The following is a 72,089-nucleotide window of genomic DNA, read 5'->3' as shown; positions in this document are numbered from 1 at the left end:
AAATGCAACACAGATGGAAATAGCAGCTGCTCCATTCCACGGAAGAAACTTCAGCTATCAAGCCAAAAGTCGCTAAAGAACAACATACACCTACCCCCAACAACTTCAGGGAAAAGGGGGGGAACGCACCACCAAGCAAACAACAATCTTCCGCGCTCACAGACAGATCGGCGTGCATTGCTGCGCCCGAATGCACGAGTAAACAAATAGATCAGGAACCGAGGAAATAGAGGGCGACCTGAGTCATGGCCGCGGCGGCGGCGGCGGCGAGGACACCGGACTGATACTGCTGCTGCTGCAGCGCCTGCTGCATCAGGAGAGCCTGCTGCTGTTGCTGCTGCTGCTGCCGGAGCCTCTGCTGCTGCTGCTGTTGCTGCTGGCTCGCGCCGGCGCCATTCATCTCCTCTGACTCCGACCAGATCGAAACACCGGGGGACCGAGGGCCCGCGCGAACCGATCGACGGATCGGCGGATTGGATCCAACAGATCAATAGATTTGGTGGCGAATTTCTCGCGGCGGATCGAGCAGGGGAACGGAGGAAGAGGAGGTGAGATTTTTCCTCGTATTTTCTCTCTCTCGCTCGCTCGCTCTCTCTCTCCTCTTTTTTCTCCCTCTGTTTTCTCCTCGTCGGACTCCAATGGAGATTAGGGAGGGTGGAGGGGCAGTACGGGGATTTTGCCTATCCGGGGGAGATGACGTGGAGTTTTCTGTGTGGCTCCCCAATCCCATGGCTCAGTGACAGGTGGACCCGGTGATCCTGCCTCCAACTGTGCTTGCTAGGATTTGGGTCGGTTTTTCAAATATAAACAGGGATATGATCATATGATAATGGTTGTTGTGTCTGTTTTGTGAAACGGATCGGATAGTGCTTTTTTAACAAAGTACAATGCAAGCGTTTATATACACGCGCATACACTCATCCCTATGAACGTACACATGCACACTTTATTCCTATGAGCATTTTTAAAAGACTGAGTCGGTATATCATCTTGAAATTTACGAAGTCACCGTAGGCATTCCGTCGTCGACGGAAACGTCAATATCACAGTCTTTCTAACCATCCAATCACAGGTTGGTTCGCGATCGGATAGTGCTCTTATTATTTCCATTTCCATATTTTCAAAATGAATACGGATGTGAATATGGGTGTTATCAGATACGAATGTCAATCGGGTGCTACTCGAATACGGATACATATCAGATGTTTACTCGATTCGGAATGGATACGAATAATAGCGACATGTTGCTTAAGAAAATTAGTCGATAGCTATTTGACATGAAATAATCAACCTAAGACATGCAATAAGTCAAGGATAAATATATTTATGATCAATACCACTATAATGCATAATAATTTCTAAGTATAATCATAAAAAGGGTACAATTTGACCACTTATTTGGCTTTTATGTTGGATAATTGACATACTGGGGCTTGAATTTTGAAAGTTACCTCCCATACTCTGATTCGGATATGGATATATCTATTTCCATATGCATCTTTGTGTCAAAATCTCACACCATATTTATTTTTAATCCTTTAAATAAATTCATATGCAGATAATTTCCATTTCCATTTTAGTTCGGATGCGGATGTTTCGGATACGAATAGGCATTTTCTTGAATACAAATATACGATATTTTGAATTATCCACTACCAGATTCCACCCCCCCCCCCTAGTTTTGCCCAAATATCATGCATAATTTGGGCTCTCACATCATATGTTGAAATTTTCAAAAAAAAACATCACATGTTGAGAACTTGAGATTTGTACTATGTAGAATTACCCTGGTTTCACTATAGGTTGATCAAATGTGGTGTTATGGGTCCATTTGTCATGCATGATTTAAAAGGATTTTACTCCCTCCGATCCGAATTAATTGACGCAACCTCTATATACAACAGGGTTGAACAAATAATGTGCTTCTTACAATAAATTAGTTGCAGAAGTAATAAGTAATGTGTATTGTAGATATATACTGAAGTTAATTTTCTCATGGAACCAATGAAAGCTTATGGAAGAATAGTTGAGATTGTGGTGTAGGAAGTTATCACTACTAGGAGAAAGCCTACTAGCAGCGCTGGAAATACCTACAGCGGTAGCGTTGGGTCCAGCGCTACTGTTAACGCGCTACAGCTAAGTTGTAGCAGCAGCGCTGCTCGGACCAGCGCTACTAATAAGTATGGTTAGCAGTAGAGTTGCTCCAACTAGCGCTCCAGCTAATTATCTGTAGCGTTGCACTATAGCAAATGTTGTTGCTAAACCAGCGTTGTCGCTAGACGCCTACCAGCGCTACTGCTAATATTGTTGCTTTTATATTTTTATTTCCCCTCTACGTATTTGTGATATATTTGTGCATGCTCTATATAGTAGTTTCATCATAGCATAACAAACATACATTATTCTCATCATATCATACACATAGAGTAGTCTCGTCACACCATCATCATCATCATCATCCAGCACAAATATCATCACAACTTGAAAATAGAAATACACAAGTCATGTCATGTCTCGAATAAATGCAACTGCATGGTCATGGCACACACACAAGTTTTATCATCTCTATCTAAACCATGAAGTAGAAGAGAAGAGCGATCAACATGAGCAAGAGCGCGACTATGTAGTACTTCTTGAGGCACCTGTTTCGATCCCTCTCTTGCCGGAGCGTCCGCCTCAAGTAACTATTTTCCGCTTCGGCTCTATTATCGAACCCTCTGTGGCTAGCGCCCGGGTACCTGTCCACCTGGGCCTGAGCGTCTGGCCAGTGGTCGTACACTCCTGAAACCCTCCCAATGAATACGACGTAGCAGTCCTTCGCCATCTATGATCTATGTACCTGCATCGTCCGTTAATGAATTCAACGATAATATGCAACATAATGTACTTAAGAAACACAAAGAGGCATAATTAGCAAAATACAAGCAACCTATAGTAAACATAAATAACGAAGTTCCTCATACCCAAACTAATTAATTAGAGCAATCTACGCTGGTTCAGGAGGACGGTTTAATTACATCACAGAGTTTCGCTGTGCATAAATTCAAAGTTTTGCCATAGAAAGACAGTAGTGACACATTGCCATCGACAATCAGTCCTCCATGTCGGCGGTCCAATCTTCATAGTCGGGGAGAAAGCAACCGAGCTTATTGAAAGGCTTTAGGTCCAGACGCTGAGCGAGTAGCAGTGCTCGGACATCATCCCGCATGATTGGCCCATGGTAGAACATCCCTGTTAGTTCGAGGACATCCTTCATGATCACTTGGGCAAGTTCACACTGTGCGTGATAAAACTCAGCTCGGATTTGATGATCCGGTGTCCTTACTATGCTTGTGGCCCAGTTGACAATCTTGGCATCGTTGGAAGTAGTTGAGATGCGAAGGCGTTGGTTATCCCTTCTGTACTCGATCAAGTGATGCATGAGGTAGAAACCATCAGCCTTATTGGTGTACGGTTGTTGGATGCAGCAGAAGTTAGTCTTATGGCCGAAACACAGCCCATTCTTCCTGTACTTTTTCACCTTGATATATCCACCAGACAGGCTGAAGGTTAACAAGGCACTATCGAGAACACTCTTTATGTGCGTGTAATCATTTTTCTTGATGTTCTTCGATGAGTCCAAGTACATAGCATGGGAGTATTCTGGGTACAGACAGATGAGGACGGCGCCCCCCCCCTCGCTGCGCAAAATAAGTACACCTCAAATTAGCCTCCATGCTTGCAAAGGAATGATTAAAACTTACGAAAGGATATCCGTGGATGACTTACGCAGGATGATAAGGCAGGATAATTGTTTCCTTGTCCTTATTAGCGATCATGAACTCGCCGATGTACTTGCTCACATAGTCACGGTGCTCTTTGCGGACTGCTAAGAAGCTTTCGTGCATATAGTACGGGTCCGTGAGGCAGATATATTTTATGTTCTCACGCCTGATGATGTAGTTGAGATATAGCGCATACATGCGGATGAACTGGAAATCCAGCTTGGTCATGTGGAACATGTCGTAGATGTAGTCAAATCGCAGGATGAACTTATCCGCGGGTCATCTCTTGATGTACAACTTCTCGCCCGGCACCTAAGCTGCATAAAGTGGGTATCCTGGTTTTTCCGAGATGAGAAGGCTTTTCTCTCTGGCCAGCACATCTTCATGAAGTCTCCTTAGATCATTGTTCAGTATGTGCTCTAGCGCTTTTGAAGGTAGGATCGGGTGGCCAGCGACATGGAAACGCCCCCCACCTTCGACAGGTATTCTGTCTACCTCCCGAGGCTTCAGAGGCGGTTGGTTGCTTGAAGCAGCTCTGGCGCCTTTAGGGACTTTCTTGTCCGGTCTCCTCCTTTGGTTCTTGGCGGGTGGTGGTAGTGAGCCCACCATACCTTCCCTAACCACCACCCAAGTGTCGTCAGGCTAATCAGTGGACGACCCTCGGATTGTTGCTGGGTAGAGGCGGCATCTTGCTACCTCTTTTAGCACTGTGTTGGTTTTCTCCGAAGAGGAAGGGATGATGCAACAAAGCAACGTAAGTATTTCCCTCAGTTTTTGAGAACCAAGGTATCAATCCAGTAGGAGGCTACGCGCGAGTCCCTCGCACCTGCACAAAACAAATAAATCCTTGCAACCAACGCAAATAGGGGTTGTCAATCCCTATAGGGCCACTCACGAGAGTGAGATCTGATAGATATAATAAAATAATATTTTTGGTATTTTTATAATAAAGATGCAAAGTAAAATAAAGGCAAAGTAAATAACTAAGTAGTAGGAGATTGATATGATAAAGATAGACCCGGGGGCCATAAGTTTCACTAGTGGCTTCTCTCGAGAGCATAAGTATTCTACGGTGGGTGAACAAATTACTATTGAGCAATTGACAGAATGAGCATAGTTATGAGAATATCTAGGTATGATCATGTATATAGGCATCACGTCCGAGACAAAGTAGACCGACTCCTGCCTGCATCTACTACTATTACTCCACTCATCAACCGCTATCCAGCATGCATCTAGAGTATTAAGTAAAAATAGAGTAACGCCTTAAGCAAGATGACATGATGTAGAGGGATAGAATCATGCAATATGAAGAAAACCCCATCTTGTTATCCTCGATGGCAACAATACAATACGTGTCTTGCTGCCCTTACTGTCACCGGGAAAGGACACCGCAAGATTGAACCCAAAGCTAAGCACTTCTCCCATTGCAAGAAAGATCAATCTAGTAGGCCAAACCAAACTGATAATTCGAAGAGACTTGCAAAGATAACCAATCATACATAAAAGAATTCAGAGAAGATTCAAATATTATTCATAGATAGACTTGATCATAAACCCGCAATTCATCGATCTCAACAAACACACCGCAAAAAGAAGATTACATCGAATAGATCTCCACAAGAGAGGGGAGAACATTGTATTGAGATCCAAAAAGAGAGAAGAAGCCATCTAGCTACTAACTATGGACCGTAGGTCTGAGGTAAACTACTCACACTTCATCGGAGAGGCTATGGTGTTGATGTAGAAGCCCTCCGTGATCGATGCCCCCTCCGGCGGAGCTCCGGAACAGGCCCCAAGATGGGATCTCGTGGATACAGAAAGTTGCGGCGGTGGAATTAGGGGTTTGGCTCCATTTCTGATCGTTTGGGGATACGTGGGTATATATAGGAGGAAGAAGTACGTCGGTGGAGCAACAGGGGGCCCACGAGGGTGGATGGCGCGCCTGGGGGGTAGGCGCACCCCCTACCTCGTGGCCTCCTGTTACGTGTCTTGACATAGGGTCCAAGTCTCCTGAGTTGTATTCGGTGAGAAAATCACGTTCCCGAAGGTTTCATTCCGTTTGATATTCCTTTTCTTCGAAACCCTAAAACAGGCAAAAAACAACAATTCTGGGCTGGCCTCTGTTTAATAGGTTAGTCCCAAAAATAATATAGAAGTGGATAATAAAGCCCAATAATGTCCAAAACAGTAGATAATATAGTATGGAGCAATCAAAAATTATAGATACATTGGCGACGTATCAAGCATCCCCAAGCTTAATTCCTACTCGTCCTCGAGTAGGTAAATGATAAAAACAGAATTTTTGATGCAGAGTGCTACTTGGCATAATTTTAATGTAATTCTTCTTAATTGTGGTATAAATATTCAGATCCGAAAGATTCAAGACAAAAGTTCATATTGATATAAAACTAATAATACTTCAAGCATACTAACAAAGCAATTATGTCTTCTCAAAATAACATGGCTAAAGAAAGTTATCCCTACAAAATCATATAGTCTGGCTATGCTCTATCCTCACCACACAAAATATTTAAATCATGCACAACCCCGATGACAAGCCAAGCAATTGTTTCATACTTTTGACATTCTCAAAAAATTTCAATCTTCACGCAATACATGAGCGTGAGCCATGGACATAGCACTATAGGTGGAATAGAGTGGTGGTTGTGGAGAAGACAAAAAGGGAGAAGATAGTCTCACATCAACTAGGCGTATCAACGGGCTATGGAGATGCCCATCAATAGATATCAATGTGAGTGAGTAGGGATTGCCATGCAACGGATGCACTAGAGCTATAAGTATATGAAAGCTCAAAAAGAAACTAAGTGGGTGTGCATCCAACTTGCTTGCTCATGAAGACCTAGGGCAATTTGAGGAAGCCCATCATTGGAATATAAAAGCCAAGTTCTATAATGAAAAATTCCCACTAGTATATGAAAGTGATAACATGAGAGACTCTCTATCATGAAGATCATGGTGCTACTTTGAAGCACAAGTATGGTAAAAGGATAGTAACATTGTCCCTTCTCTCTTTTTCTCTCGTTTTTTTATTTTTTTATTTGGTCCTTTTCTCTTTTTTATGGCCTCTTTTCTTTCTCTTTTTTTATTTGGGCTTCTTTGGCCTCTTTTATTTATTTTTCCTCCGGAGTCTCATCCCGACTTGTGGGGGAATCATAGTATCCATCATCCTTTCCTCACTGGGACAATGCTCTAATAATGATGATCATCACACTTTTATTCTTCTTACAACTCAACAATTACAACTCGATACTTAGAACAAAATATGACTCTATATGAATGCCTCCGGCGGTGTACCGGGATATGCAATATGACAATGATGGAGTGTGTCATAATAAACGGAACGGTGGAAAGTTGCATGGCAATATATCTCGGAATGGCTATGGAAATGCCATAATAGGTAGGTATGGTGGCTGTTTTGAGAAAGGTATATGGTGGGTGTATGATACCGGCGAAAGGTGCGCAGTATTAGAGAGGCTAGCAAAGGTGGAAGGGTGAGAGTGCGTATAATCCATGGACTCAACATTAGTCATAAAGAACTCATATACTTATTGCAAAAATATACAAGTTATCAAAGCAAAGTATTACGCGCATGCTCCTAGGGGGATAGATTGGTAGGAAAAGACCATCGCTCGTCCCCGACCGCCACTCATAAGAAAGGCAATCAAAAAAATAAATCATGCTCCGACTTCATCACATAACGGTTCACCATACGTGCATGCTACGGGAATCACAAGCTTCAACACAAGTATTTCTCAAATTCACAACTTCTCAACTAGCACAACTTTAATATCACCATCTTTATATCTCAAAACAATTGTCAAGTATCAAACTTATCATAGTATTCAACACACTCATAAGAGAGTTTTATTATTAATCTTACATACCAAGCATATTAGGATTTTAAGCAAATTACCATGCTATTAAGATTCTCAAAATAATCTAAGTGAATCATGAGAGATCACTAGTTTCTATAAAACAAATCCACCACCATGCTCTAAAAGATATAAGTGAAGTACTAGAGCAAAATTATATAACTCAAAAGATATAAGCGAAGCACATAGAGTATTCTAACAATTTCCAAATCATGTATGGCTCTCTAAAAAGGTGTGTACAGCAAGGATGATTGTGGTAAACTAAAAAGCAAAGACTCAAATCATACAAGACGCTCCAAGCAAAACACATATCATGTGGTAAATAAAAATATAGCTCCAAGTAAAGTTATCGATAGAAGTAGACGAAAGAGGGGATGCCTTCCGGGGCATCCCCAAGCTTTGGCTTTTAGGTGTCCTTAGATTATCTTGGGGGTGCCATGGGCATCCCAAAGCTTAGGCTCTTGCCACTCCTTGTTCCATAATCCATCAAATCTTTACCCAAAACTTGAAAACTTCACAACACAAAACTTAAACTAGAAAATCTCGTGAGCTCCATTAGCGAAAGAAAACAAAAGACCACTTCAAGGTAATGTAATGAACTCATTCTTTATTTATATGGGTGTTATACCTACTGTATTCCAACTTATCTATGGTTTATAAACTATTTTACTAGCCATAGATTCATCTAAATAGGCAAACAACACACGAAAAACAGAATCTGTCAAAAACAGAACAGTCTGTAGTAATCTGTAGCTATCGCAAGATCTGGAACCCCAAAAATTCTAAAATAAATTGCTGGACGTGAGGAATTTATCTATTAATCATCTGAAAAAATAATTAACTAAATAGCACTTTCCAAATAAAAATTGCGGTAGTTCTCGTGAGCGCTAAAGTTTCTGTTTTTTACAGCAAGTTCAACAAGACTTTCTCCAAGTCTTCCCAACGGTTCTACTTGGCACAAACACTAATTAAACATAAAAAACACAATCATAACAGAGGCTAGATAAATTATTTACTACTAAACATGGACAAAAAGTAAAGAACAAAAATAAAATTGGGTTGCCTCCCAACAAGCGCTATCGTTTAACGCCCCTAGCTAGGCATAACAAGCAAGAATAGATATAGGTATTGCCATCTTTGGTAGGCAATCCATAAGTGGCTCTCATAATAGATTCATAAGGTAATTTAATTTTCTTTCTAGGAAAGTGTTGCATGCCTTTCCTTAATGGAAATTGGAATCTAATATTTCCTTCCTTCATATCAATAGTTGCACCAATCATTCTAAGGAAAGGTCTACCAAGAATAATAGGACATGAAGGATTGTAATCTATGTCAAGAACAATAAAATCTACGGGCACATAATTCCTATTTGCAACAATAATAACATCATTAATTCTTCCCATAGGTTTCTTAATAGTGGAATCCGCAAGGTGCAAGTTTAGAGAGCAATCATCAAAATCACGGAAACCTAACAAATCACACAAAGTCTTTGGAATCGTGGAAACACTAGCACCCAAATCACATAAAGCATAGCATTCATGATCTTTAATTTTAATTTTAATAGTTGGTTCCCACTCATCATAAAGTTTTCTAGGGATAGAAACTTCCAATTCAAGTTTTTCTTCATAAGATTGCATCAAGGCATCAACGATATGTTTAGTAAACACTTTATTTTGACTATAAGCGCGAGGAGAATTTAGCACGGATTGCAACAAGGAAATACAATCAATCAAAGAGCAATTTTCATAGTTAAATTCCTTTAAATCCATAATAGTGGGTTTAGCAACATCTAGGGTTTTAATTTCTTAAATCCCACTTTTATCAAATTTAGCATCAAGATCAAAAGATTCAGAATTCTTGGAACGCCTTCTAGGTAAAGGTGGATCATATTCAGTCCCATCATTATCAAGATTCATATTGCAAAACAAAGATTTAATATGGGACACATCAATAACTTTTAGATCTTCATCATTATTTTCATAGGAACTAGAAGAACACGCTCTTACAAAGGCATCTTTCTTAGCACGCATCCCAGCGGTTCTTTATTTGCAGTCATCAATGGAAATTCTCATGGCTTTGAGAGACTCATTGATATCATGCTTAGGTGGAATAGATCTAAGTTTCAAAGAATCAACATCAAGAGAAATTCTATCAATGTTCCTAACCAAATCATCAATATTAAGCAATTTTTCTTCAATCATAGCATTAAGATTCTTTTGCGAAGTAATAAATTCTTTAATATTAGATTCAAAATCAGAGGGAATCTTATTATAATTTCCATAAGAATTGTTGTAGGAATTACCATAATTATTAGAGGGATTACTAGGATAAGGCCTAGGATTAAAATTTCCTTTATACGCATTGTTACCAAAATTGTTCCTAGCAACAAAATTCACATCCATAGATTCATTATTATTCTCAATCAAAGTAGACAAGGGCATATCATTAGGATCAGAAGAAACACTCTTATTAGGAAATAATTTCATAAGTTCATCCATCTTCCCACTCAAAACATTAATTTCTTCTATCGCATGCACCTTTTTATTAGTAGATCTTTCAGTATGCCATTGGGAATAATTAACCATAATATTATCTAGGAGTTTAGTAGCTTCTCCTAAAGTGATTTCCATAAAAGTGCCTCCCACGGCCGAATCTAAAAGATTTCTAGAATCAAAATTCAATCCGGCATAAAAAAATTGTATAATCATCCACAAATTTAAACCATGAGTAGGGCAATTACGTATCATTAATTTCATTCTCTCCCAAGCTTGTGCAACATATTCATGATCAAGTTGCTTAAAATTCATAATATCGTTTCTAAGAGAGATGATCTTAGCGGGAGGAAAGTACTTAGAGATAAAAGCATCTTTGCACTTGTTCCATGAATCAATACTATTTCTAGGCAAAGATGAAAACCAAGCTTTAGTGCGATCTCTAAGCGAAAAAGGAAATAGCTTCAATTTAACAATATCATTATCCACATCTTTCTTCTTTTGCATGTCACACAAACCAACGAAGCTATTTAGATGGTTAGCGGCATCTTCACTAGGAAGGCCGGAGAACGGATCTTTCATAACAAGATTCAGCAAAGCAACATTAATTTCACAAGATTCAGCATCGGTAAGAGGAGCAATCGGAGTGCTAATAAAATCATTGTTGTTGGTATTGGTGACACACAATTTAGTATTATCTTGAGCCATCGTGACAAGCAAGCAAACTAACACACAAGAAAACAAAAAGCAAGCGGGCAAAAAAAGGCAAATAGAGAGGGAGGATAGAGAGAGAGAGGGCGAATAAAACATCAAGGGTGAAGTGGGGAGAGAGGAAAACGAGAGGCAAATGGCAAATAATGTAATGCGGGAGATAAGGGTATGTGATGGGTACTTGGTATGTTGACTTTTGCATAGACCTCCCCGGCAACGGCGCCAGAAATCCTTCTTGCTACCTCTTTTAGCACTGCGTTGGTTTTCCCTGAAGAGGAAGGGATGATGCAGCAAAGTAGCTTAAGTATTTCCCTTAGTTTTTGAGAACCAAGGTATCAATCCAGTAGGAGGCTACGCGCGAGTCCCTCGCACCTGCACAAAACAAATAAATCCTTGCAACCAACGCAAATAGGGGTTGTCAATCCCTATAGGGCCACTCACGAGAGTGAGATCTGATAGATATGATAAAATAATATTTTTGGTATTTTTATGATAAAGATGCAAAGTAAAATAAAGGCAAAGTAAATAGTAAAGTAAATAACTAAGTAGTAGGAGATTGATATGATAAAGATAGACCCGGGGGCCATAGGTTTCACTAGTGGCTTCTCTCGAGAGCATAAGTATTGTACGGTGGGTGAACAAATTACTGTTGAGCAATTGACAGAATTGAGCATAGTTATGAGAATATCTAGGTATGATCATGTATATAGGCATCACGTCAGAGACAAGTAGACCGACTCCTGCCTGCATCTACTACTATTACTCCACTCATCGACCGCTATCCAGCATGCATCTAGAGTATTAAGTAAAAACAGAGTAATGCCTTAAGCAAGATGACATGATGTAGAGGGATAGACTCATGCAATATGAAGAAAACCCCATCTTGTTATCCTCGATGGCAACAATACAAAACGTGCCTTGCCGCCCTTACTGTCACCGGGAAAGGACACCGCAAGATTGAACCAAAGCTAAGCACTTCTCCCATTGCAAGAAAGATCAATCTAGTAGGCCAAACCAAACTGATAATTCGAAGAGACTTTCAAAGATAACCAATCATACATAAAAGAATTCAGAGAAGATTCAAATATTATTCATAGATAGACTTGATCATAAACCCACAATTCATCGGTCTCAACAAACACACCGCAAAAAGAAGATTACATCGAATAGATCTCCACAAGAGAGGGGGAGAACATTGTATTGAGATCCAAAAAGAGAGAAGAAGCCATCTAGATACTAACTATGGACCCGTAGGTCTGAGGTAAACTACTCACACTTCATCGGAGAGGCTATGGTGTTGATGTAGAAGCCCTCCGTGATCGATGCCCCCTCCGGCGGAGCTCCGGAACAGGCCCTAAGATGGGATCTCGTGGATACAGAAAGTTGCGGTGGTGGAATTCGGGTTTTGGCTCCGTTTCTGATTGTTTGGGGGTACGTGGGTATATATAGGAGGAAGAAGTACGTCGGTGGAGCAACAGGGGGCCCACGAGGGTGGAGGGCGCGCCGGGGGGGGGGGGGGGGGGGGGGTAGGCGTGCTCCCCTACCTCGTGGCCTCCTGTTATGTGTCTTGACGTAGGGTCCAAGTCTCTTGAGTTGTATTCGATGAGAAAATCACGTTCCCAAAGGTTTCATTCCGTTTGGACTCCGTTTGATATTCCTTTTCTTCGAAACCCTAAAACAGGCAAAAACATCAATTCTGGGTTGGGCCTCCGGTTAATAGGTTAGTCCCAAATATAATATAAACATGGATAATAAAACCCAATAATGTCCAAAACAGTAGATAATATAGCATGGAGCAATCAAAAATTATAGATACGTTGGAGACGTATCACATCTCCTGCGAGGATTGTATGAAGGGAGACTTTTTGCATTCTGCCTTAGGATGTTCCGGCTCCGGCAAATCAAGCAACATCAAGTCATCATCTCCACGCTCATAGCCTAAGTCATAGTCCCGAGCCATCAATCCTCTATCATCATAGGCGGTATTGATATACTTGAGAGGGTCATCCTCCTCCTCCTCCTCCATGAAATCATCAGCATTTACTTCTTCGACGGGGGCGACGTTATCTGGAACTAATGGAGGCTCTCACTCGCGCTGTCCGCTATCACCTGCCATGACAGGTGCAAGTAATTTGGTAGGTGGGGTGATGTTCACACCTTCTTGAGGAGCTGTCGTTGGTGTGATACCCGGTGCCTCGACACGAAGAAGAGTCTTCAGCCAAGGCAAGAACCAGCTCTTGCATGCGACAATCCGTTTAGGGGTCTCCTTGTCATCAACTGGTACCGGAGGAGGCAAATCCTCGAAGCCCGCTTTGACACTGGCCACATTAACCTTGAAGACGCCATCGGGCATCTCTCGGTTGTGGAACATGCGGTCCTTTGGCTTCACGATCGTTGCCTTTCCCACGGCCACCTTTTGGTCGTTGATGTCGTACAGTAGGGTGCACAGGGTATCGTCGGCCTAAGAAGACATGTCTATGACGTCAAACATCCGAAAGGCAACCGAAATGGAAGACTAGAGACATGATGGTGAAAAGGGTATGCCACTTAATTACCATGAGGGCATCGAGCTCAGCCATAGACGAAGCCCCGCCGAGATACCAGAGATGGAGGTCAGGCTGCTATGAACAGGAGCGGGACTGTTTGCGTTTGCTTGAGCAGGTGCTGGTGGTGTGATTATCACCGAATTGCTCCCGACATAGCTAGGAAGGGGAAAGTCCGCCGACCCTTTTTCTGGATTGCTCTTCGACTAATCGATAATTGCCGAAATCAAGCTGGTAATAATTGAAGATTGGAAGTGAGTCGTGACGCCATCTACCGCTTCATTGACCGTTGCATTGACTACCTCGAGCAACTCTTCTTTGGCCTCAGCTCTAGTCTTATTGACCGCAACCGCGACCTTCTGGTTGATGGTCTGTTGAGTAAGCAACCGTCTCTTCCTTCTTTCCTCTAGCTGCTCATAGTAGCACGTCTTCCATGAGGCGCCATCTCCGACGCCGTGCACATGTCCATAGGACGACGGTTTGTCCTTCGGGACCTTTTTCAGGATGTTCAGGACCCAGTTGAAAGGGGTGTCCCACTTGGGCCTCGCCGACAACTGTGACGACTCATCGCTTTCGGCTGCCTTTTGGTGCTGCTCTTTCTGCAAAAGGAACGTGGATGGTTTACTAATGTGACAAAACTTGTAGTCGAATTGATTGGAAGCTAATATAATAAGGTGGTAATATAATAATTACCAGAAGTCTCTTGAACTCCCTCGTTTTTGGGTCCGTGTAAAAGATCTTATTGACGCGGTCCCACTTGTACCGGGCCCTGATCCAGTCACGCTCCAGCGGGTCGGTGAACTCCGCCAAGGGGTATGGGATTCCGTGACTTTCATGTTCGGCGTCCTACTTGGCCCATACGCGCCTCTTCCCCTCGTATCCATGGCTTCCGAGGTGGTGGGGAGGCGTGTTCCTGGCCTGGAGCGCCTTCATTTTCTCCGACCTTTGCTTGACTTCTTCTTTAGCGCAAGTCTCCTTGAATTTTTCAAAGTCCTCTTCCTTTAGTGACAGATTGTCGGCATGAATCTTGGACTACGATTCATTCTTTGCAATCGCTTTTTTCACCCTAACTTTCCAGGCGGACAAGCCGTTGGTGAACGTCACCACTGCCTTGCTGTTTATCTTTGTCATGGCTTCGTCGTCCCATAGATGTTTGCTTTCAGCCCGGCCAGGGAACAAGAACCTATTGTGCAACTTCCTTAGGAGCATGTGCTCCATATGTGGTATCTTATTCAACTTGTTGTCGTTGATGTTGGCGGTTTCCCCGAGAATGCATCCTAGTTGATTGCCCCAACACGAGCGCGCTTCCTCCGGCGCCGTTGGCTCTAATTTCTAGGGGTGCATCTCCGTGACCATAATTTGTCCGATGCCGAGCTCGTTTGGTCTTCGTGTCCTCTTCTGCTTTGGTGCTTTACCGGCTATGACAGCATCATTGCCGGTCTCGGGGGTGGTGTCGGTGCCAGTGTCGGGGTTGGTGCCACTGCCGCCACCCTGCACCCGCAACTGGTGTTCGCCCAGGTAATCAAAATAATGATTTGCTGCCTGGAGGGGGTCTTCTTCGAGGCGACCAGAACCCTCAGCTTCGGCGTGGCTAGACATGTTTCCTATTCAACATTGTAAATAAAAGATATAATGAAGAGAAAAAAGGGGCCTATATTTGGTCGGAATGTTGATTCATTCCCCTTCCGGCAAATCCCGGACACTCCATATGTCCTAGTTTCTAGCACAAGTCATGCCGAAAATCACAGAAATTTTTGGCATGACCTTTTGCTAAAAAGTGGACATATGGAGCGCCTGAAATTTGCCGGAATGGAAATGAATCAACATTCCAGCAAAACATAGGCTGCTCATATATTCTTCGACATTCAACCAACATTGCAACATTAGATAACCCTAAACATTGCAAAATAGTGGTATTTTCAAAAACCAAAAACCTTTGCAAAATGACCTCACTAAACATTTGCTACTGTTTTTTATTTATAGCTAAAAAAGTCTAGGAAGGGAGCTACTGTTTTTTCATTTCTACACCTACTGTCTTCTATTACTAAGTAGCAACAATTCTGTTTTTAAAAACTAATTAATATTGTTTAAATTAAGCAAGATATGTATGCGTATAATATATATCAGCATCCTCATATACACTTGCTAATATTTTCTTGATAGTATCTTAACTTAATTTTTGCGGCCAAAGAAATTTCTGTAACTTTTTTCACATATGAACCCTAGAATTTTTTTTGCTAATAAAATTTTGTCCTACTAAAAATTCCTAAATTGATTCCTATTGCCTACCTAAATATTGTTGAATCCTAAACTGAACCCTAAAATTGATTCCTACTCCCTACTGATACGTCTCCATCGTATCTACTTTCCCAAACACTTTTGATCTTGTTTTCGACTCTAACTTGCATGATTTGAATGGAACAAACCTAGACTGACGCTGTTTTCAGTAGAATTGCCATGGTGTTATTTTTGTGCAGAAATAAAACTTCTCGAAATGACCCAAAATTTCACGGCGAATATTTTTGGAATATATAAAAAATACTGGCAAAAGAATCAACGTCAGGGGGCCCACATCTTGTCCACGAGGGTGGGGGCGCGCCCCCTGACTCGTGGGCCCCCTGAGGCTCCACCGACCTCAACTCCGACTCTATATATTCATGTTCGAGGAGAAAAAAATCAAAAAGAAGGATTCATCGTGTTTTAGGATACGGAGCCGCTGCCAAGCCCCAAACTCTCTCGGGAGGGCTGATCCGGTGTCCGTTCGGGGCTCCGGAGATGGGAATCCGTCGCCATCGTCATCATCAACCTTCCTCCATCACCAATTTCATGATGCTCACCGCCGCGCGTGAGTAATTCCATCGTAGGCTTGCTGGACGGTGATGGGCTGGATGAGATTTATCATGTAATTGAGTTAGTTTTGTTAGGGTTTGATCCCTAGTATCCATTATGTTCTAAGATTGATGTTGCTACGACTTTGCTATGCTTAATGCTTGTCACTAGGGCCCGAGTGCCATGATTTCAGATCTGAACCTATTATGTTTCCATGAATATATGTGAGTTCTTGATCCTATCTTGCAAGTCAATAGTCACTTACTATGTGTTATGATCCGGTAACCCCGAAGTGACAATAAACGGGACCACTCCCGGTGATGACTATAGTTTGAGGAGTTCATGTATTCACTAAGTGCTAATGCTTTGTTCCGGTACTCTATTAAAAGGAGGCCTTAATATCCCTTAGTTTCCAATAGGACCCCGCTGCCACGGGAGGGTAGGACAAAACATGTCATGCAAGTTCTTTTCCATAAGCACGTATGACTATATTCGGAATACATGCCTACATTAAATTGATGTACTGGAGCTAGTTTTGTGTCACCCTATGTTATAACTGTTGCATGAGGAATCGCATCTGACATAATTATCCATCACTGATCCAATGCCTACGAGCTTTTCACATATTGATCTTTGCTTAGTTACTTTTCCGTTGCCACTGTTACAATCACTACAAAACCAATACTGTTACTTTTGCCACCCTTACCGTTACTTCTATATTACTTTGCTACTAAATACTTTGCTGCAGATATAAAGTTTCTCAGGTGTGGTTGAATTGACAACTCAACTGTTAATACTTGAGAATATTCTTTGGCTCCCCTTGTGTCGAATCAATAAATTTGGGTTGAATACTCTACCCTTGAACATTGTTGCGATCCCCTATACTTGTGGGTTATCAAGACTATTTTCTGGCGCTGTTGCCAGGGAGCATAGCTCTATTCTTTGAGTCACTTGGGATTTATATCTGTTGATCACTATGAGCAACTCGAAAGATGAAAGAACCAAGATTTATCCCTCAACTACAAGGGGAGGTAAGGAACTGCCATCTAGCTCTGCACTTGATTCACCTTCTGTTATGAGTAAACTTGCGACACCTACTCCTGCTATTCATTCTGATATGTCAAATGTTATTGATGATGCCGCTTCTGCTATGCATGATGCTTATGATGAAACTACTTCTATGCTTGATAATACTGTGCCACTAGGTGAATTTCTCGATGAACAACTTTCTAGGGTTAGAGAGAATGAAATTATTGAATCTGATAATATTGATGAAAGTGATGATCAAGATTCTCCCCCTAGATATGAATTGCCTGTTGTGCCTGAGGGTTATGTTATGGATGAAGAAACTACTAGAGACTTTTTAGCTTGCAATGATAGATATGATCTTAAGAAACTGTTAGCTAAGCTGAAAGAAAAATCTTTGAATGCTAGAATGAAATATGACCCTGCTTTTGCTACTTCACCTATCTGTATTTCTAATAAGGATTATGATTTATCTATCGATCTTGAGTTAATTACTTTTGTTGAATCTGATCCTTTTTATGGCTATGAATCAGAAACTATTGTGGCACATCTTACTAAATTAAATGATATAGCCACCCTGTTCACTATTGATGAGAATTTCGCTATTACTTTATTCTTAAGTTGTTTCCGTTCTCATTAAAGGGTGATGCTAAAACATGGTTTAATTCTCTTGATCCTGGTTGTGTGCGTAGTCCCCAGGATATGATTTATTACTTCTCTACTAAATATTTCCCCGCTCATAAGAAACAAGCTGCCTTAAGGGAAATATATAATTTTGTGCAAATTGAAGAAGATAGTCTCCCACAAGCTTGGGGGAGGCTTCTCCGATTACTTAATGCTTTACCTGATCATCCTCTCAAGAAAAATGAAATACTTGATATCTTTTATAATGGACAACCGATGCTTCCAGAGACCACCTGGATAGTTGTGCTGGTTGTGTTTTCAGGAAAAGAACTATTGGTCAAGCTGAATTGCTATCGAATAATATGTTGAGTAATGAAAATGATTGGACACTTCCTGAACCAACTCCTAAGCCAACTCCGAAGAAAAGGGGTATTCTATTTCTCAGTCCTGAAGATATGCAAGAGGCAAAGAAATCTATGAAAGAAAAGGGTATTAAAGCTGAAGATGTTAAGAATTTACCACCTATTAAAGAAATACATGGTCTTGATAACCCGACACAGGTAGTAGAGGTAAATTCTCTCTATAGATTTGATAAGGGTGAAATCCCATCTACTAAATTTGCTAGCCAATGCTTGGATGAGTTTGATAATTTTATGGTTAAACAAGAAGACTTTAATGCTTATGTTGGTAGACAATTGAAATGCAATGCTTATATGATTGAACACTTGAGTGATTATATGTCTAGAGTTAAAGGTGAACTTAAACTTATTAGTAAACATGCTTCTATGGTTACCACTCAAGTAGAACAAGTACTTAAAGCTCAGAATGATTTGCTCAATGAATTAAATAATAAGAAAAATTAAAATGATGTTAGAGTTGTGACTAGAGGGGGTAAAATGACTCAGGAACCTTTGTATCCTGAGGGCCACCCTAAGAGAATTGAGCAAGATTCTCAGAGAACTAATGTTGATGCACCTAGTTCTTCTAAGAAGAAGAAAAGGAAAAATGATAGGACTTTGCATGCTTCTAGTGAACCTGTTGTTGACACACCTGAGAATCCCAATGATATTTCTATTTCTGATGCGGAAACACAATATGGTAATGAACATGAACCTAGTGATAATGATGGTGTTCATGTTGATGCTCAACCTAGCAATAACAATGATGTAGAGATTGAACCTGTTGTTGATCTTGATAACCCACAATCAAAGAATCAAGGTTATGATAAGAGAGACTTCATTGCTAGGAAGCACGGTAAAGAAAGAGAACCATGGGTTCAGAAACCCATGCCTTTTCCTCCTAAACCATCCAAGAAAAAGGATGATGAGGATTTTGAGCACTTTGCTGAAATGATTAGACCTATCTTTTTGCGTATGCGTTTGACTGATATGCTTAAAATGAATCCTTATGCTAAATATGTGAAAGATATTGTCACAAATAAAAGAAAGATACCGAAAGCCGAAATTTCCACCATGCTTGCTAATTATACTTTTAAGGGTGGAAAACCAAACAAACTAGGAGATCCCGGAGTATCAACTATACCATGCTCCATTAAAAGAAACTATGTTAAAACTGCCTTATATGATCTTGGAGATGGTGTTAGTGTTATGCCTCTCTCTTTATATCGTAGACTTAATTTGAATAAGTTTACACCTACTAAAATATCTTTGCAAATGGCTGATAAATCAACTGCTATACCGGTCGGTATTTGTGAGGATGTGCCTGTTGTGGTTGTAAACGTTACTATTTTAACGGACTTTGTTATTCTTGATATTCCCGAGGATGATAGTATGTCTATTATTCTTGGTAGACCCTTTTTGAATACTGCAGGGGCTGTTATTAATTGCAACAAAGGCAATGTCACTTTTCGTGTTAATGGTAATGAGCATACGGTACACTTTCCAAGGAAACAACCTCAAGTCCACAGTATTAATTCTATTAGAAAAACTTCAACGATTACTATTGGAGGTTTTGAATTTCCTCTTCCTACTGTCAAGAAAAAAAATATGATATTCTTACTATTGGGGATGTGCATATCCCCGTTGAGGTAACTTAGTGTTATTCAAAAATTCTCCGGTTTCATGCGATTCGAAAAGAGTTTGTTAACAAGACTTGATCAACCTTGTTAGTGGATTCCTTTTGATGAGCATGAGATGGATGAAGTTAGAAAGCACAACTCTCTGTACCCTCTTTTTACTTTCCGTTATTTAGATTAAATAAAGCAAAAATAGTATTTTCTGTCTGTTTTCTGAATTATCCTTGCAATAAAAATACCCCGAAAATAAAAGTTCTCCAAATGTCCTGAAAATTTTATATGATTTTTTCTAGAATATTTAAGAATTATTGGCACTGAGAACACACCAGGGGGACCCACCACCTGGCCACGAGGGTCCAGGGTGCGCCCACCCCCTTGGGGCGCGCCCCTGCCTCGTGGACCCCACATGGGCCCCCTCCACTTATTCTTGCACCCACACACTCCGTCTTCCTCCAGAAAAAAACATCCACCAGCTCAAACCCGAGTTCTAGCTCATCTTGCTGCCATTTTCGATCTCCTTGCTCAAAGCTCCATTCACAAAACTGTTTTGGGGGATTGTTCTTCGGTATGTGACTCCTCCAATGGTCCAATTAGTTTTTGTTCTAGTGCTTTATTTATTGCAATTATTTTTGCTTAGGTGACCCTGTTCTTGAGCTTGCATGTCAAATTTATGTGGTCAAAAGTAGTTTTAATGCATGATATGGCCACTAGGCACTTGTAGGAGTAGTTGCTATCAATCTTGTTGAGTTTGGTTCACTTTAATTTTGAGTCACTAAAAATTTCAGAAATTTTTCAGAGAAAGAAAATGATGAAGAGATTGTTGAGGGGCTCTCCGAGCCGAAGCTCGAAGGATAAGCAAAGTGAAGAGAATAAGAAGCCCAAATATAATCTCCCTCGCACTGCGGAGGTTCGGCCGTGCGAATGGCCTTGTGATGAGTTCTTGAGAGCAGACGGGATTTATGAAGACTTTTATTATTTGGCTGAGAATGCAGGCCTCGTCGACTTCCTACACGACCAGCGCGAACAGCACGTACCTCGTGTTGCCGGAGGCCGTTCATGCATACTGGAGCCTAACATCAGCTCTAGAGCCAAAGCCACCCCTTGACCCTTATCGGCAGCCTGTTTATTAGTGGGATCCGAAGGAGATCGCCAAACAGTGGCACCCATAGGACACTCCTCCATACACCGGAGAGGGCAGCTTTGAGCCGTGGCCATAGACCAACTTAGTCCAAAAGGCTAAGCTTGAGGGAGTACGTATTTCTCACCGACATTACATTCATGTTCACACACTCATCCTAGTTGTCGGTGCTCATACTTTTTCATTGTACTATCCATGCTAGTTTAATTTCTTTTTAAGCCTTCTTCTTGTGTGTTTGAAAAACCTTAAGAAAAACCAAAAAAATTAGTTGTAGCTTTTAGCTAGTTTACTTCCCATGCTTGTAGTAGTAGTAATTAAAAGAAAACCCCAAAAGATTTCTCGTTCTTCTTTTGCTTGTTGGGAGCTTTCCCGTGTAAATAGTTTTGTTTCTTTTCTTTGGGGGTCGAGAGGAGAAGACCATGATGAAAATGTTGAGTGGCTCTCATATGCATTATTGTTGATCTAACCAAGAGCCCATATTACCTTGTCTTCTCCTGTGTATTGAATGCTTGCAGATTCCAGCTTAGTCCAATTCACGTGCACTATTATTATTATCCACACCGTTCGGTCATGCAAGTGAAAGGCAATAATGACGATATATGATGGACTGATTGAGATAAGAGAAGCTGGTATGAACTCAACCTATCTCGTTTTTGTAAATATGATTAGTTCATTGTTCCTGATTCAGCCTATTATGAATGAAACATGTTTGCAATGACAATTAGAGATTATAGTTGCTCATGCCATGCTTAATTAGCTAGGATTTTATAATGATTTACCTTGCGTGCCAACATGCTATTAAAATGGTTGTGATGTGGTATGATAGGGTGGTATCCTCCTTTGAACGATTCGAGTGGCTTGACTTGGCACATGTTCACGCATGTAGTTGAAACAAAATCAACATAGCCTCCACGATATTTATGTTCATGGTGAATTATATCATACTCATGCTTGCACTCAGTGTTGATTAATTTTAATGCAAGTTCATGACTATTGTCGCTCTCTAGCTGGTCACTTCCCAGTCTCTTTCTAGCCTTCACTTGTACTAAGTGGGAATACTGCTTGTGCATCCACTTCCATAAACCCCAAAGTTATTCCATATGAGTCCACCATACCTTCCTATATGTGGTATCTACTTGCCGTTCCAAGTAAATTTGTATGTGCCAAACTCTAAACCTTCAAATGAAATTTTGTTTTGTATGCTCGAATAGATCATGTATCAACTAGGGCTGTCTATATCTTCCATGCTAGGCGAGTTATTCTCAAAAGGAGTGGACTCCGCTCCTCATTCACGAGAAAATGGCTGGTAACCGGGATGCCTAGTCCCATGCTTAAATTAAAATAATTGCAAACAAAACTCCCCCAGGATTGTTGATAGTTGGAGGCACCCGTTGTTTCGGACAAGCCATGGATTGATGTTTGTTGGTGGTAGGGGGAGTATAAACTTTACCATTCTGTTTGAGAACCGCCTATAATATGTGTAGCATGGAAGATATCAAGATCTCTCGGTTGTTATGTTGACGACGAAAGTATACCACTCAAAATATTATTCATCTCTATTTCAAAATCGAGCTCTGGCACCTCTACAAATCCCCGCTTCCCTCTGAGAAGGGCATATCTATTTACTTTTATGTTGGGTCATCATCCTCTTATTAAAAGCACCAGTTGGAGAGCACCGCTGTCATTTGCATGCATTACTATTAGTTTATATTGAGTATGACTGTGACTGGATCTCTTTTACCATGAATTACAATGTTTAGTTAGTCCTTGATCTTCAAAGATGCTCTGCATTTATGTTTTGCAGTATCAGAAAGGGCTAGCGAGATACCATCTTGTTATATCATATTATGACTGTTTTGAGAAAGTGTTGTCATCCGAGATTTACTATTATTGCTCGCTTGTTGATTATGCCATTGATATGAGTAAACATGAGACCTAAATGTTATTGTGAATATGGTTAGTTCATAATCTTTGCTGAAAACTTGAATGCTGGCTTTACATATTTACAACAACAAGATGAAACAGAGTTTGTAAAAGTTTTTCTTTATCACTTTCAGTTTGTCAACTGAATTGCTTGAGGACAAGCAAAGGTTTAAGCTTGGGGGAGTTGATACGTCTCCATCGTATCTACTTTTCCAAACACTTTTGACCTTGTTTTGGACTCCAACTTGCATGATTTGAATGGAACTAACCCGGACTGATGCTGTTTTCAGCAGAATTGCCATGGTGTTATTTTTGTGCAGAAATAAAAGTTCTCAGAATGGACTGAAACTTCATGGAGAATAATTTTGGAATATATAAAAAATACTGGCGAAAGAATCAACGTCAGGGGGCCCATACCCTGTCCATGGGGGTGGGGGGGGGGCGCCCACCCCCTAAAGCGTGCCCCCTGTCTCGTGGGCCCCCTAAGGCTCCACCGACCTCAACTCCGACTCTATATATTCACGTTCGGGGAGAAAAAAAATCAAAAATAAGGATTCTTCGCGTTTTACGGTACAAAACCGCCGCCAAGCCCTAATCTCTCTCGGGAGGGCTGATCTGGAGTCTGTTCGGGGCTCCGAAGAGGGGAATCCATCGCCATCGTCATCATCAACCTTCCTCCATCACCAATTTCATGATGCTCACCGCCGTGCGTGAGTAATTCCATCGTAGGCTTGCTGGACGGTGTTGGGTTGGATGAGATTTATCATGTAATCGAGTTAGTTTTGTTAGGGTTTGATCCCTAGTATCTATTATGTTCTAAGATTGATGTTGCTATGACTTTGCTATGCTTAATGCTTGTCACTAGGGCCAGAGTGCCATGATTTCAGATCTGAACCTATTATGTTTCCATGAATGTATGTGAGTTCTTGATCCTATCTTGCAAGTCAATAGTCACCTAGTATGTGTTATGATCCGGTAACCCCGAAGTGACAATAATCGGGACCACTCCCGGTGATGACTATAGTTTGAGGAGTTCATGTATTCACTAAGTGTTAAAGCTTTGTCCCGGTACTCTATTAAAAGGAGGCATTAATATCCCTTAGTTTCCAATAGGACCTCGCTGCCATGGGAGGGTAGGACAAAAGATGTCATGCAAGTTCTTTTCCATAAGCATGTATGACTATATTCGGAATACATGCCTACACTACATTGATGAACCGGAGCTAGTTTTGTGTCACCCTATGTTATAACTGTTGCATGAGGAATCGCATCTGACATAATTATCCATCACTAATCCAATGCCTACGAGATTTTCACATATTGATCTTTGCTTAGTTACTTTTCTATTGCCACTGTTACAATCACTACAAAACCAATACTGTTACTTTTGCCACTATTACCATTACTTCTATATTACTTTGCTACTAAACACTTTACTGCAGATATTAAGTCTTTCAGGTGCAGTTGAATTGACAACTCAACTGTTAATACTTTAGAATATTCTTTGGCTCCCCTTGTGTCGAATCAATAAATTTGGGTTGAGTACTCTACCCTTGAGAACTGTTGTGATCCCCTATACTTGTGGGTTATCACATACCTAATTGAACCCTTAATTGAAAACCTAGTTTCATTTCTAAAAAAATAAAAACCTAATGGACAAAGAGATGAGGAGGTGGGGGGTGGTCAACCAGTCGGTACCTAAAGGGAGGCAGATGGGGACGTTGGCTACCGGGAGTGAGGTCGACGGCGGCGGCGCAGACGAGGAGGCCAAAGCGGCGGTGGCGCGGACGAGGAGGAGGTCGGAGTGGCGGGCAGGGGCTCGGGCCGGTGTCGAGGCCGAGGGCGGGCAGGGGCTCGGGCTAGCGTCAAGGTCGAGGGGTGGGCAGGGGCGATGGCAGCGCGTGACAGCAGAGAGGAGGGGAAAGGTGGGAGAGTGGGGGAAATGGAACTTGGCAAAATTTTGAGCTCGCGCGGTGGGTTAACTCAAAATAGCAGTAGCGCTGGGTTAGGATCTAGCGCTATAGCTAACTTAGCTATAGCACTGGTTCATAATCCAGTGCTACTGATATGTTTTGTTTTCTTTTTAGTATTTTCCTTTTCTAGTTTTTAGTTTTCTTTTCTTTTATTATTTCCCTTTACTTTTCTATTTATTTTTCTTTTGTATTGCTTTCTCCCTTTTGTTTTTGTTTTTTGTTTTTCTCTCGACGGCCTCGCATGTAGTCGACGAGAACGTCTCCCTCCCACACTGTGCGAATATCACCGGAACCATGCATGTGGTGGTAATTGAAGGGGATACGATGTATACATCATTTGACCAATAACGGTTACTAAGTGCGTACACAAAATAGATACATATATATATATATATATATATATATATATATAAATGATGGTTTCTCAACTGTGTTGACGACGTTTCACATTGAGCTTCTTCCCTTTCTTGTTCATTGTCGAATAATTGAGCCCCTTCTTGTGACTTTTGCGGCACCATGGAGTACGATCTTTCTTAGGTAATGTAGTATTGATTATTCTTTTCACATATGCTTCATCGTCATCGTCATCTTCCCTCATCGGGTTGTCGTATTGGTGGTAGTCTTCCTCGTTGGCGACTCCATCCATTCCGACAATGCTCCTTTTACCTCTCCTCACGACAACATGGCTGGGATTGGTCGGGTCGGTCATTGTGTCACGTGCTTAGCATGTACCCATGGCTCAGTTTTGGCGATGACGTTAACGTTCACGGTAGCGCTCTTCACGTGGGTATAGACATGGTAGTGAAATACTTGTTTTCTTTTATGACGTCCTTAGCCCATCTGACGCGGAGCATCATCGCATCATGCATTCCAGCGTAGTCAAGCTCCCAGATCTCTTCGACCCTTCCATAGAATATTTCAGTTGTGTCGTTGGCGTCGGTCACACATTCAGTCGTCACCCCTGAGTTCTGGTAGAACGTGTACCCATTGATATCGTATGCCTGATAGGTCACGAGTTTGGGCGCGGGGCCATGTGCTACGGCGTGTATGCGCAATCCGTCCAAACTGCCATCTTCCGAGGGATTAGCAAGAACTTGCTCTTTGAACCAACGCAAGAAAGTGGCATTGTGCTCTACAGTAACTTCGTCGTCTGTCTTGCACGTCCCCTTATCATGGTACTTCTTTGCGATGGTTTATTTGTGTAGTGTCACATAATAATCTAACACATCTAGGTGTTGTAGCACTACTAAGTTAGCCCTATCAAAGTCGTTCTGTCGATCCGAGTAGTCCACGTGCAATTCCCTCCGACCGTTGTTGTGACCTTCTCCTCCGAGCCTCCCATCGTGCTTCTTGACGGGCAAACCAACAACAGGGTCTCCGACGTCTATATAATTCTAGCAAAAGGAGATGCACACTTGCATCAGATACCCCTGGGCGTTGCTCCCATCAAGACGAGACATGTTATGAACGAATCCTTTGATGACCCCATTCATCCTCTCGAATGGCATCATGTTGTGGAGGAATGTAGCCCCGAGGTCGATGATGTCGTCCACGATGTGGACACACAAATGCACCATGACATCAAAGAACGCGGGCAAGAAGTCCATACTTTGTTCTAATACATGGATCATATCTTGGATTTCATGGCTCCTAGCCATTTGTTGGAATCCGGGCCCACCATCGCTTCTCCATAGCTCATAGGTTCATCGTTGTCCAACAACATGACCTTTAAGACAGGGTTACCACTCAGAAGTTGTACACACCCTTGTCGACCTACGAGGTTCGATAGTAACTTGATATGAAGCTTCATGATCATCATCATTAGCTTTCTCTTCAACTGACGTAGGTGCCACAGAAACATCTTTCTGTGCTGCGCTACTCTCTGGTTGAAGTAAAGGTTCAACAACCTCATCAAGTTCTATCTTCCTCCCACTCAATTCTTTCGAAAGAAACTCTTTCTTGAGAAAGAACCTGTTCATAGCGACAAACACTTTGCCCTCAGATCTGAGACAGAAGGTATACCCAATCGTCTTGTTTCACTACCGCAGGATGCTGCTAACACGACACTATGATTAGAGACCCTTCGAGAAACTGTGTGCGATGCAATATTCGCAAACGGTGGTGTATGAAAACTGTCAAAAAAGGTGAAAATGTTTGCGATGGAGGATGCATCAAACACGGTTCAGATTTTAGTTGCGTGTGCAATGAAGGGCATACGGTTCAGTTCAATTAACTGTTTACGATGAGGAGGAACAAAAGAAATGGGCAACCAGATGAAGGCGTGTGCGATACACAACATACAGTTCACTCGGATGAACTGTTTGTGATTAGGCAACACAAAAGAAACAGGCAGCCAGATGAAGGTGTGTGCGATATACAACATTCGGTTCACTCAGATGAACTGTTTGTGATTAGGCAACACAAAAGAAACGGTCAGCCAGATCAAGGTGTGTGCGATATACAGCATGTGGTTCACTCGGATGAACTATTTGCATTGACACAAGAGAACAAAAACGGTTCAACTTAATAAGACATGTGTGTTGTGCGATGGGATTGCATGCGGTTCACTCGGCCATTGTCGTCAGTGTGTGACCTGTGTGGCAACCGTTCGCTCCCCAGGCGCCTCTTCGTGTACCGTGGCAACCGTCCACCGACTATTCGCCTTTCCCTCTCGATTTGGAACTGCTGTCGCACGCTAGCTCTTCCTCCCTCCTCCATTTTCCTTCACCCTTCCTTCTGCCATTGTTTGATCGTCTTCTCCATGGAGGGAACAAGCCGGAAACGACCCCGTTATTCTTGCCTCGATCTGAATGATGACGCGGTGGAGGAGCTCATTGATTGGTGTGACGTCATCATCTCGGCTAGCATGGCAGGTTCGTTCAAGACCATTCTCGACTCAACTAATAACATCATTACAAGGAACCCAAGGGTCCAGGAGCGGTTTGATATTCCCTACCTTCTTCGCAGTGACCCTGCTGACTGGCGTGGGGACGAGGGAAGCCTCACCTTGTGTAAGTTGATGCCGCTTGATAATGATACATATGATGTTAAGATGCCATCGCTTGAGGGCAAGGCTTGGGCAGGCGCAAATGGAGATTGGGTTGTTTATATTAGGTACAACTGTGAGTGGGAACTTGTGAATCTGTACACTCGTCACCGGGTTCCACTTTGAAAAATCTCAGACGACTGCCCAGAGGTTGAGTACACCGGTATTCTACGTGAGTTCAAATACGATCATGCTGACTGTCGTCTATGGAAGATAGAAATTTGTCAAGTTCCCAACCGTTCTTGGGGTTATAGGAATGCTTATGTTGTTGCTATCTTCGACAAGCTTGTTGCCGTCCTTCGTGGTTCGACTCGATGGATATTGCTCAAAATCAGTTTCTATACACAAATGAGTACTGTGATGCAATTCAATACGAGGGTCTTGTGTTTGCTGCCACCACTCGTGGCACTGTTTTTGCATGGAATCCTCATGATTTCGGTACATTTGTCTTCCACCATAATTATAATTGTTTCATCCACATGCATGCGGGTTAGCTAGTTTCCCTTTATTAATTAACCTTCTTGTGTTTCCAAGGTCCTGTGTGTTGGGGATCGTAGCAGAAATTTAAAATTTTCTATGCATCACCAAGATCAATCTATGGAGTCATCTAGCACTGAGAGAGAGGGAGTGCATCTTCATACCCTTGAAGATCGCTAAGCAGAAGCGTTCAAGAGAACGGGGTTGATGGAGTCGTACTCATTGTGATCCAAATCATCGATGATCCTAGCGCCGAACGGACGGCACCTCCGCGTTCAACACACGTACGGAGCGGAGACGTCTCCTCCTTATTGATCCAGCAAGGGGGGAGTAGAAGTTGATGGAGATCTAGCAGCACGACGACGTGGTGGTGGAAGTAGCGGGATCCCGGCAGGGCTTCGCCAAGCAGAAGCAGGGAGCAAGAGGTGTCACGGGAGGGAGGGAGGCGCCAGGGCTTCAGGTGCGGCTGCCCTCCCTCCCCTCCACTATATATAGGGGCCTAGGGGGGGGGGGCTTCGGCCCCTTGTAGATCCCATCTAGGGGGGGGGGGGGGCTCCGGCCCCTTGTAGATCCCATCTATGGAGGGGGGCGGCAGCCCTAGGGGTGGCTTGGCCTCCAAGCCAAGTGGAGGCGCCCCCACCCCTTAGGGTTTCCAACCCTAGGTGCATGGGAGGCCCAAGGAGGGGCGCACCAGCCCACCAGGGGCTGGTTCCCACGCCCCTTCAGCCCATGGGGCCCTCCGGGATAGGTGGCCCCACCCGGTGGACCCCCGGGACCCTTCCGGTGGTCCCGGTACAATACCGATGACTCCCAAAACTCTCCCGGTGGCCGAAACTAGACTTCCTATATATAAATCTTTACCTCCGGACCATTCCGAAACTCCCCGTGACGTCCGGGATCTCATCCGGGACTCTGAACAACTTTCAGTTAACAACATACTAATATCTCTACAACTCTAGCGTCACCGAACCTTAAGTGTGTAGACCCTACGGGTTCGGGAGACATGTAGACATGACCGAGACAACTCTCCGGTCAATAACCAACAGCGTGATCTGGATACCCATGTTGTCTCCCACATTCTCCACGATGATCTCATCGGATGAACCACGATGTCGAGGATTCAATCAATCCCGTATTCAATTCCCTTTGTCTATCGGTACGATACTTGCCCGAGATTCGATCGTCGGTATCCCGATACCTCGTTCAATCTCGTTACTGGCAAGTCTCTTTACTCGTTCCGTAACACATCATCCCGTGATCAACTCCTTGGTCACATTGTGCACATTATGATGATGTCCTACCGAGTGGGCCCAGAGATACCTCTCCATTTACACGGAGTGACAAATCCCAGTCTCGATTCGTGCCAACCCAACAGACACTTTCGGAGATACCCGCAGTGCACCTTTATAGCCACCCAGTTACGTTGTGACGTTTGGTACACCCAAAGCATTCCTATGGTATCCGGGAGTTGCACAATCTCATGGTCTAAGGAAATGATACTTGACATTAGAAAAGCTTTTAGCATACGAACTACATGATCTTGTGCTAGGCTTAGGATTGGGTCTTGTCCATCACATCATTCTCCAAATGATGTGATCCCGTTATCAACGACATCCAATGTCCATGGTCAGGAAACCATAACCATCTATTGATCAACGAGCTAGTCAACTAGAGGCTTACTAGGGACATGGTGTTGTATATGTATCCACACATGTATCTGAGTTTCCTATCAATACAATTCTAGCATGGATAATAAACGATTATCATGAACAAGGAAATATAATAATAAATAATTTATTATTGCCTCTAGGGCATATTTCCAACAGTCTCCCACTTTCACTAGAGTCAATAATCTAGTTCATATCGCTATGTGATTAACACTCAAGGTCACATCCCCATGTGACTAACACCCAAGAGTTTACTAGAGTCAATAATCTAGTTCACATTACCATGTGATTAACACTCACTGAGTTCTGGGTTTGATCATGTTATGCTTGTGAGAGATGTTATAGTCAATGGGTTTGAACCTTTCAGATCCGTGTGTGCTTTACAAATCTCTATGTCATCTTGTAGATGCAGCTACCACGCTCTATTTGGAGCCATTCCAAATAACTGTTCTACTATACGAATCCGGTTTACTACTCAGAATCATCCAGATTAGTGTCAAAGATTGCATCGGCGTAACCCTTTACGACGAACTCTTTTATCACCTCCATAATCGAGAAAATTCCTTAGTCCACTAGTTACTAAGGATAACCTTGACCGTTGTCCTGTGATCCATTCCTAGATCACACTTGTACCCCTTGACTGACTCATGGCTTGGCACACTTCAGGTGCGGTACACAACATAGCATACTATAGAGCCTATGTCTAAAGCATAGGGGACGACCTTCGTCCTTTCTCTCTCTTCTACCGTGGTCAGGTCTTGAGTCTTACTCAATACTCACACCTTGTAACACAACCAAGAACTCCTTCTTTGCTGATCTATTTTGAACTCCTTCAAAATCTTGTCACGGTATGTATTCATTTGAAAGTAATATTAAGCGTTTTTTGATCTATCCTTATAGATCTTGATGCTCAATGTTCAAGTAGCTTAATCCAGGTTTTCCATTGAAAAACACTTTTCAAATAACCCTGCATGCTATCCAGAAATTCTACATCATTTCTGATCAACAATATGTTAACAACATATACTCATCAAAAATTCTATAGTGCTCCCACTCACTTCTATGGAAATACAAGTTTCTCATAAACTTTGTATAAACCCAAAATCTTTGATCATTTCATCAAAGGCGTACATTCCAACTCCGAGATGCTTACTCCGGTCCTTAGAAGGGTTGCTGGAGCTTTGCATACTTCTTAGCATCTTTCAGGATTGTCAAAAACTTTTGGTTTTATTACATACAACCTTTCCTCAAGAAAAATGTTGAGGAAACAATGTTTTGACATCATATCTGCAAGATTTCATAAATACTGCAATAACTGCTAACATAATTCCAACAGACTCTCAGCATCGCTACGAGTGAGAAAGTCTCATCGTAGTCAACTCATTGAACTTGTCGGGAAACATCTTAACAACAAGTCGAGCTTTCTTAATGGTAACACTTACCATCATTGTCTGTCTTCCTTTTAAAATCCATCAGCACCTAACAGCCTTACGACCATCAAGTAGTTCTTTCAAAGTCTATACTTTGTTTTATACATGGATCCTCTCTCGGATTTTATGGCCTCGAGCCATTCGTCGGAATCCGGGCCCACCATCGCTTCTCCATAGCTCGTAGGTTCATTGTTGTCTAGCAACATGACTTCCAAGACAGGATTACGTTCTACTCTGAAGTAGTACACATCCTTGTCGACCTATGAGGTTTGGTAGTGACTTGATCCGAAGTTTCATGATCACTATCATAAGCTTCCACTTCAATTGGTGTAGGTGCACAAGAACAACTTCCTGTGCCCTGCTACACACTAGTTGAAGTGACGGTTCAATAACCTCATCAAGTCTCCACCATCCTCCCACTCAATTCTTTCGAGAGAAACTTTTCCTCGAGAAAGGACCCGATTCAAGAAACAATCCCTATTGCTTTCGGATCTGAGACAAGAGGTATACCCAACTGTTTTGGGTGTCCTATGAAGATGCATTTATCCGCTTTGGGTTCGAGCTTATCAGCCTGAAACTTTTTCACATAAGCGTCGCAGCCCCAAACCTTTTAAGAAATGACAGCTTAGGTTTCTCTGAACCATAGTTCATACGGTGTCGACTCAAAGGGAATTGCGTGGTGCCCTATTTAAAGTGAATGTGGTTGTCTCTAATGCCTAACCCATAAACTATAGTGGTAATTCGATAAGAGACATCATGGTATGCACCATATCCAATAGGGTGCAGTTATGATGTTCGGACACACCATCACACTATGGTGTTCCAGGCGGTATTAGTTGTGAAACAATTTCCACAATGTCTTAACTATGTGCCAAACTCGTAATTTAGATATTCATATCTATGATCACATCATAGATATTTTTATCCTCTTGTCACGACGATCTTTCAACTTCACCCTGAAATTACTTGAACCTTTCAATAATTCAGACTCATGATTCATCAAGTAAATATACTTAGCATCTACTCAAATCATCTGTGAAGTAAGAACATAACGATATCCACTACATGCCTCAGCACTCATTGGACTGCACACATCAAGATGTATTACTTCCAACAAGTTGCTTTCTTGTTCCATCTTACTGAAAACGAGGCCTTTCAGTCATCTTGCCCATGCGGTATGATTTGCATGTCTCAAGTGATTCAAAATCAAGTGAGCCCAAACGATCCATCTGTATGGAGTTTCTTCATGCATATATACCAATAGGCATGGTTCGCATGTCCCAAGTGATTCAAAATCAAGTGAGTCCAAAAATCCATCAACATGGAGCTTCTTCATGCGTATTATACCATTATGACTCAAATTGCAGTGCCACAAGTATGTGGTACAATCATTACTATCTTATATCTTTTGGCATGAACATGTGTATCACTACGATCGAGATTCAATGAACCATTCATTTTAGGTGCAAGACCATTGAAGGTATTATTCAAATAAACAGAGTAACCATTATTCTACTTAAATGAATAACCGTATTGCGATAAACATAATCCAATCATGTCTATGCTCAATGCAAACACCAAATAAGAATTATTTAGGTTTAACACCAATCTCGATGGTAGAGGGAGCATGCGATGCTTGATCATATCAACCTTGGAAACACTTCCAACACATATCGTCATCTCACCTTCAGCTAGTCTCCGTTTTATTCCGTAGCCTTTTATTTCGAGTTACTAACACTTAGCAACTGAACCGGTATTTTAATACCCTGGTGCTACTAGGAGTACTAGTAAAGTACACATTAATATAATGTATATCCAAAATACTTCTTTCGACCTTGCCAGCCTTCTCATCTACCAAGTATCTAGGGTAGTTCTGCTTCAGTGACCGTTCCCCTTATTACAGAAGCACTTAGTCTCGGGTTTGGTTCAACCTTGGGTTTCTTCACTAGAGCAGCAACTGATTTGCCGTCTCATGAAGTATCCCTTCTTTCCCTTGCCCTTCTTGAAACTAGTGGTTTAACCATCAACAATTGATGCTCCTACTTGATTTCTACTTTCGCGGTGTCAAACATCGCGAGTTGCTCAAGGATCATCATGTCTATCCCTGATATGTTATAGTTCATCACAAAGCTCCAATAGCTTGGTGGCAGTGACTATGGAGAATCATCACTATCTCATCTGGAAGATTAACTCCCACTCGACTCAAGCGATTGTAGTACTCAGACAATCTGAGCACATGCTCAATGATTGAGCTTTTCTCCCTTAGTTTCCAGGCTTAAGAAACTTGTCAGAAGTCTCATACCTCTTGACATGGGCACTAGTCTGAAATCCCAATTTCAGTCTTTGGAACATATATGTTCTGCGACGTTTCAAAAACCGTCTTTGGTGCCACAATTCCAAACCGTTAGCATTACGCACTGAACTATCACGTAGTCATCAAAACGTGTATGTTAGATGTTTCCCAACATCTACAGACGATGCTCGAGGATCAGCACACTGAGCGGTGCATTACGGACATAATTCTTCTGTGCAACAATGAGGACAATCCTCAGTTTACGGACCCAGTCCGCATAGTTGCTACTGTCAACTCTCAACTAAATTTTCTCTAGGAACATATCTAAAACAGTAGAACTATAGCGCAAGCTATGACATAATTTGCAAAGACCTTTTGACTATGTTCATGATAATTAAGTTCATCTAATCAAATTATTTAATGAACTCCCACTTAGATAGACATCCCTCTAGTCATCTAAGTGATACATGATCCGAGTCAACTAGGCCGTGTCTGATCATCACGTGAGACGGACTAGTCATCATCGGTGAACATCTTCATGTTGATCGTATCTTCTATAAGACTCATGTTCGACCTTTCGGTCTTCCGTGTTCCGAGGCCATGTCTGTACATGCTAAGCTCATCAAGTCAACCTAAGTGTATTGCGTGTGTAAATCTGGCTTACACCCGTTGTATGCGAACGTTAGAACCTATCACACCCGATCATCACATGGTGCTTCGGAACAACGGACCTTAGCAACGGTGCATAGTTAGGGGGAACACTTTCTTGAAATTATGGTGAGGGATCATCTTATTTATGCTACCGCCGTTCTAAGCAAATAAGATGTAAAACATGATAAACATCACATGCAATCAAATAGTGACATGATATGGCCAATATCATTTTGCTCCTTTTGATCTCCATCTTCGGGGCGCCATGATCATCGTCGTCACCGGCATGACACCATGATCTCCATCATCATGATCTCCATCATCGTGTATTCATGAAGTTGTCTCGTCAACTATTACTTCTACTACTATGGCTAACGGTTAGCGATAAAGTAAAGTAATTACATGACGTATAAGTTGACACGCAGGTCATAAATAAATTAAGACAACTCCTATGGCTCCCACCGGTTGTCATACTCATCGACATGCAAGTCGTGATTCCTATTACAAGAACATGATCAATCTCATACATCACATATATCATTCATCACATCCTTTTGGCCATATCACATCACACGGCATATGCTACAAAAACAAGTTAGACATCCTCTAATTGTTGTTGTAAGTTTTTACGTGGCTGCTATAGGTTTCTAGCAAGAACGTTTCTTACCTACGCCAAAACCACAATGTGATATGCCAATTTCTATTTACCCTTCATAAGGACACTTTTCATCGAATCCGATCTGACTAAAGTGGGAGAGACAGACACCCGCTAGCCACCTTATGCAACTAGTGCATGTAAGTCAGTGGAACCAGTCTCAGATAAGCGTACGTGTAAGGTCGGTCCGGGCCGCTTCATCCCACGATGCCGCCGAATCAAGATAATACTAGTAACCGTAAGTAAATTGACAAAATCAACGCCCACAACAACTTGTGTTCTACACGTGCATAGAATCTACGCATAGACCTAGCTCATGATGCCACTGTTGGGGATCGTAGCAGAAATTTAAAATTTTCTACGCATCACCAAGATCAATCTATGGAGTCATCTAGCAACGAGAGAGAGGGAGTGCATCTTCATACCCTTGAAGATCGCTAAGCGGAAGCATTCAAGAGAACGGGGTTGATGGAGTCGTACTCGTCGTGATCCAAATCACCGATGATCCTAGCGCCGAATGGACGACACCTCCGCGTTCAACACACGTACAGAGCAGAGACGTCTCCTCCTTCTTGATCCAACAAGGGGGGAGGATAAGTTGATGGAGATCCAGCAGCACGACGGCGTGGTGGTGGAAGTAGCGGTATTCCGGCAGGGCTTCGCCAAGCACAAGCGGGGAGGAAGAGGTGTCACGGGAGGGAGGGAGGCGCTAGGGCTTCAGGTGCGGCTGCCCTCCCTCCCCTCCACTATATATAGGGGCCTAGGGGGGCACCGGCCCCTTGTAGATCCCATCTAGGGAGGGGGCGGCAGCCCTAGGGGTGGCTTGGCCTCTAAGCCAAGTGGAGGCGCCCCCACCCCTTAGGGTTTCCAACCCTAGGCGCATGGGAGGCCCAAGGGGGAGGGTGCACCAGCCCACCAGGGGCTGGTTCCCTCGCCCCTTCAGCCCATGGGGCTCTCCAGGATAGGTGGCCCCACCCGGTGGACCCCCGGGACCCTTCCGGTGGTCCCGGTACAATACCGATGACTCCCGAAACTCTCCCGGTGGCCGAAACTGGACTTCCTATATATAAATCTTTACCTCCAGACCATTCTGAAACTGCTCGTGACGTCCGGGATCTCATCTAGGACTCCGAACAACTTTCGGTTAACAGCATACTAATATCTCTACAACTCTAGCGTCACCGAACCTTAAGTGTGTAGACCCTACGGGTTCGGGAGACATGTAGACATGACCGAGACAACTCTCTGGTCAATAACCAACAGCGGGATCTGGATACCCATGTTGGCTCCCACATGCTCCATGATGATCTCATCGGATGAACCACGATGTTGAGGATTCAATCAATCCCGTATTCAGTTCCCTTTGTCTATCAGTACGATACTTGCCCGAGATTCGATCGTCGGTATCCCGATACCTTGTTCAATCTCGTTACTGGCAAGTCTCTTTACTCGTTCCGTAACACATCATCCCGTGATCAACTCCTTGGTCACATTGTGCACATTATGATGATGTCCTACCGAGTGGGCCCAGAGATACCTCTCCGTTTACACGGAGTGACAAATCCCAGTCTCGATTCGTGCCAACCCAACAGACACTTTCGAAGATACCCGCAGTGCACCTTTATAGCCACCCAGTTACGTTGTGACATTTGGTACACCCAAAGCGTTCCTACGGTATCCGGGAGTTGCACAATCTCATGGTCTAAGGAAATGATACTTGACATTAGGAAAGCTTTTAGCATACGAACTACACGATCTTGTGCTAGGCTTAGGATTGGGTCGTGTCCATCACATCATTCTCCTAATGATGTGATCCCGTTATCAACGACATCCAATGTCCATGGTCAGGAAACCGTAACCATCTATTGATCAACGAGCTAGTCAACTAGAGGCTTACTAGGGACATGGTGTTGTCTATGTATCCACACATGTATCTGAGTTTCCTATCAATACAATTCTAGCATGGATAATAAACGATTATCATGAACAAGGAAATATAATAATAACTAATTTATTATTGCCTCTAGGGCATATTTCCAACACTGTGAACATTCCACCACCTATACTTGAAAATTTTATTCACGGGCATGAGGACGAGCAGGACCCATATACTCAGTGGCGCCTGGCAACTTATTCCGATGGATCACCTCTTCTTGTCTGTATACGGGGCACTGCTAATGTTACTAAGGAAGCAGGTGTTGTCTCGTATGGTTGCACTCTCCGGACATATTCCAACATCCGTTGCAGGGTATTCGGGATGGATACTAGTGCACTAGCGCCAACACCTTCTCCCTGGTTCAGTATTGGAAGTCTTGGAGGAAACTCGCTCTTCCTTGGACAAAACTATCCAATGATGGTGGAAGGCGATCCAGCTGCTGTTGACACAACGTTACTACCATTTATGAGAAGCAACTGTATCTATAACTCGGACATTACTATGCTTCCTTACCATCCCAATATGGGTCCTAACATAGGCCGCTTCAGCCTCGATGATCAGTCGTGTGTTAGTCTCGAGATTGATAGTAGCTGGCCCTTCCCAAAGAATCACTTCTAGTTCAAAGCAAGCGTTTCCAACGCCGACGAGTGGTTGAGCTGAAGTTCATTTCATTGCTTTGTTATTTTTTGTGTGAGAAAAACTTTACTAGAATGTTTTGTTGGAAATGATCTATAATCCAATGTGTATCCTCGTTGTCGTTGTGGGTTGATGACTTGTTGTATGTAATCAATGGTACATTTGCATATGCGTCCATGAACTCATGCCTGCTAATGATTTTAGTTGCAAAAATTAGATAGTGCTAGTGACTTGTAGCTGCATATTTTGACAAATCGCAGTGTTACAAGGTTGACAAATGGCAATGTTACTAGATAAACAAATTTCAATCTTTCCAGTTTGAGAAATGGCAACATACCCAAAATGACAGATATGCAAATCTTACCCAATTGTTTGTACGTGGTTGCACACGGGTCATGCAAAACAACCATTTGCGTTGAAGGGATGTAGAAATCCTGCTCGCCACATTTTCCCTTGGCTTCCTGGGGAAGCTGTCGGTTTGCATACGGGTGTTCTAACTAAAACGTTTGCGATGAGTGTTTTATATTTAAATACCGTTGACATTTTTTTAAAAGAAAATCATTTGATAAGTCTGTACATTAAGAGAGAAAAATGCAAGTTCGTTCAAACCATATCTTTCATTCAGTCACACTGCGAATTTGTATTCCATATGATCGAGCATTCGAGATACAGTATTAAACCCCAAAAAAACTATTTCCAGCGGCGGCAGAGGCGGCGTGCCGCGCCGTCATTGTCGTCCTCCGGGACGCCATTGTTGAAGTCTTCAAGGCAGCACAAAATGTTCTTCACTTGTAAATCAAACATCATGTCGTCGCGCGATCGACGGGCGGGGTGCGGGAGGACGACAACTGGCACCGCTAAGAGGTAGCAGTCGACGGCAGCGTCCCATGCCGCTGAGGGGGGGGGGGCACGCACGGGCACGAGCACAAAAGCGTCGGGTGCAGACAAATGCACGGGGACCGGCGCCGCGGTGGGTGGAGGGGCGCGCACGGGCGCGGCGGGTGCAGCCAAACACACGGGGCCCAGCGCCACGGTGGGTGGAGGGGCGCCCACGGGCATGGGCGCTGGCGCTGGCATGTACACGAGCTCGCGCGGGTCCGCGGAGACCTCGCTGACGCCCGTGGCTTCCAGCTCTGCGATAGTGCTCGACGACTAGCCCGTCAATGCTATGGGGATGGTCGTTGGCGTGGGTGCGGGGATGGGAGCAGGGACGGGAGCAGGGGCAGCAACCGCCGTGGCCAGCTTGTTCTGGGCCATGTCCATGAGGCCCCATTCCTCCTTATTTTCTTTCTCCTCCGGCTCGTAGTCGACTTCACCAAACTTGAAGACTAGTGGCAGATTATCATTCTGCGCCATGGCGGTGGAGGTCTGCGGGGGGGGGGGGGGGGGGGGGGGGGGGGGGGGGGGGGGGGGGAATGGGAGGCGAACAGTAAGGCCGCCCGTATTAAACATCGGCTCGGGCACCATTAATGGAGAGGAAGGCGGGCAGCCATGGAAGTCAAATGGCTCGCTTCCTAGTGATCCAGCGCAGCGTACAGCTCGCACGCTTCCCGGTGAGCCTACACATTGGAGGACAGCTTGCACGCCTCTCGGTCAGCCTGCGCACCGGACTACCGCTACCTCTTGAGCACTGCGTTGGTTTTTCCTTGAAGAGGAAAGGGTGATGCAACAAAGTAGCATAACTATTTCCCTCAGTTTTTGAGAACCAAGCTATCAATCCAGTAGGAGACTACACGCAAGTCCCTCGTACCTACACAAACAATTAAGAACCTCGCAACCAACGCGATAAAGGGGTTGTCAATCCCTTCCGGCCACTTACGAGAATGAGGTCTGATAGAGATAATAAGATAAATATTTTTTGGTATTTTTATGATATAGATTGGAAAATAAAGATTGCAAAATAAAATAGATTGGAAACTTATATGATAAAAGATAGACCCGGGGGCCATAGGTTTCACTAGTGGCTTCTCTCAAGATAGCATAGGTATTATGGTGGGTGAACAAATTATTGTCGAGCAATTGATAGAAAAGTGAATAATTATGAGAATATCTAGGCATGATCATGTATATAGGCATCACGTCCGCAATAAGTAGACTGAAACGATTCAGCATCTACTACTATTACTCCACACATTGACCGCTATCCAGCATGCATCTAGAGTATTAAGTTCATAAGAACAGAGTAATGCATTAGGCAAGATGACATGATGTAAAGGGATAAACTCAAGAAATATGATATAAACCCCATCTTTTTATCCTCGATGGAAACAATACAATACGTGCCTTGCTACCCCTGCTGTCACTAGGAAAGGACATTGCAAGATTGAACCCAAAGCTAATCACTTCTCCCATTGCAAGAAAGATCAATCTAGTAGGCCAAACCAAACTGATAATTCGAAGAGACTTGCAAAGATAACCAATCATACATAAAAGATTTCAGAGAAGAATCAAATATTGTTCATAGATAAACTTGATCATAAACCCACAATTCATCGGACCTCGACAAACACACCGCAAAAGGAGTTACATCAAATAGATCTCCAAGAAGATCGAGGAGAACATTGTATTGAGATACAAAGAGAGAGAAGAAGCCATCTAGCTAATAACTATGGGCCCGAAGGTCTGTGGTAAACTACTCACACATCATCGGAGAGGCTATGGTGTTGATGTAGAAGCCCTTCGTGATCGATTCCCCCTCTGGCGGAGCTTCGGTAAAGGCCCCAAGATGGGATCTCTTGGGTACAGAAGGTTGCGGTGATGGAAATAGGGTTTGTGGTGCTCTTGGATGTTTTCGGGGTATATGGACATATATAGGAGGAAGAAGTAGGTCGGTGGAGGTACGAGGGGCCCACGAGGGTGGGGGGCGCGCCCAGGGGGGCAGGCACGCCTCCCTGCCTGGTGGCCTCCTCGTTGATTTCTTGACGTCTACTCCAAGTCCCGTGGACCATGTTTGTTCCAAAAATAACTCTCCCAAAGGTTTCATTCCGTTTGATATTCCTTTTCTGCAAAACACTGAAATAGGCAAAAAAACAGCAATTTGCACTAGGCCTTGGGTTAGTAGGTTAGTCCCAAAAATAATATAAAAGTGTATAAATAAGCCCATTAACATCCAAAACAGATAATATAATAGCATGGAACAATCAAAAATTATAGATACATTGAAGATGTATCAAGCATCCCCAAGCTTAATTCCTGCTCGTCCTCGAGGAGGTAAATGATAAAAACAGAATTTTTGATGTGGAATGCTACGTAGCATAATTCTCAATGTAATTTTCTTTATTGTGGCATGAATGTTCAGATCCAAAAGATTCAGGACAAAAGTTTAATATTGACATAAAAATAATAATACTTCAAGCATACTAACAAAGCAATCATGTCTTCTCAAAATAACATGGCCAAGGAAAGTTATCCCTACAAAATCATATAGTCTGGCTATGCTCTATCTTCATCACACAAAGTATTTAAATCATGCACAACCCCGATGACAAGCCAAGCAATTGTTTCATACTTTTGACGTTCTCAAACTTTTTCAATCTTCATGCAATATATGAGCGTGAGCCATGGACATAACACTATATGTGGAATAGAGTGGTGGTTGTGGAGAAGACAAAAAGAGAAGATAGTCTCACATCAACTAGGCGTATCAACAGGCTATGGAGATGCCCATCAATAGATATCAATGTGAGTGAGTAGGGATTGCCATGCAACAGATGCACTAGAGCTATAAGTGTATGAAATCTCAAAAGAAACTAAGTGGGTGTGCATCCAACTTCCTTGCTCATGAAGACCTAGGGCATTTTGAGGAAGCCCATCATTGGAATATACAAGCCAAGTTCTATAATGTACAATTCCCACTAGTATATGAAAGTGACAACATAGGAGACTCTCTATCATGAAGATCGTGGTGCTACTTTTAAGCACAAGTGTGGTAAAAGGATAGTAGCACTGTCCCTTCTCTCTTTTCTCTCATTTTTGGGCTTCTCTTTTTATGGCCTTTATCCATTTTTTTTCGTCCGGAGTCTCATCCCGACTTGAGGGGGAATCATAGTCTCCATCATCCTTTCCTCACTTGGGATAATGCTCTAATTATGATGATCATCACACTTTTATTTACTTACAACTCAAGAATTACAACTCGATACTAGAACAAAATATGACTATACGAATGCCCCCGGCGGTGTACCAGGATGTGCAATAACTCATAAGTGACATGTATGAAAGAATTATGAATGGTGGCTTTCCACAAATACGATGTCAACTACATGATCATGCAAAGCAATATGACAATGATGTAACGTGTCATAACGAACTGAAAGTGCAACTATCCCTAGGTGGTTTTGGTAATTCCTAACAACATATAGCTCATTGAGCTAATGCTATTTCAAGATTAATATCTCAGGTAAGCTCAATGATTGGCATGACATGGATGAGAAAAGTGGACCCCTCAAAATGCTAAGGACAAAAGGATTGGCTCAAGCTCAAAGCTCAAGACTCTACATTTTCTATTTTAGTGATCCAAGATCACATTGAGTCTATAGGAAAAGCCAATACTATTAAGGAGGGATGAGGTGTTGCTTAATGAGGCTCTTGCTCAAAATGCTTAGTGATATGCTCCGAAACCCTCGATTACTCTCTCACATCCACATATGACCTAAACCAAAAGTAAAACTCGTCCCCACCGATTCTTTCTATCCGGCGCCACCGAGTTCAAATGTCATAGCCACTGCCACAAACCCTAGGCAAATCGGTCTCACCGATAGGGATCTCGGTCTCACCGAGATGGGATTGTAATCTCTCTGTTTCCCTTCGTAACGTTTAGGTCCCACCGAGATGAGCGATCGGTCCCACCGAGATTGCAATGTAAACTCTCTGTTTACCTTTTGTAACATTTCGGTCTCACCGAAATGAGCGAATCGGTCCCACCGAGTTTACCTGACCAACTCTCTGGTTAGCTTATTACCAAAATCGGTCTCACCGAGTTTGTGTAATCAGTCTCACCGAGATTACGTTATGCCCTAACCCTAACCATATCAGTCCTACCGAGTTACATGTCGGTCCCACCGAAACTCCTAACGGTCACTAGCTTTGCTGAATCGGTCCGACTGAGTTTATCAATTCGGTCCCACCGAGATTGGCAAGTTGTGTGTAACGGTTAGATTTTGTGTGGAGGCTATATATACCCCTCCACCACCTCTTCATTTGTAGAGAGAGCCATCAGAACAAACCTACACTTCCAACTTACTTTTTCTGAGAGAGAACCACCTACACTTGTGTTGAGGCCAAGATATTCCATTCTTACCATATGAATCTTGATCTCTATCCTTCTCCAAGTTGCTTTCCACTCAAATCTTCTTTCCGCCAAATCCATATCCTGTGAGAGAGATAGTTGAGTGTTGGGGAGACTATCATTTGAAGCACAAGATCAAGGAGTTCATCATCAACACACCATTTGTTACTTCTTGGAGAGTGGTGTCTCCTAGATTGGCTAGGTGTCACTTGGGAGCCTCCGACAAGATTGTGGAGTTGAACCAAGGAGTTTTTAAGGGCAAGGAGATAGCCTACTTCGTGAAGATCTACCGCTAGTGAGGCAAGTCCTTCGTGGGCGACGACCATGGTGGGATAGACAAGGTTGCTTCTTCGTGGACCCTTCGTGGGTGGAGCCCTCCGTGGACTCGCACAACCGTTACCCTTCGTGGGTTGAAGTCTCCATCAACGTGGATGTACGATAGCACCACCTATCGGAACCACGACAAAAACATCTGTGTCTCCTATTGCGTTTGAATCTTCCAAACCCCTCCCTTTACATTCTTGCAAGTTGCATGCTTTACTTTCCGCTGCTCATATACTCTTTGCATGCTTGCTTGAATTGTGTTAAGATTGCTTGACTTGTCCAAAGTTGCTAAAATCTGCCAAGAACTAAAATTGGGAAAAGGATAAGTTTTATTTGGTCAAGTAGTCTAATCACCCCCCTCTAGACATACTTCCGATCCTACAAGTGGTAGCAGAGCTTTGGTTTCCATTTGCTTTGATTTCCATAGCTTTTGGTTGACATAGCCTTGGTTTCACAACCTAGGAGAGTATGGCGTCTAGCGAGGAAAATTACCACCGTAGAGGTCCTTACTTTGATGGTACTAATTTTGCTAGTTGGAAGCATAAGATGAAAATGCATATTCTTGGACATAATCCCGCTGTATGGGCTATTGTGTGTATTGGCTTGCAAGGTGAATTCCTTGATGGGAGAGAACCGAACCGTGAAGCTACCGCGGAAGAGTTGAAGATGCTGCACTACAATGTTCAAGCTTGTGATATCCTCTTCAACGGATTGTGCCCCGAAGAATTCAACAAAATCAGCCGTCTTGAGAATGCAAAGGAAATTTGGGATACTTTGAATTATATGCACGAAGGTACCGACTCCGTCAAGGAATCCAAGTTGGATGTGCTTCAAAGTCAGCTTGACAAGTTCAAAATGAAGGATGGTGAAGGTGTCGCTGAAATGTACTCTAGGCTTGCTCTTATCACAAATGAGATCGCCGGCTTAGGAAGTGAAGAGATGACCGACAAATTCATCATCAAGAAGATCCTAAGAGCTTTGGATGGAAAATATGATACCGTATGCACATTGATCCAAATGATGCCCAATTACAAAGATCTCAAGCCAACGGAAGTCACTGGAAGAATTGTTGCTCATGAGATGTCACTCAAGGATAAGGAGGAGCTCCATAACGAGCCAAGTGGTGCTTACAAAGCCTCATGTGAAGCTCCCACATCATCAAGTGAGAAACAAACCTTCAATGAAGAATTGAGCCTAATGGTGAAGAACTTCAACAAGTTCTACAAGAGTTGAAGCAAAGAGAGAAGTTCCAAGTCAAGGTCCTACAATGACAAAAGATCTTCTAGTCGAGAGCGAAATTGCTACAATTGTGGAAGACCCGGACACTATTCCAATGAGTGTACGGCACCCTACAAGAGAAGAGAAGATTCTCCAAAAAGAAGAAGTAGAAGAGAAGAATCACCATCAAGAGAGAAGGAGTAGAGATGATCATTATGAACGAAGAACATCTCGGAGAAGCAAAGATTCGGAAAGGAAGGACAAGTCATCAAGGAGCTACACAAAACAAAGACATCAAGCTCATGTTGGTGAATGGGTATCCAGCTCCGACTTCGACAATCACTCCGAGATAAGCTATCACTCCGACTCCGAATATACTCAAGATGAAGGTGTTGCCGGTCTAGAACTTGTGTCAACCAACTCCTACGACATATTTGATTCACCGAATGAAGGACTTGGAAGATGCTTCATGGCTAAAGGCCCAAAGGTATCACACCCCGAGTATGTTGATTTCAATAGTGATGAAGATGACTTGTTAGGTGATGATGATTTACTTGTTGACAACTCTAGTGATGAATACTATGATGAAACGTCAATTAATCATGCTAATCAAGATAAAACGAATGACAATGATAAGGAGAAGATTGAGTTTCTAACTAAAGAACTAAACACTCTTAAGTTAGCTCATGAAACTATCTTAGGAGATCATCGAGAACTTTTAAGGACTCATGATAAATTACGTTTTGAAAAGCTCAACCTTGAGCAAGAGCATGAGTTCTTAAAGTCAATCAATGATGATCTTCGCAAGAAAAATTCTTCTTACATTGCCAAGCGTTTACTCTTATCCACTTACATGCCTCAAGTCAAGTCTAGTAACAAGAACAAGAAAGATTCTTCCTCTAGTAGTAACAATAATCATGTTAAATCCAATGTTGTTACTTCTAGTAGTTCTCTTGATTCCACTAATGATTCTCTTAGCCAAGTTACACTTGAGCAAGAAAATAGCTTATTGAAGGGAATTACAGAGAAATGTGTTTACAAGAGCCTTGCTGGGAGTAAGCAATTCGAGGAAATTGTACACAAGCAAGGAAGACACCGGAAGAACCAAGGTGTTGGTTTTGAAAGAAAGTTCAATGCCAATGGAGTTGAGTGGGAAGAAGATCAATACCCCAAGACGAAGTTTGTTCCTCAACAAGAGAAGTATGATCCTACTTCCTTCAAAGGGACACAAGATCAAGATGATCTTCCACCACAAGACCACATGCAAAAAGGCAAGGATAAGCTTCAAGAGGAAATTGATGCATTTGAAGAAGCACCCAAGGCCTTGGTCAAGTGGGTTCCCAAGACTACATCAAGTTCTACTTCATCAAGTATGACTACAACTCCAAGGATTCCCATCAAGATGATGTGGATCCCGAAGAAGAAGAACTAGAGAGTTCCTGAGGGTGACTCCGCCAACATACTTCACTCTTATCATTTTGGCAAGAACAAGTGCAATCAACTTCCACATCTTGCACTAGTTCAAGGAGTCACAAACCCTCTTATTGGTAAGACAAGGGATAAGGCAACCTAATGCTTTCATAGACATCATCTTGTGTGTGCATCACTCTATGTCTATGGATATCCTTGTTTGTTCCTTGTTTGACTAACCCGTGTAGGTATTGAAAGTGCAACTCACTCCAAAGGATTTCTCCAAATGTTCTACTTCAACATTGAGCATCCACATCTTCAACACCTACATGAAGTCATCATCGACAAAACCCAAGGTTAGTTCATCCCTCTTAGGGGGGATCTCACATCTAGGGGGAGCTTTACTCTAAGAATTGAGCTAAAGCAACTCTAATGGTGTGAACACAACAACGCTTTATGTAAAAGTGGTAACCCCACTTATGCTTAAACGATGAGTATGACCTATGATCAAATGTTCTCATTTGACTCCTAAGTCAATATACTCATATATAGATGACCTAGTCATCGCCAATTGCTTGATAGATGCTAGAATTAGTTGTGCATGCTTTGCCACATATTTCATTTGCCATTTTATTATGTGAGCATGTTGGTTGCATAATTTACTCATTTTAGGACATCCACTTGTTGCTTTGATTCTTTGGTTCCTTTTTCTTTTGCCAAGTGGATGGACAAGAATGCCTAAGAACCTTCTCTAGCTATCTATGCTTTTCTTGTCTCAAACTCTATTCATGCTACATCACAAAGTTTGATCAAGTCAGATTCGAACCACTCTGTATGAGGAGCACTCGGAGTCCCCGATTCGTCAGACTTAAACTTCCAAAACTTTTTTGTGCGTTTCGGTCTGACCGATTCATCCATTTCGGTCATACCGCGATCACTAAGTCGATCTAGGTTTTCAATCTCGGTGCAACCGATTTGAACTTTTCGATCACACCGAGTTGCAGTAACTGCTTGCAGTTATGCATCTCGGTGCCACCAAGTTGTTCCACTCGGTCACACTGACAGGGTCAGGCTATATATATCCTCGGGCCAAAATTTGGAAAAATTTCCGAACCTTTTCGCCCGCACTCAGCCTGCTCTGCCTACCTGGGTCTCCGGATCGTCCTCCTCATCGCCAGCTGCCTCCCGCTGCTGGTCTCCGCCGCCGTCAACAGAAATCGTCTCTGCCATCGCCGCCGTAGCAGGTCCATAGCCGCACTTAGGGTATGGACTTGATCCTTGTGCTAATCCCTCTCCGATTCCTAGCACATTGTTTTGCCATGTATCTTGCCACGATTGAGATCACTCTATCCAGCGAAATCACTCCGTAGTTTAGTCGTGGATTGAAATTTTAGGGTTAGGTTGCCGCCGAAATCATCTCGGACCAACCGAGTTGTTGAAATCGGTTCCACCGATTTGGCTAAGGCCATTGCACATGTGATCCTCGGTCTGACCGAGAATTGCAAATCGGTGTGACCGAGTCCAATACTTTGTGAAACCCTAGCAGTCTTGGTGCCACTGAACTGTGACTCGGTCTGACCGAGTTCACTAGTTTAGGTTCCAAAAGCTACTTCGGTATCACTGAGTTTTCAAATCGGTAGATCTGAAATGATTTCTGTGGAAAACTAAAACTAAGTTTTTGACTCATTCTTTTGCAAAAACCTTTGTACTTTGTGATGATCATCCAATCTACCTCATCTATAATTTATTCACAGGGTCTGCTGTCAGTGTTTGCATCATGTCAGATCAGAGTGACAGTCAGAACAAGTCTAAGGAGCAAGTTAACATGAGTGAGGGCACTAGTCTCTCTAGCAGCTTTGATGAGGGAAGCCACCAGGACCAGAAAGAAGAGAACCTCAGATTCTGAGGATGAGGACTATGTGGCTGTTGAGGAAGAGGCCACCTCAAAGAGGAAAGTTCTGAAAAAGGAATATGGCACAGCTGCTGCCACTAAGCCAGGAATGAAGCAAAAGGTTCCTGCCAAGAGAGTTCCCATGTCAAAAGCCAGAACATCCACTCAAGAGACTTTGGGATCTGCACCCAAAGAACAGGTTGTGGCAGAGAAGAAAAGGAAGGAAAGGGTCAAGAAGACCACTGCCAGAGTGCTTGGCAGGTCTTCAATAATGAGAGATTCTGAAGAAGAGGAAGAGGAAGAGGATGCAGCACTAGCACCCAAAGCTCAAAAGCTTATGGGAGATGCTATAAGGGCAGGGGCTGCTCCATCTAAGCCCAAAACTGCTCCTAAGACTGCTGCTCCAGCTTCAAAGCCAAAACCCAAGAGGAGCACCAGGAACATCCCTACCGAGGAGAAGAACAAGGCCCCAGTGCATCAAGCTACTGAAGAAGAAGATGATTCTGTTGTTTTGAGGAAGTTGAAGCCCAAAATTCCAGATCACAATGATGATCACCCAGTTGCAGAGAACATGAAAATCAGGAAGGATTCAGGATTAAGGCTATGGAGAGAGTCTGATCCATATGCCACCAGGAGAAGGACTGCTGTGGACTACAGGTTCCATACAAAGGAACATCAGGACTTCCATGAGACTATTTTACTTGACAAGAAGCCCATAGTGTGTGACATGAGATGGGTTGATTGGAAATTCATTGAGGAAAATGAAGATCACTTCCCTGGTGTATATGACAGCTTCAAGGCATGTGGAGTCGATGAGTTTGTGGCTCAGAAGCTCACAAAGTGGAATGATGAGCTTATTATGCAATTCTACTCCACAACTCATTTCTACCCAGATGGAAGGATTGTCTGGATGTCTGAAGGTACTAGATACCAGTAAACGGTTGAAGAATGGGCAAAATTGATCAATGCTCCTGAGGAGAATGAAGATGACTTGGATGTCTATGCCAAGAAGAAGAAGGATCACAACACCATGGCACATATGTACAAAGAGATCCCAGATGCTGCTCTTGAGACACACAAGTTTGGATTAGTACATTACCTTCTGTCAGGCTTGCCAACAATCAACTGGATCCTCAGGCACACTCTCTTGCCAAAGTCAGGTGATCACAAGATGATCAGAGGCCATGCAATTAACCCGCTTCACATATTTGATGTGCCTCAAAAGTTCAAAGTCATGATCCTAATTGTGGAAACCATAAAGAGAACAACTGCAGATCAGAAGCGAAGTTGTGGGTATGCCCCACAGATCCAGGAGCTAATCAACTCCAAGATGGGCACTGTCACATATCTCTTGGACAAGGAACATATGCCCATCTACCCAGACTTTGAGGACAACACTGTGGTGATGGATGAGAATGAACCATCTTCTGTGCAAGCACAAGCAAAGAGGGAGAAGGCAAGGACTGAAAAGGCTGCAAAGATGCCAACCATTGATGAGGCATCTCAGTATCTTCTGAAGAGCAAGCAAGATCAGCTTGGCTACTTGATTGCCTCCACTCTGAGGATTGAGAAGGGATTGGCCACCCTGACTCAAAACCAAGAGAGCTTGGAGAGGATCATGGAGCAGAAGTTCTATGATTTAGATGTGAAGGTTAGTTGTTGAGAAACTTCAGGATGAAGTGCAGGAGAAGAAGGGCAAGTCTACCACTGATGCTTTTGCTAGAGTGCCCAGAGGACAGAGATCTGCTGCAGTGCCTGTTACAGACACCAGAGCAACTTCATCTGCACCAGCTACAGCTTCAGTGCCACCAGCTCCAGCACCCACTCCACCAGCTCCATCTACATCAACTGATGCCTTCGTCCTTGGAGTTTTATCTACACCACCACCTGAAGACCAAGCCTGAGAGTCGATCTAGCACTATGCATTTTTATGAACTTTTTGGTAACTTGTTGCCAAAGGGGGAGAAAATGTATAGATCATAGGCTTCGAGAGAGAGTGTTGCTTTTTATTCTCTCTTAATGTTTGGTGGTTGAACTTTGTTTATTTGCTTGTTTGAGTTACTTTATGCTTGTGTGTAATACTTGGATGATCATCATGTGTTTGATCATATGCTACCTTAATGCTTGTTGGATGACATTATCCTTTTATATCCCCATATGATCATTCACTTTGCTTGGTGATGAGTGCATGTATTTAATTATTATCATTTTGAGCGCTCCACCAAGATGTATGTGACGTGGAAGAGTAACCCATGTTCCTAACTCATTGTGCATTTGCAGTCGAAAGAAAATCTTAAACTATGCACAAATTTAGGGGGAGCTCTTGATTTTCACATACTTCTCAAAGCGACAATGTTTTTCACTCTTATTATCATTTGTCGAAGCTTTGATCTATATGTTGTCATCAATTACCAAAAAGGGGGAGATTGAAAGTGCAACTATCCCTAGGTGGTTTTGGTAATTCCTAACAACATATAGCTCATTGAGCTAATGCTATTTCAAGATTAATATCTTAGGAAAGCTCAATGATTGGCATGACATGGATGAGAAAAGTGGACCCCTCAAAATGCTAAGGACAAAAGGATTGGCTCAAGCTCAAAGCTCAAGACTCTACATTTTCTATTTTAGTGATCCAAGATCACATTGAGTCTATAGGAAAAGCCAATACTATTAAGGAGGGATGAGGTGTTGCTTAATGAGGCTCTTGCTCAAAATGCTTAGTGATGCTCCGAAACCCTCAATTACTCTCTCACATCCACATATGACCTAAACCAAAAGTCAAACTCGACCCCACCGATTCTTTCTATCCGGCGCCACCGAGTTCAAATGTCATAGCCACTGCCACAAATCCTAGGCAAATCGGTCTCACCGATAGGGATCTCGGTCTCACCGAGATGGGATTGTAATCTCCCTGTTTCCCCTCGTAACTTTTAGGTCCCACCGAGATGAGCGATCGGTCCCACCGAGATTGCAATGTAAACTCTCTGTTTACCTTTTGTAACATTTCGGTCTCACCGAAATGAGCGAATCGGTCCCACCGAGTTTACCTGACCAACTCTCCGGTTAGCTTATTACCAAAATCGGTCTCACCGAGTTTGTGTAATCAGTCTCACCGAGATTACGTTATGCTCTAACCCTAACCATATCAGTCCTACCGAGTTACATGCCGGTCCCACAGAAACTCCTAACGGTCACTAGCTTTGCTGAATCGGTCTGACGGAGTTTATCAATTCGGTCCCACCGAGATTGGCAAGTTGTGTGTAACGGTTAGATTTTGTGTGGAGGCTATATATACCCATCTACTACCTCTTCATTTGTAGAGAGAGCCATCAGAACAAACCTACACTTCCAACTTACTTTTTCTGAGAGAGAACCACCTACACTTGTGTTGAGGCCAAGATCTTCCATTCTTACCATATGAATCTTGATCTCTAGCCTTCCCCAAGTTGCTTTCCACTCAAATCTTCTTTCCGCCAAATCCATATCCTGTGAGATAGAGAGTTGAGTGTTGGGGAGACTATCATTTGAAGCACAAGAGCAAGGAGTTCATCATCAACACACCATTTGTTACTTCTTGGAGAGTGGTGTCTCCTAGATTGGCTAGGTGTCACTTGGGAGCCTCCGACAAGATTGTGGAGTTGAACCAAGGAGTTTGTAAGGGCAAGGAGATAGCCTACTTCGTGAAGATCTACCTCTAGTGAGGCAAGTCCTTCGTGGGCGACAGCCATGGTGGGATAGACAAGGTTGCTTCTTCGTGGACCCTTCGTGGGTGGAGCCCTCCATGGACTCGCGCAGCCGTTACCCTTCGTGGGTTGAAGTCTCCATCAACATGGATGTACGATAGCACCACCTATCGGAACCACGACAAAAACATCCGTGCCTCCTATTGCGTTTGAATCTTCCAAACCCCTCCCTTTACATTCTTGCAAGTTGCATGCTTTACTTTCCGCTGCTCATATACTCTTTGAATGCTTGCTTGAATTGTGTTAAGATTGCTTGACTTGTCAAAAGTTGCTAAAATCTGCCAAGAACTAAAATTGGGAGAAGGATAAGTTTTATTTGGTCAAGTAGTCTAATCACCCCCCTCTAGACATACTTTTGATCCTACACGAACGGACCAGTGGTAAGTTGCATGGCAATATATCTCGGAATGGCTATGGAAATGCCATAATAGGTAGGTATGGTGGCTGTTTTGAGGAAGGTATATGGTGGGTTTATGGTACCGGCGAAAGTTGCACGGTACTAGAGAGGCTAGCAATGTTGGAAGGGTGAGAGTGCGTATAATCCTATGGACTCAACATTAGTCACAAATAACTCATATACTTATTGCAAAAATCTATTAGTTATCGAAAAAAGTACTACGCTCATGCTCCTAGGGGGATAGATTGGTAGGAAAAGACCATCGCTCGTCCTCGACCGCCACTCATAAGGAAGACAATCAATAAATAAATCATTCTCCGACTTCATCACATAACAGTTCACCATACGTGCATGCTACGGGAATCAGAAACTTTAGAACAAGTATTTCTCAAATTCACAACTACTCAACTAGCATGACTCTAATATCACCATCTTCATATCTCAAAACAATCATCAAGTATCAAACTTCTCATCCTATTCAATGCACTTCTTATGATAATTTTCATTATACCCATCTTGGATGCCTATCATATTAGGACCAATTTTATAACCAAAGCAAATTACCATGCTGTTCTAAAGGACTCTCAAAATAATATAAGTGAAGCATGAGAGATCAATAATTTCTATAAAATAAAACCACCACAGAGCTCTAAAAGATATAAGTGAAGCACTAGAGCAAAGTTATCTAGCTCAAAAGATATAAGTGAAGCACATAGAGTATTCTAATAAATTCCAATTCATGTGTGTCTCTCCCAAAAGGTGTGTACATAAAGGATGATTGTGGTAAAATAAAAAACAAAGACTCAAATCATACAAGACGCTCCAAGCAAAACACATATCATGTGGTGAATAAAAGTATAGCCTCAAGTAAAGTTACCGATGGAAGAAGACGAAAGAGGGGATGCCTTCCAGGGCAATCCCAAGCTTAGGCTTTTGGTTGTCCTTGAATTTTACCTTGGGTTGCCTTGGGCATACCCAAGCTTAGGCTCTTGCCACTCCTTATTCCATAATCCATCAAATCTTTACCCAAAACTTGAAAACTTCACAACACAAAACTCAACAGAAAATCTCATGAGCTCTGTTAGTATAAGAAAACAAACCACCACTTAAGGTACTATAATGAACTCATTCTTTATTTACATTGGTGTTAAACCTACTGTATTCCAACTTCTCTATGGTTCTTACCCTCCGATACTAGCCATAGATTCATCAAAATAAGAAAACAACACACGAAAAACAGAATCTTTCAAAAACAGAACAGTCTGTAGTAATCTGTAGGTTTCGAATACTTATGTAACCCCAAAAATTCTGAAATAAATTTGTGGACGTGAGTAATTTGTTTATTAATCATATGAAAAAAGAATCAACCTAATTGTACTCTCCAGTAAAAAATGGCAGCAAATTTCGTGAGTGCTAAAGTTTCTGTCTTTTACAGCAAGATCACTAAAACTACCCCCAACTCTTCCCAAAGGTTCTACTTGGCACAAACACTAATCAAAAGCATAAAACCACATCTAAACAGAGGCTAGATGAATTATTTATTACTAAACAGAACCATAAAGCAAGAAACAAAAATAAAATTGGGTTGCCTCCCAACAAACGCTATCGTTTAACGCCCCTAGCTAGGCATAAAAACAAGAATAGACCTAGGTATTGTCATCTTTGGTATGCAATTCATAGGTAGCTCTCATAATAGATTCATAAGGTAATTTAATTTTCTTTCTAGGAAAGTGTTCCATGCATTTCCTTAATGGAAATTGGAATATAATATTCCCTTCTTTCATATCAATAATTGCACCAATCCTTCTAAGGAAAGGTCTACCAAGAATAATAGGACATGTAGGATTGCAATAAATGTCAATAACAATGAAATCTATGGGCACATAATTCCTATTTGCAACAATAAGAACATCATTAATCCTTCCCATAGGTTTCTTAATAGTGGAATCCACAAGATGCAAATTTAAAGAACAATCATCAAAGTCACGGAAACCTAACACATCACACAAAGTTTTGGGAATCGTGGAAACGCTAGCACCCAAATCACATAAAGCATAGCATTCATGATCTTTAATTTTAATTTTAACAGTAGGTTCCCAATCATCATGAAGTTTTCTAGGGATAGAAACTTCTAGTTCAACCTTTTTTCATGAGATTGCAACAAAGCATCAACGATATGTTTGGTAAAAGTTTTATTTTGACTATAAGCATGCGGAGAATTTAGCACGGATTGCAACAAGGAAATACAATCTATCAAATAGAAATTATCATAATTAAGTTCCTTGAAGTCCAAAATAGTGGGTTCATTGCTATGTAAAGTTTTGACCTCTTCAATCCCACTTTTACCAATTTTTGCATCAAGATCTAAAAACTCCGAATTATTGGGACGCCTTTTAACTAAAGTTGACTCATCTCCAGTCCCATCATTATCAAGATTCATATTGCAAAACAAAGATTTAATAGGAGACACATCAATCACTTTTAGATCTTCATTCTTATTATCATCAAATTCTTCCGGTTTGGCGGCCATCTTATTAACTAAGGTGGTCTGCTTGTCCGAAATTTGGGCTATTAAGTTTTCAAGATGAGCAAACTAAGATTTCAGACCATAAAATTCTTTAGACATATCATCGAGCTCTTTATTCATATAACCCATAAATCCTTTTTGTTCTTTAAGCTCATTCCTGAAGAAATTATTATGCTCAAACAACAAGGACATAAAACTTCTAACGTTGTTTTCAATTTCTTCCAACCTTATAAGGTGAGGATCACTTTTTGGTAAAGCCATCGCGGCAAATAATCCAACACACAAGCACATAAGAAGCGATAGAAAAGAGGCGGGCGGAAAAGAGGGCGAATAAAATGGCAAGGGTGAAGTGGGGGAGAGGAAAACAAGAGGCAAATGGCAAATAATGTAATGCGAGGGATAAGAGTTTGTGATGGGTACTTGGTATGTCTTGACTTTTGGTAGATCTACCCGACAACGGTGCCAGAAATCTGCACATTGGTGGGAGATCAAATCTTGACTTGACTTGGTGTAAGCCTCCCCGGCAACGGCGCCAGAAATCCTTCTTGCTACCTCTTGAGCAATGCGTTGGTTTTTCCTTTAAGAGGAAAGGGTGATGCAGCAAAGTAGCGTAAGTATTTCCCTCAGTTTTTGAGAACCAAGCTATCAATCCAGTAGGAGACTACACGCAAGTCCCTCGTACCTATAGAAACAAATAAGAACCTCGCAACCAACGCGATAAAGGGGTTGTCAATCCCTTCACAGTCACTTACGAGAGTGAGATCTGATAGAGATAATAAGATAAATATTTTTTGGTATTTTTATGATATAGATTGGAAAATAAAGATTGCAAAATAAAATAGATTGGAAACTTATATGATAAAAGATAGACCCGGGGGCCATAGGTTTCACTAGTGGCTTCTCTTAAGATAGCATAGGTATTACGGTGGGTGAACAAATTATTGTCGAGCAATTGATAGAAAAGTGAATAATTATGAGAATATCTAGGCATGATCATGTATATAGGCATCACGTCCGCAATAAGTAGACCGAAACGATTCTGCATCTACTACTATTACTCCACACATCGACAACATGCATCTAGAGTATTAAGTTCATAAGAACAGAGTAATGCATTAGGCAAGATGACATGATGTAGAGGGATAAACTCAAGCAATATGATATAAACCCCATCTTTTTATCCTCGATGGCAACAATACAATACGTGCCTTGCCGCCCCTGCTGTCACTGGGAAAGGACACCGTAAGATTGAACCCAAAGCTAAGCACTTCTCCCATTGCAAGAAAGATCAATCTAGTAGGCCAAACCAAACTGATAATTCGAAGAGACTTGCAAAGATAACCAATCATACATAAAAGATTTTAGAGAAGAATCAAATATTGTTCATAGATAAACTTGATCATAAACCCACAATTCATCGGATCTCGACAAACACACCGCAAAAAGAGTTATATCAAATATATCTCCAAGAAGATCAAGGAGAACATTGTATTGAGATCCAAAGAGAGAGAATAAGCCATCTAGCTAATAACTATGGACCCGAAGGTCTGTGGTAAACTACTCACACATCATCGAAGATGCTATGGTGTTGATGTAGAAGCCCTCCGTGATCGGTTCCCCCCTCCGACGGAGCTCCGGAAAAGGCCCCAATATGGGATCTCTTGGGTACAGAAGGTTACGGCGGTGGAAATAGGGTTTCGTGGTGCTCTTGAATGTTTTCAGGGTATATGGACATATATAGGAGGAAGAAGTAGGTCGGTGGAGCTACGAGGGGCCCACGAGGGTGGGGGCGCGCCCAGGGGGGCAAGCGCGCCTTCCTGCCTCATGGCCTCCTTGTTGATTTCTTGACGTCTACTCCAAGTCCCCTGGATCATGTTTGTTCCAAAAATGACTCTCCCGAAGGTTTCATTCCGTTTGATATTCCTTTTCTGCGAAACACTAAAATAGGCAAAAAACAACAATTTGTACCAGGCCTTCGGTTAGTAGGTTAGTCCCCAAAATAATATAAAAGTTTATAAATAAGGCCATTAACATCCAAAACAGATAATACGATAGCATGGAACAATAAAAAATTATAGATACGTTGGAGAAGTATCAACTACGCTCGCACGCCTCGCGTTCAGTCAAGGTCAAGCAGCTGTCCGCACGGCACCTCCTACAGCCATTAAAACCAAGACACATGGCGTCACATGAATGATTAACAGAACGCACACGGTTTGAATTATACAAATGTTTGAGATATAAAGTGGCAGCTATTTTTTCGAAATGCCTTTGTTGGCTGTCATTATTCGAGTGCGCCTTCTCTCAAAATGGACACAAAAAATACCACATCATGTCGGGTGCCATTCCATGAAAGCATGCCAAGTTTCATGAATTTCATACGAGTTTCGGATTTACTAGAATTTAAAAACTAGGCATCTCAATGTTTTGTCGGCAATCAAGGGTGCCCTGGTGTTTGAAATCCATTCCCATTTCTTGCATGGGACCTAAGCATGCACCCAAGGACATAGATTTGATTTTTCAACCAATATGCACTGGAGCATGTGCATGTAGTTCAATTTTGAATTATGCACATAAATGCATTGAAAACCCAGTTAATGCATAAAAATGTCCAAAAGAACCCCAAAAATCACAAAAATTGACACAACACACCTATTGTTCTATGTTGACACGAGAAAATTTTTGGAAGCAATAAGAGGCAGTGGATATCGTTTTGTCCCCAAAGGTGGGACGTTCCCTACCGAAACCGTGATGCTTGTTGTGAGAAGTTCTGGTTTGTGAGAAGCATATACCCAAACCTGCCCAAACGGTATTTTCTTACCACGACATGTTGATGCCGCTCCATGAAAGCATGCCAAGTTTCATGAATTTCAGACGAGTTTTGGATTTACTAGAATTTAAAAATGAGGCATCTCAATGTTTTTCCTGCAATCAACGGTGCCCTGGTGTTTGAAATTTATTCCCATTTCTTGCATGGGACCTAAGCATGCACCCAAGGACACAGATTTGACTTTTCAATCAATTTATATGCACTAGAGCATGTGCATGTAGTTCAAATTTGAATTATGCACATAAATGCATTGAAAACTCAGTTAATGCATAAATATGTCCAAACGAACCCCGAAAATCCCAAAAATTGACACAACACTCTTGTTGTTCTATGTTGACACGATAAATTTTTTGAAAGCAATAATAGGCAATGGATATCGTTTCGTCCCCAAAGGTGGGATGTTCCCTACCGAAACCATCATGCTTGTTGTGAGAAGCTCTGGTTTGTGAGAAGCATATACCTGAACCTGCCCCAAATGGGACAAATTTTTTAACACGGCATGTTGATGCCGCTCGATGATAGCATGCCAAGTTTCATGAATTTCATATGAGTTTTGGATTTACTCGAATTTAAAAACCAGGCATATCAATGTTTTGCCGGCAGTCAACAGTGCCCTGGTGTTTGAATTTCATTCCCATATCTTGCATGGGACCTAGAAATTCACCCAAGGACACACATGTGTTTTTCAACCAACCTTAGTGCATTGGAGCATGTGCTTGTAGTTCAAATTTGAATTATACACATAAAATGCCTAGAAAACCCATTTAATGCATAAAAAGGCCAAACGAACCCCGAAAAATTCCAAGATTGAAAACAACACTCATGTTGTTCTATGTTGACACTAGAATTTTTTTGAAAGCAATAAGAGGCAATGAATATCGTCCAATCCCCAAAGGTGGTACGTTCCCTATCGAAACCATCATGATTGTTGTGAGAAGCTCTGGTTTGTGAGAAGCTTATACCCAAACCTGCCCCAAATGGGAAAAAAATCACCACAACATGTTGATGCCGCTCCATGATAGAATGCCAAGTTTCATGAATTTCATATGAGTTTGGATTTACTGAAATTTAAAAACCAGGCATCTCAATGTTTTGCCAGCAATCAACATCGCCCTAGTGTTTGATTTTCATTCCCATCTCTTGCATGGGACCTAGAAATTCACCCAAGGACACACATGTGATTTTTAAACCAACTTTGGTGCATTGGAGCATGTGCTTGTAGTTCAAATTTGAATTATGCACATAAAATGCCTAGAAAACCCAGTTAATGTATAAAAAAGGCCAAACGAACCCCGAAAAATTCCAAGATTGAACACAACACTCCTGTTGTTCTATGTTGACACTAGAAATTTTTTGAAAGCAATAAGAGGCAACAGATATCGTCCCGTCACCAAAGGTGGTACGTTCCCTATCGAAACCATCATGCTTGTTGCGAGAAGCTCTGGTTTGTGAGAAGCTTATACCTGAACCTGCCCCAAATGGGACAAAATTTTCACCACGGCATGTTGATGCCGCCCCATGATAGCATGCCAAGTTTCATGAATTTCAGACGAGTTTTGGATTTACTAGAATTTAAAAACCAGGCATCTCAATGTTTTGCCGGCAATCAACAGTGCCATGGTGTTTGAATTTCATCCCCATCTCTTGCATGGGACCTACAAATTCACCCAAGGACACACATGCGGTTTTTCAACCAACTTTGGTGCATTGGAGCATGTGCTTGTAGTTCAAATTTGAATTATGCACATAAAATGCCTAGAAAACCCAGTTAATGTATAAAAAAGGCCAAACGAACCCCGAAAAATTCCAAGATTGAACACAACACTCCTGTTGTTCTATGTTGACACTAGAAATTTTTTGAAAGCAATAAGAGGCAACAGATATCGTCCCGTCACCAAAGGTGGTACGTTCCCTATCGAAACCATCATGCTTGTTGCGAGAAGCTCTGGTTTGTGAGAAGCTTATACCTGAACCTGCCCCAAATGGGACAAAATTTTCACCACGGCATGTTGATGCCGCCCCATGATAGCATGCCAAGTTTCATGAATTTCAGACGAGTTTTGGATTTACTAGAATTTAAAAACCAGGCATCTCAATGTTTTGCCGGCAATCAACAGTGCCATGGTGTTTGAATTTCATCCCCATCTCTTGCATGGGACCTACAAATTCACCCAAGGACACACATGCGGTTTTTCAACCAACTTTGGTGCATTGGAGCATGTGCTTGTAGTTCAAATTTGAATTATGCACATAAAATGCCTAGAAAACCCAGTTAATGTATAAAAAAGGCCAAACAAACCCCGAAAAATTCATTCCCATTTCTCCCCTATCGAAACCATCATGTTTTGTTGTGAGAACTCTTGTTTGTGAGAAGCTTATACCCAAACCTGCCCCAAATGGGACAAAATTTTCACCGCGGCATGTTGATGCCGCTCCATGATAGCATGCCAAGTTTCATAAAAAAGGCCAAACGAGCCCCAAAAAATTCATTCCCATTTCTTCCATGGGACCTAAGCATGCACCGAAGGACACCGATTTGATTTTTCAACCAATTTGTATGCACCGGAGCATGTGCATGTAGTTTAATTTTGAATTGTGCACCTGAAATGGCTAGAAAACCAATTTAATGTATGAAATGTCCAAATGAACCCTGAATAATTCCAATTCTTTTACGACACACATCAGTTGCATGTTCATTGCAGATAAAAGGTTTAGCAATTCAAACACCGTCCATTGCTGTTGTGACCCCATTTTGTAATTCAAATCAAGTAGATCCCACACAGTTTATTCTCACCAACCGTGTGAGATGTAGTACAAAATATCTTGGAGCACCGTCGGTGTATAGTACGCCTATGGCTTACGCGAGAAGGCGCGTCGGCTACAGTCCACAACCGGCGTGTCAAGCACACTTGCTCGCTCCCCCAAAACTCCTGCCTCTGCATCCCTCACAATCTCGAAAATATCTACCACCTGGAAGGTTTTAATGTTTGATAGCACACGATTAGTATGTGCGGACCGTGTGCGATGTCTGTTACTCCTGCTCTGCTTCAGTCCCTTGATTCAAATTTCCAATAGCCCCGGTATTTTACTCCCGCCTTTGCATCCCTCGCAATCTCAAAAATATCTGCTCGCCCTTGATCCAAATTTTCAGTAGCCCCACCTTGTTACTCCCGCCTAGTAAAATTTTCAGTTGCCATAGTATTTCCTCAAACACAACCTCCGCTCACACAGACACACACAACCCTCGAAACCATTGGTAGGTCGCCGCCATCGCCGGCGTCTCCATCCTCAACCTATGCATGTGTGCCGGGGAGCTCGAGTAGCTAATGGCCGAACAGAGGTTTATCGCGTCCTTTTCGCCCCACACTGGCGAGGTGGTCGCCGAGGTGTCCCCGTCGTCCTTCGCGGGCCTGATCCGCCGTCGTCGGTCCTCCGATCTGCCCGCCGCCGTGCCCCTACGCCGGTTCAAGGACTTCCCCGTCCTCCCCCGGACCCGGCAGCCAACGAAGTCCTACTTTGGGGTCCGGCAGCGGCGGTGGGGGACATGGGTCGCTGAGATTAAAGATCGAGAGACCCACACCCACCGGTGGCTCGGTAGCTTCCACACGGCCGAGCTCGCGGCCATGGAGTATGACCGCTGGCAGGTCCGCTACCACGGCACGGCGGCTAGGCTCAATTTCCCCTTCGGCACACGTCCGGTTCACCTTGTTCCACCGGAGCCAAGGGTTGTGAGCTCGGCTATGGTGCAGGAGGACCGCGAGGCATGGGAGCATCTTGAGGCTGAGGCCACCGATGAGGCCTACATGCAAGAGCTCCGCCGGTAGCACCCGGAGCTCGTGGAGGCGGAGCGGGCAATCTTTGCTGGTGCGGAGGGCGGCGAGGTTTATCGTGTTCTCCTCTGATGACGAGGTCGAAGGCGGCGAGGACGGCGGCGAGGTTATCGCGCTCTCCTCTGATGACGAGGTCGAAGGCGACGACGACGGCGGGGTGGAGGGCGTCGAGGTGGGCCCCGAGGACGAGGAGATCGACGTTGACGAGTGGAGGAGTGCCTTCCCCAATGACCCCGACGACGGTACTGGCCCGGACCCAGCTCGCGGTACACCGTACATCACAAGGAAGGATTGCTTGACCTCTACTTCGACCGAAAGTAGTTTAGCTTAGTTTAAATTTATGTTTTATGTTCGGTTATGCAAAACCATCTATGTTTATGTTTGAATGCATGCTACTTTTGGTCGAACCTGCTTTGAACTTGATCAAATTGAAGTTTACAACCTTAAGTTTAGGGGATCGACTAGAAAAGGCCAAAAATTGCTGGAGTATATATATATATATATATATATCCACTAAGGGTTTTAGTCCTTTAACTTTTTAAGGATCGCCTAGAGATGTCCTTATGACTTGTTTATTTTAGTTCTTCAAAATGTGATGCTCTATATGTGCAACTATTTGCTGTGCAGTTCAATTTCATCAATAACAGTTTCAACAATACCACTATGAATTACGATATTTGGTTGCTGTTAAGGATATTGCAGTTAACATGCCTTTTTGTTTTTCAATTGTTGTTTAGCAACATGCATTGTACTGAATGACTAAATATGCAATCCTAGGCTACATAGCAACAAGGAAGAGTGTTACCTTAATGATCTAATGATGTCTAGATATACATGTAATAAAATCTTATATAATGGGATGGATGGAGTGTTGTACTACATCATTTTTCAATTGTTGTTTAGCTTCTAATATTAACTTGGTGCTTTTAGGTACATATATCATTGCCAAAGATCCACACTTCGGCCCTTTCTATGTATGGGGCAATGAGATATTCATGAACCAGCATCAAGTGAGGAAACTGATAAAGATTGTTACTAAAATGGGTCAAAAGATGTCAATCGAACTATTTGTTTACACTTTATGCAAGACAACAGTGAACTGCAGGATGGTAAGTAAGAACTCCATAGCCTTGTTTTTACTGCCCGTAATGAGTTGTGTTAGATGACAATATCTTAATCTTTTATTGTTTGCAGTGGATCCTGAAGTAGTTTACTCAAGATTACCTCTCAAACTACATGATTGGCGGTCGGCCATCATAAGGGGTTGGACTAGAGTCCTGCATGCCTTCTGCATCCACGAGAGCACAATAGGGCCATTCCGCTTGTCCTTGTTCAGCAACTGGAATGTCCGTCGCCTCTTTCTTTACCATCTGTAATAGTACAAGTATAGAACCTTGGTACATCATTCTTTATTTGGTGCTTCTGTAATTCTTAAACATATGTACCTGTGAATCGAATAATGCATTGGTTGTTTGAACCTGATGGATATGAATAAAGCTATAGCCTACTTTCAAGTTTAAATTAGGTACAATTTTAAATAGCAGCAATTAAATTAGGGCGAAATTACGTTGTGTAGGTCATTACGACACACACAGTTGGTAAACACAAACGTTTGCGATATACACCATAATCCAAGACGGTTCACAAAGAGGAAACGTGTGCGAGCATGCACACAGTTGCCGTTCGCAAAGAGTGTGTGATGTCAGACACTATCACATACAGTGCGGGAAAACTAAATGTGTGTGATTGTCTACCTATTGTACATGGTTTATAATCATGAACTGTTTGTGATGTGCCAGGCATCATAAATCTCCTGTGCCTAGAATCTGCCTAGAAAACTGCCGTGCCTGGAATCTGCCTAGTTTTAGGCAGAACCACAAAACTCCGACTGCGATGGCAATGCGAGCACAAACGAGTGGCAAGGATGAAGCATTTGGGATATTTGAGATATCGGAAACGGTTATACAGGGACAACTATATGCATTAAGGCTCCCTATCCCCGACGGTTTCTGGGTCATGTGGGAAGGACCCCCCTATCGCCCACACTCACTTGGAGACGGTTCCATATGCCGTCGCGGAAAGGGGTTAAAACCCGTTTGTTTAGGACCGATGCGCACCAGTGTTTGGGTATTCTATGAAGACACAATTGTCCGCTTTGGGTTCGAGCTTTTCTGGCTGAAGCCTTTCGACATAAGCATCGCAGTCCCAAACCTTAAGAAACGACAATGTAGGTTTCTTGCCAAACCATAGTTCATACATTGTCGTCTCCACGGACTTTAGATGGTGCCCTATTTAAAGTGAATGTAGTTGCCTCTAATGCATAACCCCAAAACGAGAGTGGTAGATCGGCAAGAGCCATCATAGAATGCACCATATACAATAAGGTTCGATTACGATGTTCGGACACACCATTACGCTATGGTGTTCCAGGTGGCGTCAACTGTGAAACGATTCCACCTTGTCTTTAGTGATTGCCAAACTCATAACTCAGATACTCTCCCCTTGATCAGATCATAGGAACTTGATCTTCTTGTTACGATGATTCTCAACTTCACTCTGAAATTGCTTGAACTTTTCAAACTTTTCAGACTTATGCTTCATTAAGTAAATATACCAATATCTACTCAATTCATCAGTGAAGGTGAGAAAATAACGATATCCACCGCGTGCGTCAACACTCATCGGACCACACACATCAGCATGTATGATTTCCAACAAGTCACTTGCCCGTTCCATTGTTCCAGAAAATGGGGTTTTAGTCATCTTGCCAATGAGGCATGGTTCGCATGTGTTAGGTGATGCAAAATCAAGTGACTCCAAAAGTCCATCGGTATGGAGGTTCTTCATGCGCTTTACACCAATATGACCTAAGCGGCAGTGCCACAATAAAGTGGTACTATCATTATCAACTCTACATCTTTTGGTATCAATGTTATGAACATGTGCATCACTACGACCGAGATTCAATAAACCATTCACATTGGGTGCATGACCATAGACAATATTATTCATGTAAATAGAATAACCATTGTTCTCTGACTTAAATGAATAACCGTATTGCAATAAACATGATCTAATCATGTTCATGCTCAACGCAAACACCAATGCAAACAACATTTATCTAGGTTCAACACTAATTCCGGAGGTAGAGGGAGCGTGCGATGGTGATCACATTAACCATGGAAACACTTCCAACACACATTGTCACCTTGCCCTTATCTAGTCTTTGTTTATTCCGTAGCTTTTGTTTTGAGTTTCCAGTCTTCGCAACTGAACCGGTATCTAATACCCAGGTGCTACTAGGAGTACTAGTAAGGTACACATCAATAACACATATATCAAATATACTTTTGTTGAAGTTACCAGCCTTCTTATCTCCCAAGTATTTGAGGCAGTTCCGCTACCAGTGACTGTCGGTGTCAAGACCGGCGGATCTCGGGTAGGGGGTCCCAAACTGTGCGTCTAGGTCGGATGGTAACAGGAGACAGGGGACACTTTGTTTTACCCAGGTTCGGGCCCTCTCGATGGAGGTAAAACCCTACTCCTGCTTGATTAATATTGAAGATATGGGTAGTATAAGAGTAGATCTACCACGAGATCAAGGAGGCTAAACCATAGAAGCTAGCCTATGGTATGATTGTGTATGGAGTTGATCCTCTACGGGCTACAACCCTCCGGTTTATATAGACACCGGATAGGGTTAGGGTTACACAGAGTCGGTTACAATGGTAGGAGATCTTGAATATCACATCGCCAAGCTTGCCTTCCACGCCAAGGAAAGTCCCATCCGGACACGGGACAAAGTCTTCAATCTTATATCTTCATAGTCCAGGAGTCCGGCTGAAGGTATAGTCCGGCTATCCGAACACCCCCTAATCCAGGACTCCCTCAGTAGCCCTTGAACCAGGCTTCAATGATGACGAGTCCGGCGCGCAAATTTTCTTCGGCATTGCATGGCGGGTTCCTCCTCCAAGTCCTTCATAGAAGATTGTAATCACCAAGAGTAGTGTCTGGCTCTGTAAAATAAGTTTCCACATATTGCTATAGAGAGAATAATATTAACACAAATCAAATCTGCTGACGTATTCTGCAGTGCGCCATCACACTACAGCCAAGTCCTTTACTCGAATCATTTTTACTTTTCCACCTCATCATGTTTTGCGAGGTGGTTTCCTTGGCACGTCTTGTCAAAGCAGAGATCGTGTGCCCTTTTTACGGGATTCTCATTAATACGGATGTGGGTAACCCAATCATGCCCGTTAGCATGTTTTCTCGATTAAAGGCGAGTCCCAAACGGTTACGGGGAGGGCTCTTGGTATTCAACCTCTTATAAAGAGACCAAGGCCTTACTCCTTTTTCCAACCTCAAACAAGTTCGCCGTCGCCTCGAGTTCCAACACCCTAGGCTTCAGATTGCAGGCGCTTTGGACCTTCGACAATGTCCGGTTCCGACCTTCAAGGCCGATGGATGCCCTCCTCCGTCACGGAGGAGGATGTGCTAAAGTTGAGAGAGGCTAAGTTCCTGACCGCCGAAATTCCGCATAGGTTGCCTGCTCAAGGGAAAGCTATTCCCAATCCCCAGCCCGGTGAGAGCGTAGTGTTCATGTCTCACTTCCTTCGGGGGTTAGGCTTCCCGATGGATCCCTTCGTGAGGGGGCTGCTGTTCTATTATGGGCTGGAATTTCATGACTTAGCTCCAGAGTCCATCCTCCAAATTTCCTCATTCATCGTTGTGTGCGAAGCGTTCCTCCGCGTTACTCCTCACTTCGGTTTATGGCTCAAGACTTTTGGAGTGGAGCCGAAGATGATCGAGGGACGGCACGCAGAGTGCGGAGGTGCCGTCATAAGTAAGAATGCTGATGCTCCATGGCCCGAGGGCTTCTTTCAAGAGGAGCTCGGCTTGTGGCAACGAGAATGGTTCTATATCACCGCTCCCAGGAGCGCCAAGTGGGCGGCGCCTCCTACCTTTCGCTTGGGTCCCCCATCACGGCTAGCGTCATGGGTCAACAAAGGATTGGATTGGGGTTTGCCCAAAGACGTGCCCCTGTTACAGGGCCGAATTAAAGATCTCTTGGAAGGAGACCTCAGTTTGGTCAAGGTGATGCAGGTCATGCTGATTCGCCGAATATTGCCCGGCAAACGTCGCCCCCTTCGCCTGTGGGAGTTTAATCCAGATGGGCCGCGAGCTCTCCAAAATTTTATGGGCGCAACGCCCGCGGAGATTTATAAACTGTTCTTCGGATCACAAGAGATGTGTTCGGATTCAACTGAGGACGCAGGCTTAAGCTGCAATCGCCCGGATACTCAAGTAAGCAACTTTGTGCCCGGACCTTCTATCCGTATAACCGTCATAAACTTGCCCCTAAAAGAGCCGTCTTTTTGAACAGGAGTGGACAGCGAAGGCGAAGCTGATCAGGTGTCCGGCTCCCCTCCCTGAAACCAGGCCGGATCCTGTGCTAGTCAGGATGCTGGAGATAATGCCTTTGGAGAGGGAGGACAAGGAAGCTACGGCCTCCTCGAAGGAGGCTACTCCGAAGGGAGGAACCGACAATTCCTCTCCTAAAGGGAAGAAGAGAGCCGCTTCTGACGACTCAGAAACCATGGCCTCAAAACGGGGGAGAAAATCCTCGTCAGAGGGTCCGACGCCAGGAAGTTCCTTGGCCAGACTACGCCCTCAAGGGGATCAACCCTCAAGCGAGCCGTAAGTGGAGAAAAGATTTTCCTTTTGAGGGATGAGAGAAATCCGTGATTTTGCATCTGAGAAGATTTAGCTGAAATTTTACCTTGTAGCTCGGACCTCAGCCCCTCGCAGCAGAGCTCGTCTTCGGGGGATCTTCTTCCGGAGATGATGGAGAGCAGAACACCTCCCCCTGCCGTGCCGCCCAGCGAGGCAGGCGACCCTGAGGTGTCGTCGCGAAGGGTTTCTCCGAATCCGGCAGGGATGGGAGGTGGCAGTGCGGCCCCCCGAAGTCCTTCGCGTCCGGTCTTCGAAAGAGGCCATAGGACAAGTCCGGCACCGTCTGGTGCTCGGCCGGAAGAACTAAAGATTCTGCTGGGGCGAGCTTCTATCTCAGAAGAGCACCGTGCCTTGATGGGCACGGTGATTGAAAGGATTTCATCCGCAGAAAGCGGATTGCATGAGGCCGTCAAAAGTTTACTAACGGGTTTTGAGGTACGTTAGATAATGTACACTTTTGTCAGTTGCGCATAAATAAGATGCGCCCTGTGTAGATAGTAGCCCCTGAGACTCTGCGTGCTGTCAAGAAATGACGGCACGTAGAGGATCATAATCCCAGGTCTAAGATGTCGCCTTTGAATGTAGGTGGCGAGGTGTCCGGAATCAAACCGGACTAATGATTTGGCCGAACTAAAGCGGCAACTGGACGTGGCAGATGCCGACATCGCGCTTGTCAACAAGCGGCTTGATGAGGCTCAAGGTATGTAATTCTTCGAGCGGCATCAGGTAAGAGGAGCTTCATGCCGGTGTCTTACAATGTGTGTGCTTGATGTAGATGGTACTGCCGCCGTGGAGAATCTTAGGGCAGAACTTGCCCGAGCTAAGGAGCAAGCCAGGGAAAGTGATGCAGCTGCCAAGAAGGCCCTTGAAGAGCTGAGAGCCGAACAGGCTGCTCGCTGCCGAAGCAAAGAGGAGATGGCCGAGAAGTTAAAGAGCACTGTAGACCGTTGCGAACTTCTTGAGAAAGAAGACCGGGCGAGACAAACGGATTTAGAAAAGGCCGTTGCCGATGCCAAGGACGCTCGCTCTGCGATGAGAGCTGCGAAAGAGGAGCTGCGTCAGGCCGAACAGATTGCGGCTGGAAAGCCCTTTATGCCGCGGAGGAAGTTTTGTGATCCGAAGTTTGCTCCGTTGGACCGGATGTGGAGTGTGAAGGACACCTATCTGGACTTGGCAACGAGTGCCGCTGATGCGACCGAACACTTTCGATGTCAGAAAGATTGCGAAGTGGAAGAGCTTTTCTGGTCGCAGTTTCATAATCCAGAGCGTCCACTGGCAGTGGACGATCGTTTGGCTCAGTGGGCCGAACTGAATAGGTTGTCCGGACTCGCCATGAAGTACGTCATGGATCATCTGTGGCCGAGGAGATCGGAGCCGAAGAGTTATTTCAGCTTGGTGCAGCAATTTCTTGACGCGGTGCCGCGTATAGATGCAATTAAGAGGTCAGCATGCATAGAGGGCGCTAGGATGGCTCTAGCCCATGTTAAGACATACTGGGCAGAGATGGAGACCATCGTTGTTGCGTCCCGAGATTCGGACCAAAGCCGAGTACCTTCCGAGCACTATTTTCAGGAAGTTCTTGAAGGCGCTCGTGTAATAGAGACGCAGTGCTTGAAAGATGCTATGTTATGATAGCATATGTAATTAATATTTTGATAAAGTGTAGTGGCTGATTTTATACTTGTGCCTCCAAGTATTGTAAACACCTTCTAATCGGCCGTTTTAAGATATATATATATATATGTATATATATTTATATGTATAGAATCTGAAAGATGGCAGTCGTTGGCTTCAGCCCCCACGCACATAGTGCGGGGGTGCTCGTGGAAGACGCATTCTCACACTTAACCCAACGTCTTGGTCCTACAAAGGAGGTGATAGCGCAGCGGGCCAGGCAACCGGACTATAATGCTTTAACACTTTCACTTAGCCATAGGAGTTTGAAAATGAGACTCTTTAGGTAGCTCCTTGGTGGCCACTGCGCTCGTCCGAATTCGGGGCGCGTATGTGCCTGACCGGGAAGTGGTCCTTTGTCAAGGCGGAGGAATCCGATAGATTCCGATCGGTCATCGAGTGGCTGACCAGTCTCACGCTACATCATGACAGTCAGTTTTTGGCTTTCTCTACTGAGGTGCTCGCCCTGGCCGAACCGGGGGCACAATCGCAGTAGTTCTCCTGGTGCTACCTTAGCCTATAGAGCGGAACGTAAGGTAGCCGAACTCAGGAGCTGGGCAACCCAACATTTGACCGAAGACATGATTCGGAGCTGATGCATATAATGCCAAAACTCGCGACGCCGAACATTCCCTAAGGTGTTCGGTCTTTATGAGTGCGGGCCAAACAGCACTCTATTGAAAAAGCCCCTAGTGTCCAGGTACGTGCAAAAATTCTGACGTGGCCACATGCCAAGACGCCAGCCTCCTCCTTGGTTATATTGGGAAGAAAAACCAGGGGATGTATAGCAACAAGAGACAGTAAAAAAGGTTTACGCAGGGTCTTAATCTAAAAAGAATCCTTTAGGACGGGTCCCTACTGCACGTCTGCGCCTGTGTCTCCGTTGTGCCGTATCCTAGACGGGCGCCGCACGACGTTCATCTGCAAAAGAGAGGAACTGAGTTGAAAAACAGGTCGTGCCGAATTTTTTTTTAAATAAGCAAAGTATAAGGTAAGATATGTAAGTTTGAGCTTTATTGTCTCTTATTTGTGTATGCATGGAGCCCCTTGTGCGGGGGTATATGGCTTCTAGGCCTGCATCAATGATGATTTTGCACCGAACTCGTCTATCTGCGTTCGTGGTCTTTAAATGACCTATTTTGAAGTTTTTTGGCCGGTGAGGCCATTTTGCTGTGGGGCTGTTAAAGCGGCTGCACTATCCTCCGCTTGGGGAGGCGCACTTTAGTGCTTCCCCATCAAAGAGATGATGCCTCGTGGACCGGGCATCTTAAGCGTAAGGGATGCATAATGTGGTATTGCGTTAAATCGAGCGAAAGCTTCACGTCCCAGTAGTGCTTGATAGCGACTTGAGAACGGGACGACGTGGAAGGTCAGCTTTTCGCGGTGGAGGTTATCGGCAGAGCCGAATGTGACTGTGAGCCGAAGAAAACCCGTGCAATGGGTGTCCGGGCCAGGTATTACCCCTTGAAAGGAGGTTTTGCTGCGGCGGATTCTTGCTGGGTTTATCCCCATGTGCTGTATTGTATCCTGATATATCAGGTTTAGTCCACTGCCGCCGTCCATAAGGACATTTGAAAACTTAAGTCCGCCAATTATTGGATCAAGGATCAAGGCAGTCCATCCTACATTCCAGGTATTCCTAGAATAATCTAGCTGATCGAAGGCGATCGGTTTTGACAACCAGTGGCAGGATCCTTTGGGGATGGGCCGTGTGGTGCGTACCTTTACGGGCACTGCATGTTTTATTATGTGAAGTGAGTTCACTATTTTTACTTCTTTTGGGAAGTTCTTTTGTTTCCTGGTGCTCTGCTGTTGGGGTTCGTCCTCGCCTTCGCTTGGTGTGTCGAGCCCCTTGTGTTCGGCATTGAGTCTGCCGGATTGTTTGAAGACCCAACAGTCTCTGTGGGTATGGTTAGCAGGCTTCCCAGGAGTACTGTGTATCTGACATATCCTGTCCAGGATTTTATTTAAGTTGGATGGATCATCCCTGTTATTCTGAGGGGCGATTTTTCCTGATTTTATCATGAGCCTTTGAATCCGGCGTTGACTGCCGTGCTCTTCGGACTTTTGTCCTTAGTCCGGCGACGGTCTTTGTTGCGTCGCGGTCTTCCGTTTTCATCCCTGGTTTCGGATGTACTTGGGTCGCTGGGGCTGCACCTTGCCAACCAGCTGTCCTCCCCTGCACAAAAGCGGGTCATGAGGCTTGTTAGTGCGGCCATTGTTCTTGGCTTTTCTTGGCCGAGGTGTCTGGCGAGCCATTCGTCTCAAACGTTATGTCTAAAAGCTGCTAAGGATTCAGCGTCCGGACAGTCGACTATCTGATTCTTTTTAGTGAGGAATCTATTCCAAAATTGTCGAGCTGATTCTCCGGGTTGTTGAGTTATGTGACTAAGGTCGTCTGCATCCGGGGGGCGAACATAGGTCCCTTGAAAGTTTGCTCGGAAAGCATCCTCGAGCTCTTCCCAGCTTCCAATTGAGTTTTAGGGAAGGCTTTTAAGCCAATGCCGGGCTGGCCCTTTAAGCTTAAGGGGTAGATATTTTATGGCGTGGAGATCATCTCCTCTAGCCATGTGAATGTGGAGGATATAATCCTCGATCCAGACTCCAGGTCTGTTGTTCCATCGTATGCCTCTATGTTTACGGGTTTGAATCCCTCTGGGAATACATAGTCTAGGACCTCATCGGTAAAACATAGGGGGTGTGCGGCACCCCTGTATTTGGGTATGCCGGATTCTGATGATGGCTTCATAGCGTTGCTTACGAGAGCTTGCTTTCTTGGCCCATAAATGGACCTAACTGGGCCATGATGCGAATCCTTAGGAGGGTCGCATGCCAATTTAGGTGCGGCGCCGCTTGTTGCCTTATGGGGTCGTCTATCCGACCGTGTGGCTTTTTCATTTTTTTAATACGAGGGCTCTGAGGCCTGTTTGTCGAATTCAGGCAGTAGCTTTCTTTTCGGATAGCTTTTAGTGCGGCGACTGTCGCCGTACTTATCTGTGGCATTGATTACCTTGCTCCATCTGATCCAAAGTGCATCTTCCGCTGTTTTTAGCTTCCGCTTCTGCTTTTTTAGGCTGCATGCAGTTGCAACGAGCCTCTCATGGAGATTCTTCTGCTTCATAGGTTTATTTGGCGTGCGGTCGTTCGGAATGCCGTTTTCGCCGGGGGAGGGATGTTCGGTTTTTCTATCCGTGTTGCCTTGTTCGGATGGTTGCTCTAAGGCCTGTTCGTCGTCGACCGGCTCGTCCTGCTCTATGGCTGGGTTTTTGTCGAGGCGGGGCTTGGGCCGGCGTTTGCGCCGACGCCTTGATTGCATTTTGGGGGGTCGATCACTCGTCCTATCCCCTTTTTCCTCGTTGTCGTTTCCCTTAGAGGTGTCCACCATGTACACATCGTGGGATGGGGTGGCTGTCTAATGCCCTATGGGCGTTGGTTCGTCGATATCTCCTCCATCGTCATCCATGTTGTCGATGTCCT

At 43.4% G+C, this 72,089-nt stretch overlaps 1 protein-coding gene across 1 annotated transcript in view; it reads right to left on the bottom strand.

Moving 5' to 3' along the window:
• The window catches only part of LOC125519252 (RNA-binding protein 208), a 5,564-nt gene extending 4,923 nt beyond the window's left edge, over window positions 1-641 (bottom strand). The window contains exon 1 of the mRNA XM_048684115.1: window positions 239-641. Within this exon, the coding sequence (XP_048540072.1) occupies window positions 239-400 (162 nt within the window). The 5' untranslated portion in view covers window positions 401-641. The remainder of the gene's footprint in view (window positions 1-238) is intronic.
• Between the last annotated feature and the right edge of the window lie 71,448 nt (window positions 642-72,089).

This window comes from Triticum urartu, chromosome 7 (assembly GCF_003073215.2).
Source record: "Triticum urartu cultivar G1812 chromosome 7, Tu2.1, whole genome shotgun sequence".
In the NCBI taxonomy this organism is placed as follows: Eukaryota; Viridiplantae; Streptophyta; class Magnoliopsida; order Poales; family Poaceae; genus Triticum; species Triticum urartu.
This window is presented reverse-complemented; position numbering and strand designations above follow the sequence as displayed.